Source organism: Pinus tabuliformis, chromosome 7 (genome assembly GCF_031772625.1).
Source record: "Pinus tabuliformis cultivar Carrire ecotype Pingquan chromosome 7, CPIR1, whole genome shotgun sequence".
Classification (NCBI taxonomy): Eukaryota; Viridiplantae; Streptophyta; class Pinopsida; order Pinales; family Pinaceae; genus Pinus; species Pinus tabuliformis.
In genome coordinates this window covers 133,082,926-133,155,014 of record NC_142293.1, presented here as the reverse complement: position 1 = coordinate 133,155,014, position 72,089 = coordinate 133,082,926, and the positions used below count along the sequence as shown (strand labels likewise).

The window sequence follows — 72,089 nt, the reverse complement described above, 5'->3', positions numbered from 1 at the left end:
CTCTTCTCCTCCTTCCTCTTCGCTTGATGGGGCTGGTAAAGCCAAAAATCAAGTATTTGAGAAGAAGAAGGAAAAGAAGAAGAAAGAGCCAAAGGCGAAAGGGAGCAACCAAGCGTCGTCTAGTGAAAATCCACACACTGAACCGACCAGGCCTAAATCGCCATGTGTCATTTGCAAAGGAGACCACTATCATAGAGATTGTCCCTGCATCCCTCAGATCTTAAGGGACTGGTCTCCTCGTTTGCACATCTCGGTGTCATCAACCTCTGATGATCATGTTGAAAACACACCGTCGACTAGCGAAAGTGAAGTCCCTGGACAAAAGGGAAAGTGCAAATTTCCTTGTAAACTGTGTGAAGGCGATCACGTTGTCCACCGTTGTCCCTTCTTAGATGAGGCTAAAAGAGTTTTGGACGATCGTCCGGTTTCACCGTTACGATTTCCTCCGGGATATAAGAAACTCTTGCCGAGTCCGTCGCTAGTTGAAAATCCGGCTGACCTGCCTAGGTGGTCGGCCGAAGAATCTATCATTGAAGATAAACCTTCTGAACCCATGCCAGACGAAAGTCAAAAGGTCGAGGTGGCAGTTGACCCGGTCTTGCCTTCAAAGGTCTTATCTTCAGATGATACAGTCACCGAAGAGAACAAGGATGACACCGTCCAAATTCTTTTCGTAAACACAGACTCCGATGAACATGGGGGCAATTTACCCATTCCTTTACCGCAGGAAGGAAGTTCGTCAGAGTCGTACCTGACCGTCTATTCGGTCCCACCTCCAAGCAACCTAGTTGTTTCCTTCGACTGGAATCAGCTAGGCAGACCCCGTTTACCGGCTAGTATACCATTCTGAATCATTGCTCAAATATATAGAATGGTTATGGCAGGTACCATCATAGATGAAGGGGCTTTTGTGAGTATCCTTTCCTCGACTGCTCGGAAAGCGCTTGGTTCGCCATCGCTTTTGCCTGAGATGAGAAATCTAACAGGCTTTGACAAAGGAACCAGTCGACTGTTAGGGATCCTTCCCAATGTGCCCATAACATTGAGAGGGAAAACCGTTCATATGAACGTAATGGTAGTCCAAGGACCCCTGGATTATAATCTACTCCTTGGACGAGACTATATTTATTGCATGGGAGCCATTGTCTCATCACTCTCTAGAGTAATGTGTTTTCCGCACGAAGGAAGAGTGGTCAAGCTCGTAGACCAGCTTTCATTTCCCAATTCACACATAGCAAATAGTCATATACCATCCCTAAATGGTCTTTTCACGCAAGGAATGTCTCATCAATCCCCAATCCGTCCTCCTGATGAGAACGAGTGATTCGGAGGACATGACTAAAACCCAGGGGCATGCACCCTGGTCTGCTTCGGCAGGAAAACTTCAGATATAGGGTAGGTTTCCGCGAGGGATATATGACTAGTCTGATGCTCCCGTCCGTGATTGGAAAAGGGGGTTGGACTGGAATAAGATTCCCTTGTCAAAGTTATGTGGGTGGAGGCGTCTGCACCACTCGCCTTTGTCTATTTCGGTAGGCATCACCGAAGAAGTGTTTTGTTTGCGGTCCAGATAAAACAATCTTTGGTAACCTGAAAGAGGTAAACCTTTCCTGATAAAACGAATGTCTTGTCGGTAGAATAGAAGGTGACCTTGAAACTCTATTTTATACCTAGGGGCATGCAAACCTTTTGGCGTGCAAGCGAAGAGCGACCATTTATTTTTTAAATTTGTAGGTCCTCTAACCCTTTAAACTCGTAGGATTGGTCATTTCCTAACTTGCATAAAGAAAGGATGTGGGGCAAAGATTTGAAAATTGTCGTTTTTATATATGAGACATCCTTATTATATGACTAGATATATCGAGTAGTTTTAACGCGGACTTCATGCTCGTTAAAAAATAAACATAAGAAATGAGCAAATGTTTCCCCTAGCGTTTAAGCTCAATAAAAAATGAACCAATTCCCGGTAAATAATCATCGTGAATGTAGTACTTCAGCCTTTAAAGCCTTGGTCGTGTTCCCATCATCACCTCCACTCTGTATTGGCCGATCATTCACCTCCATTTGATTGTTTACCCTTTTTTGAGGAACAGCTGCGAAGAGTGATCCTATTAGCCATCCTTGTAACACTGCTGTGATTGGAAAATTCCAAACCTTACCTGGAATCAGTTGCTACCCAATTTTATCACTCGTTCCTCAAAGACGAGTCTCCTTTAAGCTCTTTTCAACTGACTCATAAAATATGAAAAGATTGCCGAGCCATTAGCCTCTCCAGCTCGTTAAAGGGACCGAAAGTGCTATCCCTCCTTTAGATTTTAATCTTTTTGGACCTGAGGGATTATTACACAAAAAGATCGAGCGCTTGTTTTGTTCGGCTTGTTAAAAGTATCGAAAATTCATCCCTTCTGTATTGTTTTATACTTTTTTAGGACTTAAGGGATTAGATGACGAAAAAGGATTTTTGGAGTTTCCTTTACATCCCTTTTCAGAGTCTCTAAAATTGAAAAGGACCAAGTTATCTTTGTCGTTAAACTCGTTAAAACCAAATAGCGACAAACTTGTCCATAGCAGACAAGAACGAGTTTCACTATCGCTAGACTCGTTAAAACATAGCGATGGGTTTGCCCGAAGGGAAAATTATAGAAAAAGCATATGTTATCCTCCTCAAGCTTGACAAAAATAAAGAGGTACTGGTCAGCAATGACTGGGGAAAAATTGGGAAGAAAACTTGAAGAAACTTTGTTGTAGCAAGTCGCTCTTGAACATGACACTTTCGCTCCGCATCCAAGTCGGGTTGGGTTGTTTCATTCACCGGTCACATCACCATGGTCCCATCACACCATCCACATTTGGGGTTAATGCTACCAGTCCATCACGTCAGTGTCACCAATATGTTCAAGAGAAGTCACTCAGAGAATTCACCTGTGTCTCACCCGCTGCAATACATTTACACTCCATTCTTTCATGACCGCCACCCTGAACCTTATATCACCAGATCGTTTTCACCTCCATTAAAATCATTTGCTCCGTTCCGTGTCATTGATGTGGGATTCATTAAGGCCCTCCTATGAAGGATCGCTTCTTGTCGACATCAGCTCATTATCCAAGAATTCGATCTAGGAACACCCCTTTCAGTACTTTGAAGCTTGCATGCCTCAATGGCAAGTTTCTCACTTCTGGCGACAGGTTTACATCAATGGCCTTCGACCAAAAGATTTTGCGTGGTGTTCGACGCCAATTCCTTTATTCACACCACGTGAATTGTACTGCAGTACCTTGAGGGTCATTATCATTATCGGTGATTCCTCTCGCACCTGTTAACAGCTTACATCATTGGCTGGTAATCAGGCGATGTCTTTCCATGTTCGACTCCAGAACATCTCTCACATGGATCGACTTGTACTTTGAGTGAAGATCGAACGATATTGAAGACCCCAAATCTACTTACATCCATCCGAGCTGCGATATATATTCAGGAAAATAAAGACATCAAATGTACATCATTGCTGCACAGATAATCATCCAATCTATGGGATGATGGCTCCTCCAAAAACATCAGTCTACACTCAGACGATTGTCTGTCCTATGTACATGAAAATGAATTTATAAAGCTGAGCATGGGAATGCCCGCCTCAGCTAGATCATGAAAATATTATGAAGATAATGTATTGTGTTGTATCTTATTACAGGTCTCCTCCCAGCTTGAAAGAACTTCGGATCCTCATGATAAAGCATTTCACCCGACATCAAAAAAGATTAACGACCTCATGCTTTAGGGGGCAACTGTTATAGACATTTCTGGGCACTGCAACCCCAAGCATAAAATGTCCATAAACCAAGGGCTCCTAAGTCCCTAAAAGTGTTGTTCCAACCCCTAAAGGAACAAGGTCAACTGATTACAGCTTCTCCCAGAAGTTCTCCATGAAAAACTACTCAGAACTGGTCAAAACAGGATCATTTCACCTGCTCCATAGGCAAAGTGCCTTTCATCTCACCTAAGTACACTCAGTGGGTGCGTTGCATTTCAAAAATCCCTTCTATGGGGTGCGATGGGCGAGAAGAGACAAATGGCAGTGTCAATCCGCGAGGTGGAGAAGCATGGAATCTTCCAGAAACTTCTCCTGTGACACTTGCCTTTTTGAATTCGACCAAGGATGAGTAAGAGATCATCAATCTCCAAGTGGAGGCAAGAACTATCAGAGGGAAGACACTAATCAAATCACAAGCTGACTCATCTCCCTTACAGATATCTATATATGGATCCCTCATCCTAGAGATCCAGAGGTTGGAATTTTGCATCTTGTAAGGAATTGTTGTTGGTTTCTTGAGGCAACATCATAGTGTTGGGTGATCTAAGCTTTGCATGAGGGGAAGAAGGGCTTACTTGCTGAGAGGATGATGCTGGGTCAGAACAACTGGTTGTAACTCTCTTGGCTCTTTCTTGATTATCAATAAAGCTATTCAACTTTTCCTCCATACTCTTGTGTAATCTATGTTTCATGCATTTGTATGGTCAATTTACATCTGATCCTAGATTGTTTATGATAATAGATCCATGTTCTTGTATAGTGTTATGCTGCTTTGATTCTACAGGTACTCTGTAAAGCTGGGTATACAAAGAAGCAAGTAGCAAAGGACTATCAGAAGAGAGAGGAATCGAGCAAGGAACCAAGCGCAAGACAGAGGTTGGTCTCCTTTATTCTTCTCTCATCTATCTTTCATAAAGGAAAACGAAAGTAGTTTTACTTTGTTTGTTTCTAAGGTAACTACCACACCTTAGTGGGATTAGCAGTTCTGCATAGACACTTTTCCCTGTAACACTGCCCCAAACCCCATAAAGTGGGGTTACGGGTGCCCCTCAAACCCCCTGTTAACTACGTGGAAAGAATATAACACAACCCAACAACTTGGTTAAATATTTCATTATAGGTTTGGGTGTGAATAATTGATGCCTTTAGCCTAACTTGTCTTGGACCTATATGTCCATATCCATCGCATAAATCTATGAGAAACCTATATAACGAGACCCTTACAGGGTGGAAAAAGATATAGGGAGATATATTTAACACCCTTATGTTGGTATATTTCTTAGAAAACTTCCCTGTAATGTGGTGGTGGACTTGATCATATCTAGTGAGCCAAGGAGGACAAAGAGATGAGGTATCTAGGAAGGAATGACCTTACATTAAGGTATATTTGTAAAAAATGTTGTTTTGTTAATAAATTCTAGATTGTCATTCCCCACAAATATAGTAGTATATGTTGTACTTAATGGCTGGATAAGAATGTGCTTATATGTTATAGTTGGATCAATTTTTTTGCACTAACAATTCTTCATTTGGAGATAGAGTTTTTTCCCATTTGGTTGGTGATGTGTGTAGGATACAACAATTAACTATGGAACCAGGATCTTTGGAGCCAAAGAAGGGTATTTCATAGCTAATTAAGTCGGAAAACACACTAATAAGCGAGGGGTGAAGGTATGAAAATTATATCATTTTTGGTTTCAATAATTATGAATTGAATTGTGTAGAAGATCTAGGGGGAATTGTAAGTAGTGTATCATTATTGCTTGTCATATCTAGGGGCAAGAACTATAGAGAAAAAAATCATCTTCCAATATGAAATTTTATGCAACCAATTTGAAGACCTTCAAATTTTCATTTTGTACCCCTACATAACAACAACGATAAAAGCAAGAGCTAACAAAATCAATTAGCCTTTTTGCATCTGTAGCAAACAAACAATAGACTAGGGTATAGGGCCTTAGATTAGGATTGGAGAATAAACTCTCCAAGGCCATCAAAATTGGGACTATATATCATTAGAGAGTGACTAAAATCCATTTTCACCTATATTACTTGTTGGGAATCTCCTCTAACATGGGAGTCAAGCATGAGGTTGTATTGGGAACATGTAGAGTGATATCCCCTTTTAAACTTTTTCTAGTGTTAGTTGGATCATTATGTGTATGGAAACCTCTTAAGGGCATGATTCTCTTTGAATAATCCATTATAACAGTGTTGGGCTTAGTTTCCCTACCCACTCATGTGCCCCAACCCCTGATCGTCCCCCTAGACATTCAATTGTGAATTGTGAGGTGGTGCCATAGTGGCATTTTTTAGGATAACCTTCCTAGAGGATTCGGGGTGGGAATTTAGTTTCCCTGCCTACTCATGTGACCCCAACCCGCAATCTTCCCCCTCATCCATTCAATTGGGAGGTAGTGTCATAGTAGCAATTTTTCAAGATAACCTTCTTAGAAAAATTAGGGGTGAGAATTTATTTGTGTACCTAATATAGATGTTACATCATCATATCAATTCTCCTAGGGGGTGAACTAATTGGGAGCTCACTTGTGCCAATAAAAGCTAGTATAGGGAGGTTAGCATAATTGTCTTTATTACCTTCATTGGTTGGATCTAGGCTCCTATCATCCTAATATGAAGACCCATGTATCCATTGGTTTTCATGTTCTTATCTATATTTTTTCTAGGAGTGTGCTCTTTCGTTGAGTCTAGTTTTACATAAGGGTGTATTTTTTCATTGTTAAACATATTTATCCCCATGGTTAAAAAATATATCCATATTTTCCTTCCTCCAAAGGAGGTGGGGAAGGCGTGATTACAAAGATGGATAAATCCTTTAGTGGAGGACTTATACATAGAAGATCTTAAGAGGATTTTTTTTGGTATAGAGGGAGAGGAAAACATTATTATTGAAGCAGTGAAAAAAAATCCACTAGTCAAAACAAATCCTTATTTAATTTATCCACTTAACCCTATACTCATTAGGGTGAGTGACAACATTCATCAGATCCTTTTTCATTATTTTCTCATTAAATGGTTGGTGAGAGCAAAGCCTCAACAATGGGGGAGATAGCGTCCTCTTTAACAAGTGTCTCAAAAATTTCTATCACGATGTACCATCAATAAGCATGATAGTACCCACTCCATCCATGTCTACTCCTTCCATATCCTCTCTTTGGGCCTACCACCAATTGTGCCAACAACTCCTATTAGTATACCTAGTCTTTTAGTGTCCCTATTCCCGACTAGATTTGTATTCAGTGTGGAAAAAAACCAAATCTCCAAACCTAGAGTTGGGTGGTTTCCACCTAGTTTTTCTATACTATAGTTAATATATACTTCTAGAGCTTGGGACATTCATCTATTAAAGGTATACAATTGGGGCCTATGCCTATTCCTCATAATCATGGGGGAAGTAGTGTATTTGGAGGGTCTCATAATCGTCGGGGAAATACAACATTAGAAGGAATGCTATTCCTTGGAGGCTTAAATGTTTTAGAGAGTTCCTAATCATTTAGCAGCAACGTCCCCACTAGTGCCATGTTCCCTAGAAATATTCCTACATAGGGGGTGCTTTTGCTTTTGGGCTTTATCCTTTTAGAATTGAATATGATCCCATCAATAGTCATGCCTTTGGGAGGTCCTTTATCCCCGGGGAAAATGATTTTTTTTCCATTACATTTGCTCCATAACCCCAAAACCCTGGAGTCACAATTCCTTTGGTAACCCATCAACTTCTAGAAAATATGTTATTGGAGGAGTACAAATTCCATCTAGGGTACCATCCCTCCCTTCAACCCCATTTGATGAGAATCAACTTCCAATTCTAACATCTCTTTACTTTTTAGAATTAGACAAACTCATGAATGACCCTATATGCCATGACCCATGATAGCCACTTATGCCTGTCAAACTACCCTTTGACATTCTATGTTTTGATGGAAAGCTAAGAGAGAGCCATATGAAACACATCACCACTTACCATTTGAGGTGTTCATATACCTCTTTGGTGGATGATAGTATTATTTTGAGTATCTTCTATTTTACCCTAACTCCTGATGTCACAAAATGGTATATTGAACATGATCAAGCATCCTATCATGACTATGCCTCTTTAGCACAAAAAAAAATTGTATCATTTCAAGTTACCATCATGAAAAGAGACCAGAACCGTTCTCCTATCTAACTTTAGACATGAGACCTCTACCCACATTTCTAATCATATCCATAAGTGGAGGATATTAAACAAATGATTAGAATGAAGATTCCTGATTGTATGTTAAAAAAATAATTTACTCAATCCTTGCTACCACAAATTGACAAGGATGTTGTAATGGTTAGGGAATTTGTTGAGGAGTAAGCTATTCTTCATGCCTAACATCTTAACTTGATTTATTCATATTAGAGCACTATGTATGGAATCATTCCTAATGCTCCCTAGTCATCAACCAATCCTCCTCATCCAAATCTAAGACCGCATGCTAATGGTGTGGTTGGTTCCATATCCACTAATGCAATGAACTAATTAGCTAGAAAAATGAGTCATATGATTGTTTCATCACAACCCCTAAGCACTGCGCATAATACTCAAACAACTTTAACCCTTAAAAACACTCTAAACATACTTCTCCTATCAAATATGAACCATTAACCTAATAATATTTAAATACCACATAAACCAACTTGTTTACCCTACATTACATGAATAAAATAGATGATTACATATAGATGATTCCAGAAGGTGAAGAAAAGATCCATATCCAATGGGTATCAACTTCTGTATCAACCTCAAATGAGCACATCATTATAATACGTGTCACCGTGCATAAATCTTCTAATATTAGCTTCCACACAAAAACCAATAGAAATATTAAAAGACGGAAGAATATTTGGACTCTCCGGACAAACGCAACGAGACAAGAAGATTAGGTCATTCAATCGTGTGCACATCAAACGATAACGTTGCTAGAAGGTATTCGATGCTCACCTACCTTATGCGACTGAACGTAATACGTGTCATAGTGCATAAATCTTCTAATATTAGCTTCAACCCAATAAAGGTTTCGTATAAAAGAGACAGATTAAAGCACACAAAAACATTTGAACTCCTTAAAGTAGCTTTACAAGTGGAACCAGAAGAAAAGATAATTCAATCTTATGTACATGGCAAAGTTATAAATCAAATGAGAGGCTATCATGTTGAAATGTCTTGTTTTGTTAAGTTATTTGACTTAGACTTACATAAAATAAAATTAAAATTAAAAAAATTATTATAATTCTTAATAAAATATTTTGTCAAATATTTTTTTTTAAAATAAAATAATAATAATTAAACTAAATCAAGGGGGTAATCCAATTGGTGAATACGATATTCTAAATTATTATGTAATTTGTGAGATTCAAGGTTCAAATCCCTTGAGGGCGTTCAACACATAACTAATAATAATTAAACCAATCTAGATCCATTGATCTACTAAGCTCTAATAGGGATCAAATCATCCCTCTTGGTCATTGGTTGGTTTTATTTTACTATTCAATAGAACCAAGCCTTAAGAGGGATCAGATCTCTTGAGGTGCAAACTTCTTTTAGAGTGAAGAAAAATTTGATCCCTCCTAGTCGTTGGTTGGTTTTATTTTATTGGATAAACACTTTGTTGTAATGTTCCCTCTTGTCACATTTTCACTCAGACAAATTGAATAAATAAAACAACTTTGTTGTAATGTTCCATCTTGTCACATTTTCACTCAGACAAATTGAATAAATAAAACAATGTAATAAATAAAATAAAACAAATGATAATTATAATTATTAATAAAATATTTTGACTCAGAAAAATTACATATTATAATAATAATATAATTAAACCAACTTAAATCCATCTTAATTTAGGATGTAGTAAGCATTAATCAAATCTCTTTGAGGTAGCAACTTTAAAAAGAGATTTGATCCCACTTAGATCTTGGTAAATTCAAAATTAAAATGAATCTAATTTTTTTTTAGTTTTTTATTTTTATTTCACCAAGTCAAAATGTTTAACAAAACATAACATTACAACATCTCTATCATACTCTACCATATTGAATTAGAGTGCCATAAAGTACATCTCTTAACACAATTAACCTTAAATATTTATATATCTTTTTAAAATAATATTTATATATTTTAAATATATCATAATAAACTTACTCTTAAAATAATAATAATAATAATAATAAATACTTTTTTTCCCATAAGGAAAATTTGTGAATTTCATTAAAAAGAGGAAATTACATTCTGTAGATGCTAGTGCATATAGTGCATGATCATAAATCATGTATATCAGAATTGTTGCCTTTGATCCACACAAGGGGCAACTGAAAAAAGAAACATAATTATGAAACATATGATAAGCAACCTGTTATCATGTTCAGTGACAATATATACAATCAAAAAAGGCATGTGCCTGATCAAAAAGCATAACTAAAAAATATCAAGAGATTAAACATCAAGTTCCATAAAAGGCCGATGATAATATTGATAGAAGGCCTGCCCATTTTTTTCTCTGATCATCCAGAAGCCCGGCTCCCCAATCGCAGCCTCTTTGGTTAAGTTGTCGGCAACTCCATTCTGCTCCCTGTAAATATGTGAGCAAGTAAATCTGTTAAAATATGAAATCAATCTCAATGTCTCATCCAAGATGTGCAATAATGTATATGTAGAACATCTAGTTTTCCTATTCAGCCAATCACAAATAATTTTAGAGTCCCCAAAAAGTTGTAATTATGTGCAGTTTTTCTCCAAGACGAATTGTATGAGATGTTTTGCAGCAAGGAGCTCAACTGAGTTGTTTGTGCATATGCGGAAACCTATAAGCATGTTGTAATAATGTTGATGGGATAAGTGTAGAATAGCCCTCCCTCCACATCCTTGTTCTTGGGCTGCTCCGTCAAAAAAAGCCCAAGGTTTGTTGAAATTTATTTGTAGAGGAGCAGGATTGCGCCGATTACTGGGAGGAGGGTCATCCGAAATGAGTGAGTAATCAACAATGACTTTAGTCGCCAGAACAGTCCAGTTCAGCTCTAAGTCTTGAAAAATGTTGTGATTCCTAGCAATCCAAATTGTCCAGCAGATTAACAGTGGCAGATTTCGAAGCTTCTGTGATGAGGAAGTGTGATACCAGGTTTGCCAAGCAACAAGAATAGAGTTTCCAGCCCAGATTGCAGTGGGTATCATGGGTTGTAGATAAGTTTCCACAGGTGACATATTGTTGTACATTCTAAGAATAGGTGAAAGGTGGTCTCATTTTCCAGCTTGTAGAAGCAGCACCAGTGGGATCCATGTTGCGCTCGCTTGAGAACGTTTTCGCCAGTAGCAATTTTGTTCCTGAGGATGGTCCACATTAAGAGTCTAGATCTAGGGGGGGCCTTGAGTTTCCAAATATGTCTCCACTAGTAGCAGAGGCTTCCTTGGCATTGACAAAGTCAAATAACAATCTTTAGGTGTATACCTGCCATTTTTTGAAAATGCCCAAATAATCTCATCATCACCATCAAGTATACGGATGTGGGCATCAGTAAGGGCTTGAGTGTATTCCTCCCAACGTTGTGTCCAGATAATAGGGATGTTTAATTGTTGTGCAGATTCCTAGACTTGTTAAAGGAAAGTGGAATTCTCCAGGTCAGCAATTTGTGATATATAAGTGAAATTCTATTGCTGGAGATATTGTATGAGATCCCTGGGTAGTTGATGCATGTCCCCACATCCCATCCAAGGATCAAGACCAATGCGAACAGAGTGCCCTGATCGAGGTGATACCTTCCCTGATCAGGCTTAAAGCCTTAAGAACAGTCTTCCAGATAATTGAGATACCTGATGTACATAGATGGGCTCTTCTAATCTAGCCCATGATGTGTAATGGAGCGATGTATTTGGAATATGTGACCCTCGTCCATAGGTTGTTTGCTATTATTAATTTCCATCCAAGTTTTGCGGCAAGTGCTAATGAGAAATCTTCTAGCTTTTTTAGGCCCCACCTCCCCATTTTTTTGGTAGGTTCAGGGCCTCCCACCTGACCCAAGAAAATACCCTGCCATGTTTGTTCCCTTGCCAAAGAAATCTGCAACAGAGGGCTTGTATTCTATTAAGAATGCCTCTGGGTATCCAGGCCAAGGACATCCAATAAACTAGGGTGGCCTCCAGGACACTTTTGATTAGAGTGAGTCTTCCAACCCGCAAAAGATATTTGAGGTACCATGTATTAAGTCTTTTCTCCATCTTGGAGATGAGCCAATTCCATTCAACAATTTTGTATCCCAGTGGCTTCAACTTTTACCCCAGAAATTTTAAACCATCAGCTAAATGCAGCTGAGTGAAGTGGAAGCACTGGAGTGCATATATATCTCGTGTTAGAAAATTATATATTACAGAGCAATGGAACACATAGAATATTGCATAAATATAAACACAAAAAACGCATAAAACCAGATAGACACAGATATACATGGTTCACCTAGTTTGGGCTACATCCACCCCGAACAACCAGTCCTTCCTTTCTATTATCCAGAAAAATGAAGAGACACAACCTACAGCAGATCCGCTGTAATATCCTCTGTTTTCTCTCACAATATCACCTCTCTATTTCTCTCTTGGAGAATACACATCTATTACACAACCTCAATACAATGCCCTCATACAAAAAGAGGGGTTTCCTTCTAGGGAAAAAAACCCTAAACTAAACATAAGTTCTACCGTCAGATCATCCGCCTAATGAACGGCCCAGATTGACTAGAAATTACTATACTTTTACAAGGCAATTTTACATAGGTTTTTAGCTTCGGGGGCGCTACCCCCGAAACCCCCGTTGGGGGACTGTTGGCCCCCAGACCCCCCAGTCGGGGGGGATTAGCACCCCTGGACCCCCATGGGGGGGACAAGTCCCCCCCACACCCCCCCGTGTGGAGGGGTGTACAAAATTCCTATAGTATACATCTCGCTAAAACAAATTCCTCTAAATAATCATGCTCCACACCCAACAATCTCCCACTTGGAGAATGATTGTAGCAACTCCACCGCTGCTTCATTTGTTGGACAATGACTCCTCTTTGGACCTGGTTGTTTCTCATCTTCATCATCATCCTTGAAGACCAATTGAAACTGAGCATATTCTTAGTTTCTCCCTGGTTACAACTTTTGTTAGCATATTTGTAGGATTCTGGCTAGTGTGTATCTTTTGCAGATTCAACTCTCCATCTTCCAACACTAATCGTATGAAATGGTACTTGAGCTATATGTGTTTAGTCCTGGAATGAAATGCTGAGTTCTTTGCAAGATGAATGGCACTTTGGCTATCACTGTATAATGTGCCCATATCATGCTTCTTACCCAATTCACCCATAAACCTTTGTAACCAAATCATTTCTTTACTAGCCTCTATAGTAGCAACATACTTTGCTTCTATTGTTGAAAGTGCAACAACAGTTTGGATTTTTGAAACCCAACTGATAGTCGTTCCACCTACAGTAATACATATCCTGTAGTGCTCCTCCTGTTATCTTTGTCACCTGCCATATCTGCATGAACATATCCCTGTAGAGAAATGTTTGAACCACCAAAGCATAATGCTTGATTTGTGGTACCTTTCAAATATTTGAGAATCCATTTCAGTTCCATCCAATGTTCCTTTCCTGGATTGTTCATGTACCTGCTTACAACTCCCACTGCATGTGCAATATCAGGCCTTATGGAGACCATTGCATACATTAATCTTCCAACTGTTGATGCATATGGAACTTTAGACATATAATCCATGTCTTCTTGGGTCTTTGGGCACATTTCCTTACTAAGTTTGAAATGGCTAGCAAAAGGTGTACTAACTGGTTTTGCATTGTGCATATTAAATCTTTTCAACACCTTTTGTATGTACTCATTCTAAGACAATGTTAATTTGCGATTTTTCCAGTCTCTAGTTATTCTCAAACCAAGGATTTGTTTTGCAGCTCCCAAATCCTTCATTGCAAATGAATTTGCCAATTTTCTTTTGAGCACATTTATTTCCTACATGTTAGACCCTGCAACAAGCATATCATCCACATATAATAACAATATAATATAGCTGCCATCATTTTGCTTTTTTAGATAAACACAATGATCAGAGTGACATCTAGTATAACCTTGTTCAAACATAAACTTGTCAAATTTTAGATACCACTGCCTTGGATCCTGTTTTAAGCCATACAAGCTCTGCTTCAACCTGCACACTAGTTTTTCTTTCCCTTTTACCTCATATCCTTGTGTCTGCTACATATATATCTCTTCCTCCAAATCCCCATAGAGAAAGGTTGTCTTTACATTTAACTGCTCAAGATGCAAATCTTCAACTGCTACTAGACATAAAATAGTTCTGATTGAAGTCATTTTAACAACAGGAGAAAATATTTCACCAAAATCAATACCTTTCTTCTGTGCAAACCCCTTCACCACAAGTCTAGCTTTGTACTTTTGTTTTCCTCCATCTTCTTCCTTCAGCCTGTAAACCCATTTATTCTTCAATGTAGTTTTTCCTATAGGCAACCTGACTAAGTCCCAAGTCTGGTTATGCATTAAGGAGTCCATCTTTTCTTCCATGGCTAGCTCTCACTTCTTCCTGCTTTCAACCTGCATTGCTTCTTCATAACATTCGGGTTCACCAGAATCAATTAACAATAAATAATATAATGAAGGAGAGTATCATTTAGGGGGTACACTTATCCTAGTAGATCTTCTAACACCACTTTCAGGTGTTTGGGTTGCCTGTTGCTATTGTGGTGGTTTTTGTTGTTGTGGTTGTTGATTATTATTATTTTCAGGCACCTTTACTTTTTCAGTGATTTCATTAAGAACTGCGTATTCCTTGTTTTCTTTTTCCTGTTTCTTTTCCTGCAATTGATTCTTATACAAGACCTTTTCATTGAATATTACATCTCTGCTCCTAATGATTTTGTGATTTTCGTAATCATATAAGCGATAACCAAAATCATTAACACCATATCCAATAAAGGTACATTTCTTTGACTTTGCCTCAAGCTTTGTTCTATTTTCTTTATTAATATGGACAAAGGCCTCACAACCAAAAGGCTTTGAAAAGAAGAAGTTTACGCTTTTACCTGTCCATGCTTCCTTTGGAACACCACCATCCAAGGAACTTGAAGGCCCTTTGTTTATTAGATAAACAATAGTATCTATAGCATCTGCCCAAAACTGTAAAGGCAATCCTGCATGCAATCTCATGCACCTTGCACGCTCCATGATTGTTCTGTTCATCCTTGTTGACACACCATTTTCTTGTGGTGTTCTTGGAACTGTCTTCTCTCTACGAATTCCATGATTTGAACAGTACCTATCAAACTCTTTGATGCAATATTCACCTCCATTGTCTGATCTGAGACACTTCAATTTCTTTCTTGTCTCAATCTCAACCAAAGCTTTCTATTTCTTGAAAGTATCAAATGCATCAGATTTATTCTTAATACAATAAATCCAAGTTTTTCTAGTTGCATCATCAATAAAAGTAACATAATAATGACAGCCACCGAGAGATGATACCTGAGCAGGTCCCCATACATCTGTATGCACAAGCTCTAATTTTTCGCTCTTCTTTTCTTTCCCAACTCAAAGAAATCTGACTCTCTTCTATTTTCCATAAATGCAATTCTCACAGAAGTCCAAATCAACATTCTTCAAACCCAGCAACAAATTCCTTGAGTGAAGAATCTTCATCCTCTTCTCACTCATGTGTCCGAGCCTATGATGCCATAATGTTGCATCTACTCCTTCGGAATTTAAAGCATTAACAGAGTTAGAAATACCATTGCATAAATCCAATGTACCAACCTTTTTCGCCTTTTGCTATTACCAAGGCTCCTTTGGTGACCTTCCAAGCTTTATCTGTGAAAGTTGTCACACAACCTTCACCGCCTAATTACCTTGTTGAAATCAGATTTTTCTTCAGATTTGGAACATGCATTACCTCATTTAGTAGCCATTGGTTTCCATTCTGCTGTTTTACAAGAACCTTACCCATTCCAACAATTTTATAGGGTTTATCATCACCCAAATGGACTTGTCCAAAATCTCCTTGAACATAGTCATGAAAATATTTCTTATCAGGTGTGGCATGGAATGAGGCCCCTGAATCTACCACCTAGGAATCAGTAATATTTTTTAAAGAAAGAATCAAAGCATCTTGTAACACCTCACCTATCACATTTGCTTCATGATTGTTTTCTTGCTATGCATCTCCTTCTTTTCCCTTCCGAGATCTACAGTATTTCTTTAGGTGTCCTTTCTTTCCACATTTATAGCACACTATCCCCGATCTGGACTTGGATCTGCCTTTCCTTGATTTACTGTGATATGTTGAGCTCTTTCCTCTTTCCATTTTTCTTCCCCTAGACTCTACACTTAAAGCATTACCCATTGTCTCACCCGAGCTTTTCCATCGCATTTCCTTGCTAAGGATAGCACCGAAAACATCATCAAACTTTAAAGTACTAGACCCAGAAACAGAGTTACTAATGGCCATTACTAAACCATTCCAACTTTTTGGCAATGAGCACAAGAATAACAGAGCTCTAACTTCATCATCAAAGATTACCTCTACATAACTTAACTGACTTGTAACAGTATTAAAATCATTTAAGTGGTTTGCAACAGATCCACCTTTCGTCTTCATATTAAATAACCGTTTCATAAGAAATACCTTGTTTGAGGCCAAGGGTTTTTCATATAGTTTCGCCAACGACTTAATCAAACCCTCTGTCATTGTTTCCTTTGAAATGTTGAAGGTGACCGACGCTGCGAGGCACAACCATACTATTCTGAGTGCCTTTCTATCGAGAAGGTTCCATTCTTCATCTGTCATACCCGTCGGCATCTTTGTTTTTCTGCCTAATGGTAGGTACAAATCTTTCTGATACAAATAATCTTCCATCTTCATCTTCCATAGTGAGAAGTTTTGGCCGTTAAATTTCTCAACCCTAAACTTACCATCTTCTGCCATTGCTCCCACTCGAACGAGGAACCCTTCTTTCCTGTGAGTTTATCAGCCAAATAGACCTTCGGCTCTGATACCAGTTGTTAGAAAATTATATATTACAGAGCAATGGAACACATAGAATATTGCATAAATATAAACACAGAAAACGCATAAAACCAGAGAGACACAGATATACGTGGTTCACCCAGTTTTGGCTACGTCCAACCCAAACAGCTAGTCCTTCCTTTCTATTATCCAGAAAAATGAAGAGACACAACCTACAACAGATCCGCTGTAATATCCTCTATTTTCTCTCATAGTCTCGCCTCTCTATTTCTCACTCGGAGAATACACATCTATTACATAGCCTCAATACAATGCCCTCATACAAAAAGAGGGGTTGCCTTCTAGGGCAAAAAACCCTAAACTAAACATAAGTTCTACTATCAGATCATCCACCTAATGAACAATCCAGATTGACTAGAAATTACTATACTTTTACAAGGCAATTTTACATCTGTTTTTAGCTTCGGGGGTGCTACCCCTGAAACCCTCGTCAGGGGACTGCTGGCCCCTAGACCCCCCCAGCCAGGGGGGATTAGCCCCCCCGGACCCACGCGGGGGGGACAAGTCCCCCCCGCACCCCCCACCCCCCCACGTGGAGGGGTGTACAAACTTCCTGTGGTATACATCTAGTTGAAACAAAGTCCTCTAAATAATCATGTTCCACACCCAACATCTCGTGCAGAGTACATTCAACTATTGTCATGGTGGACTTGCTGTCATTTATAGTCATACCTATTGCCACTTGGAAGAGGGTGAAATTTTCCTTGATGATACTAATGTCCCCAATACTGCCATTGATAAAAATTAGGATGTCATCAACAAAGAGAAGGTGTGTCAGGGTGCAACCTTCTGTTATCTTTATACCTTTTAGTCTGCCCCTTTGATTCTCATCTTTGATGAGATTGTTGAGACCTTCCATAATGAGCAAAAAGAGCAAAGGCGAGAGGGAACATCTGTGTCTCAACCCCCTTTTAGAGGTAAAAAAAAGGAGATGCACTTCCATTCACCAGAACACCGAAATGGATATTAGTAATGCAGTTCATGATCCATTTAATGAACAAGTAAGGGAGCCTAAATGAGTTAACAACATTCTAATATAAAGCCAATTTACTATGTCGAATGCTTTTGATAAATTGGCCTTCATAATCATACCTTTGCCTCACCTTGAGTGTAAAGTATGTATTACTTCTTGGATAGTGCCAATAGCTTCATGGATCTGTCTATCTTGTAGGAAATCGAATTGCTCTGGCGAGATATGATTAAAGAGAATAGGTTTCATCTTGTTGGCAATAATCTTAGCTATGATCTTATATATGTAGTTGCGAAGAGATATGGGGCGAAAGTCCTCGAAGGAGTCAGGGTTGTCTTTCTTCGAAATGAGTGCAAGGAAGGTAGAGGTGATAGAATTTTCAAGAAAGCCACTAATCCTCGATTCCTCGCCTATTCTGAGCAGGTCTTACCCAATGATGTCGAAGAAATCCAAGTATAACTCAATCGACCAACCATCGGGCCCCGAACTCTTATTCTTTTTGAACCACTTTAAGGTGTGTTCCAATTCCTCCAGAGTGACTGCATTTATTAGTTCATCTCCTTCCACAGGATCCACAAATCTAGGAAAGAGTTGTGCAACCCTGATGATTTCTGCAAGGTTTGTCTCCCTGGGGGCTCGGTATGTACTTTTGAAGTGCGAGGAGGAAAATTCAACAAGTTGTGGGAAAGTATTTAAAATCTATCCTTGATCATTCTGGAGCTGCCATATGGTGTTGATCGCCTTTCTTCCATTGGCGAATTTATGGTAGAATTTAGTGTTTTCATCCCCTTCAAGCATCCATATGGCTTTGGTTCTCAGGCACCAGGTTTCTGCCTTTTCCTTAAGAATTTTAGCCCTTTCAGCCTAATGAGAAGCCATCCTTTCCCTATGTTCTTCTAAGGTGTAGATACCTCCAAGATTATTTTCAAAAGCAGCAATTTCAGATTCCATTCTATAGAGATTTTGTTCCTCCTGTATTCTTTTCTTATGTGCCCAAAGTTTGGACATCCTCTTAAGGTTTGTAAGATTTTGTATAAATATTCTGGTACTGTCTTCTCTTCTCCTAGGGGGTTTGCGCTCTAGAAATCAGAGACCAATTTTTTATAAGAGTCATCCTTGAGCCAAACAGAGCAGAACTTAAAGGGTCCTTTAGGTTTTGCTCGCCCCCCTTCTATTTCCAGGTAAATGGGAAAGTGGTCAGAGATCCCACCAGAACCAACCCAATGTCTGATATGTAGCCCCAAGTCCAACACCTTTTCTTTGACAAGGAAGTGATCAAGTCTGCAGGCCAGACTGTCTTCCCCAATCCTGTTGTTCCTCCATGTCGCTTGAGGTTTTGCAGAGGGGATATCTATCAGATGGTGGGTGTCTAGTTTAGATAAAAAATAATCCAAGAGGGAGTCTCACTAGGCCCTGTGTCCCCAAGATTCATCATGTCCGATGGAAAAATTAAGGTCACCACCCAGGATCAGGTGGTTGGTCAAAAAAGAATTATAACCTAGGAGGTTCTGCCAAAATGCTGGTCTGTTCTAGCATGGGCCATAGGCATTTAAGATCTGAAATTGCATCCCCAGGTCTGCAGAACTGATGTCTGCTCCAAGATGACCCAGCCCACCCCAACAATTATGCATTTTTATAGTATGGGAGTTATAACCCAAAGCTAGACCTCCCGACCTCCCATGTGCATCAAGTCCTATAAAGATCCAACCAGGAAGTATGTTTTGGAGGGTCTGCGAAATGTTTAAAAAAGGTCCTAGGGTTTTTTGCAAAAAGATAATATCAAGAGGAGCAATTTTTAACAGTCGACAAAGAGCTAGTTTTTTGTCTGGCCTAGCCAACCCTCTACAATTGTAAGAGAAAATCTTCATGGGGAGGGGGTAGGCTGGGATTCTATGGCTCTAAGCATCCTTGGGATGGTAGATTGTACCTCCAAAGAAATCTCATCTTCCGTTGTGCCTTGGACTTTAGAAAGGAAGTAGGGTCGTCCCCTGTGCTGTTTAGGCGGGGGGAAGAGTGGAGAATCTCAAGCCCAATATGATCTTGGGCTTGTCTCTTAGTTTTCGAGCATGTCATGTATCTCCCAAGAGGGGGAACCAGGAGGGAGGGAGTAGCGGACAAGGTATGCGAAGGAGGATTTGAGGAGGGTGCAGGTGAGAAAATGGGGGCAAATGAAATCGAACAGGTGAGCGAAGCAGAGATAGGGGAGTTTGTACCAAAATCTTGACCCAGATGTTCGTGTGGGGGGTTCATTACATGAAGTTCAGAGAATGTACTAGATAAATTACAATCAATATGAGAATTGTTGTAAGAGGGAACAGGGATGGTAGGAGAGTTCATACCCGACGAGGGCAGGCCCTCGGATGGCAATTGTGGATGAGACGGAGGAGGCTGCTGTGAACGGTTGGGAGGCCGTCCTCGCTTCTTCGGCTGCGGAGGAGCTGCTGCCTCTTCTGTTGGAGCTTTCTGCTGTCTGGCCAAGATCTCAGATGCAGCCGGGACCTATGAGGCCAAGGGAGCCTGACTCTTAGGCTGTGATTTGTGCTAAGTGTGCAGATGTGAGGCAATATCCTCTGCAGAGGCCTGTTTTTTCTTTTCTTTTAGCAGAGGGCATTCCTTATAAATATGCCCGACCTTATGGCACCTTCGGCATAAAAAAGGGATGCCCTCGTAGACCAGCAACTGACATCTGGTGTGGTTCCTCCAGCGGATGTCAATAAACTCAAGCAAACCCTCAAAAAGGTCCAAATGAACCAAAATCCTTGCATATGATAAATTCCCCGTGGTCTGGTATGAATCGTCGAAGGTGAGGTAGATACTGAGGGCATTCCCAATGTGCTTGAAGGTGTCCTCCGTCCAGAAATGCAAGGGTAATCTGAGCAAACATACCCAAATAGGGCCTGCATCCACCCTTTACCTCTTTACGAGGGCGAGTTATTGGAGGAAGGGCTTCAATCTCATCGGTGAGGTCGGACATGAAAGGGAAGAGACCGACAATAGTGGTCGTGGAGGGTGTCCATATGGGCACATCCTCCGACGGGTCCCGGAAATCGCCCAGGTCATCCATGATTGTCGGGAGAAGTTATGATAGCTGCCAGAAGAGGACAAGAAAACAACATAAAACTGTGGTTAGTCACCGGGAAGACCTATAACCTAGAGCGGAGAAGGGAAACCGCAAACAGCGAGAGGCAGTTTAAGTAGATAACCAGAGCAGGTAAAGCAAGGGGTGCTAAGGTTGGTAGCTGGTTAAGGGGGTAGGTGCAGGCAAGCTTCCATGGAAATGTACCTCCAACAATTGCGGCATCGAAACCCAGGACCACCCCTCATTTTTCCGCTCCATAGACCCATGTTCTCTATCATCAAACAACTACCAACACATTAATAACAATGAGACAATATGATGCAAGATGTAGGCAATCATCTAGGGCTAAAACCTCTCGAAATTGAGAGGCTTGAAAAAATATATACAAAATATTATCTATCAATTTTTAAATTTATTTAAACATGTATCACAATCTTTAAGTTTTTTTAAATGTTGTAGCACAGATATGTAAATCATATTTACATTACAAGATATTAGTATTAATATTAAGTTATTTATAATTTCACGAAAACAAAAGTAAAGTATTATAAATTTATAAAAAATATAAATAATTAAAATAATAATATTTTTTAAGGTTAGAGTGAACATAAATATATAAAAAATTGTTTATTAATTTTATTGTTAAAAATTATATATTTTATTTTTCTAAATATATATATATATATATATGAAAAATACATACTTTTAACTATTAAATTTAATTAAAAGATTAATATATATTTAAAATATAAATAAAATGTTATATACGAATAGCATTAAGTTATTTCCATGTGATGTTTGATGTTTTGAGTGAGTACTTCACCTATATTCAACCACATAAATCATATAAAAAATGTCAAACCTAGTATAGATAAAATTAAAATATGACCAAAAAAAATTAAATACACATTTATAATTTATAATTTAATAATATTAATTAAATGAACCATTTATCAAATGTTATTATTAATTATATTCTTAGTGAAGCTCCATATACCACATGAAAATAGCACAATGCTCAGAAACTTTCATCATCATATTATAAATGGTGAAAATCTACCTCCTAAAATATTATATAACTTTTAAAAATTATTATATATTTATAAAAATATATAAATCCATTCTTAATTTTTCTAATTAAAAATTTATATTATATTGTACACCATTTACATATACTGTATTACAGTATTATACTGATTTACACATATTGTATTACAGTATTATACTCGTTTATAAATACTCAATTATAATAGGATCAAAACAATTAAAAGTGAGGTATTACATATCTTTCAAAATTTAAGAAATGATGAAATTGGTTTGGGCGTTTACTAATTAGTTCGAAAGATAGATAAGGCCACGTGTGACCTGTTGTAGTTCTGATCCGGTCCGAATCCTAAATGCAGGGGTTCCTATTTAGTAGATTATAAAAAAGTAAATGCTGGTTGACATGTTAGACATTTACTTTTTGTTCTTTTTTTCCAGGTTGCTATTTGGATTCACGTGTTGTGAGAAAGGGGACAAAAAGTAAATGCCTAACATGTCAGCCAGCATTTACTTTTCTATAGTCTACGAAATAAGAGTTTCGGTAAATTCACAGTACAACCTGTACAAGTAACTTGAGTTGGGAAGTCACGTCCACATTATCATGACGTGTCCAGATTAGAACATTGTGCGAGACATTACTTGTCCATACATGTAACTAACAGACAAATGGTGTACATTATTTCCTTCAACATGTAATTAACAGACAAATGGCATAGACTGCAAAGGCTGTCCATACATTCAAATCCCCGGTGTGTGAAGGAAAATGCACAATGCCAAAGCTGGCCGACCTCAAATGGGCACATCGCCATATTAAAGCGTATATTGTTTGGAATCACCTTCATGATTTAACAGATATCACATTATCTTAAGGTAGAGATATAAAGATAGTACGTGAATCATTAAATTACCATATATCGTGCGTTTACTATTTAGGGTTGACACATTTAATCCAATAATAAATTTTTAAATAAAAATCAAAAGCAAGAAGAGAGCCACGAAATGATAATTATGGGAGAAATCAGTAAGTAGTTATTGTAGTTACCATTTATTGTTGGATGAAAGACAAACTGTGGGTTCTGATCATGGCACTTTAGAGGTGAGTGCAGTTTCATTGCATTTTCAGGTCCCAATTGCGCCTATAAATTTTGTGTCTTGGCCCATTTTTGTGAAAATTTCATTGATGCAGAGAACTATGGGCAATCACCCTGAGGAAGCCCTGTAATAGTACTATAGCTTTGTGTGAGGTTTTGAATATGGATGACGCGATCAGAAACAGTGTTGAAGCACTGGTTTCCATTTTAGTTATTTTGTTTGGGAGCATAGTTGTCAAAATCTTCAGAGACTTGATATGGAGGCCTTATGCATCCCAGAAGGTCTATACAGCCCAAGGGATAAGAGGTCGACCTTACCAGATACTCTCTGGGAGCTTGCCAGAATACACACAACTTCTTAAGGAGGCTCATGCACAACCAATGCAAACTATTTCTCATGACATTGTTCCTAGGGTCACGCCACATTACCAGAAGTGGTGCCAGATATATGGTTCTCTTTCATTCATTCCCTTTTACTTCAAAGCTTGTTTTACTTTCATATGTTGATCTTGTAGGCACCAAACTGCTAAAACAGTGAATTTACAACTTATGTTTTCTGCTGGTTGTTTGGACGTTTTTTTAATTGGTATCAAGGTTGAAATCAATGTTTGATCGGTCTTTTGTAATTGTTTCTGTTCAGTGGAGATATTTTTCTATTGGTATGGACTCCATTCAATGCTATACATTTCAATGGTGTCAAAGTTGAAATCAATGTCTGATTAGTATTTGGTAATTGTTTCTGCTCAGGAGAGACATTTTTCTATTGGTATGGAACACATCCAAGGCTGTATATTTCAGAGCCAGAGCTAATCAAGGAAGTTTTATCAAATAAATTCGGTCACTATGGAAGGGTGACCCCCAAGCCATTTGTGTTGGCTTTGTTAGGGCGGGGACTGCCTCTTTTAGATGGATTGATATGGGTAAAGCACAGGAGGATCGTGAGCCCTGTCTTCGGTATTGATAAACTTAAGGTATGGATTCCTGGAATGTCTACCATCACTCTATAATAAACTTGATAATTGATAACAATTTTGTAAGAAATTGAATATTTTGGCACTTTAAAAAGGACTGTTACCTGAATATTGAATATAGGCATACTGCAGACCAACAAAAGCATTTCCTTAAATATATGCATCAAGTTACTATCAATCTGTGTTTATAATTTGACCTTATCAGACTGCTGCATACCTCCCATGTCAAGTTACAATGTAATGGTGGGTGTTTAATAAGGAAGTAAATATATGCATCGAGTTAATTGATGCTTATAATTTGAACATATAAGGTTGGTGCAGAACTCCCAAACCTCATTATACTGAGAATCGTGACTGTCTAATAACGGTACCTGATAACTATGATTAAGCAATTAAAAGAAATTATCAAATTCATCAACACTAGAAAGTTTTGATTTATTAATTACAGCAAAATTTTATTGATGACCATGTGATATCTTATTATCAACAGTGTTTTCCTCTAGCATATTAAATTATGTTTTATATGCTGTGAATTTGCCTACCCATGCCATTTGGCAAGGATGTGTATCAACTAGTGTTTTCCTCTTTGAATTTGCCTACCTATGTTAAACAAGGGTGCATATCCACTAGATTTCATAAAGAGAGTCCTTGAGATTTGGATGTGTATCAGCTAGACGATTTCTTAGGGAGGCCTTGAGATTTGGAGTCTTTCTAGAGTATGCAATTGACTTAAGCTATGTGCTCATGTTTCCAATGACAGCCAATGGTGAAGAAAATGGCTGCTTGCACTTCATCCATGCTCAAGAATTGGCAAGAAATGATGGCTCAGTCGGACTCTAATGGCAAAGAGATTGATGTTCACAAAGAGTTTAGAGCATTAACAGCAGATATCATATCTCATACTGCATTTGGTAGCAGTTACAATGAAGGCAAAGAAGTATTTGAATTGCAGAGAGAATTGCAAGAAATGGTTGCTAAAGCTGAACAATCTGTCTTCATCCCAGGAAGCCAGTAATTACTCTATACTTCTCTTCAATTATAGAGTTTTGCATGTCACTGCAAATTCATTAGTACTTCTTCTTTTGTTTATGCTTTTTCCAAAACGTCCATTAAAACCTGCGGTTTTAGAGGCTAGTGCCATAATCCATAGATCCATGCATAACGTTCTACTGAGTGCTATACATAGTCCATAAACATTCTACACTAACATAATGCTTCAGAGTACTTATAGGGGACTTATATTTCCCGACTTTTTGACAGATACATTCCTACCAGAAAGAACAGGTATGTATGGAAGATTGATAGAAGAGTTAAAAAAATCCTGAATTCAATAATTCAAAGTAGGTTGGAGCCCAGAACAACAAGAGGTCACGTTGGCTATGGAAGTGACCTGCTTGGAATTATGATGACGGCCAACCAGAAAGAATTGGGAGGGACTCAAAAAGATCTAGTCATGACTATTGATGAAATCATGGATGAATGCAAGACATTTTTCTTTGCAGGCCATGAAACTACTTCCATTCTGTTAACCTGGACAGTATTCTTACTCTCAATAAACCCGGAATGGCAAGAAACGTTAAGGAAAGAAGTGATCAGTTTTTGTGGCACAGATATACCAGATGCAGACATGCTTAGCAAGATGAAGTCGGTATGTATTCCATTCAAAATATTTCCATATTATTTTTTAGATTCCTTAATCAACTAAACTTCAGCTATCACTTTTGTCTTGAAACTGCATCATATATTTCACTAAGACAAAATATAAATGTACGTTAGGATTGATATACCATAAAACCATAATCCTCTGCTTTACATATGTTTGTTTATTGCGTGAGATCAAGATTGTCTACATCTTTCCTTAAAAATGTCTGCCCAGTTTAGACCCAAATAACCTAAAACTTGCCCAAGTTGAATGGACTATTTTCTAGACACGATAGTTAATATAAGAATGATATGCTGGCAAGTTGTATCATATACCAGAGAGTACTAAATTACTAACTACTTGTCAGATCATCCATTTGTCCAAACCTCACCATCTTCTAAAGCGGGGAAAGTAGAAAAATCAAGAACAGTACAAACTAAAAACCACTCAAATAGGTATTATTATATATACTATTACATTAAATGCATGAGTATCCATATATATAGAACAATGGGAAGCATGCAGTGGATAACTATTATAATTGGTAGGATAAAGACGTCTATGTAAGTTTACCACTCACGCTAGCTTTCAACATTGTAAAAGAAACCAAACTATAGTTACTTAGAAGAAAATAATGCATTGGAATACAACAACATTTCTCTGGTTAATTATATCACTCTTACTTAATAGAGATATTAATTTTCTACCATATCTAACTTGTCTCTATATATTTCACATTTAGCCTTTCGTAAAGGCTTGGTAAATATTTGTCACATTATCATTTGTATTATAATACATGAAGTCAATTACAATATATATATTTTTCTTACAAAATATTGATAGGTTTCAATATGCTTTGTCATGGCATTTGATGGTTGTCGATAATTTTTCCTTTCTCCCATGTCTTCAGGGATTTCCCTACAGCCAAACTACCTGGTACATGGCACTACATAATGGTTTATACTCATCTTGTGGTTGTTTTTTACTGCTCCAAGACTCAATTTTGGATCCTATATCAAATGCATATCCAGTTGTGGACTTTCTATCATCTAGATCTTCCACCCAATCAAAAGTATGAATAACCTATCAATTCAACTTTCAAGTCATTAGTATATTCAATATCAAAATATGTAATGCTTTTCAAATATCAAAGAGCTCTCTTTCCTTCTCTCCAATGCTTGTCATGTGGTTTAGCTATGATTGGCTAAGTATGCTAATTGAATATGCAATGTCTGACCTAGTTGTAATTAAAATAATTTAGACATCCAACCAATTGTCCATACAAACTATCATTTGCTTCTTTTGTTTTGTCATGATTGTTGAGCTTAACATTATTTATTAACAGAATAGACTCTAGTTTACATTCACTCATATTATGTCTCCTTATTAACTCATTAGTATATTGACTATGTGTAGTCAAAGTCTTACCATCGTCTCTCCATACCTCAAGGATTAAACAATCATGCAACTAACCAAGGTCCATCTCAAATTCCTATCATATTCATCTTTTGATTTCTTCAATCAACTCAATATGACTTCATGTTATGGTTAGATCATCAACATATAAAGAATTCAAAGTAGTGTGACCACTTTCATCCTTCTTAATATATAAATTAGGATCACTTTCACTTTTAATGAAACCTTGTTAAAAGAAGTATCAATTTTTACATACCAAGACTTGGGTGTCTGTTTGAGTTCATATAATGCTTTCTTTAACTTGTAAACAAGGTATTCTTGACCCTTCTTTACAAACCCCTCTGGATTAATAAGATAAACTTCTTCTTTTAACCATCCATTAAAAATGTTGATATAACTTCCAATTGTACTTAGTAGCAAATGCAATCATTAATCTAATGATGTTAGTTTTGTCTTTATGTGCAAAAGTTTCATCATAACCTATTCTTTGTCTACAATACTATCAACATTATATTTAGACTTGAACAACTAGTTCAAACCTATAGGGACTTTACGAAATTCTATTAGTTCCCATGTTTCACTTTTCATTATAGAATCATATTCTTCTTTCATGACATCCATCCATTATTTATGGTATTATTCTTACTAAAATTTTAAAGGTTCCTCTACCTTCATAGCTTGATTCACTAATGCATCATCTTTATATCTATGAGGTGTTTGAACTGCCCTAGTTGATCTCCATAATGCTTCACTCCCTTGTGGAGTTGCTCCACTCTTTCTTGGTGTTGCACCACTCTTTCTTGGTGTGCTCTAGCTGCTTATAGCTTCAATGCTACCTTGATCTCCAACATCAACCAATTGATGTTCAACATCTTCTACTTTGTTATCTTTAGGTAATTTAAATACATCAAACTTCCCTCCTTTTGAATCTCTTCTACATATTCATGAAATATAACACCTCAATTGCAAGGAATTTACGATTAATAGGGTCATTCATTTTATAAACTTTATAATCAATTCAAAAAATAATAAACATGCATTTAATTTCCTTGGAATAAGCTTTCTTCTATTTTCTCTTGGAATGTGGGAAAATGCTTTGTTCCCAAATATTCGCAAGTGACTAACTGTTGCTTTATAGCCATAAAATGCCTCATATAGGGTTGTACTCTAAAAAAATTGTAGGATTTCTATTTTTGAGATACATCACAGTAATTATTTCTTTAGCCTAAAAACCATTAGAAATATTTTTGTTTTTGATCCAGCTATGAGCACTTCCAACCAAAGTTCTATATTTCCTCTTAGCCACACCATTCTGCTGAGGAGTATGTAGCATTGTATACTATTGTTAAATCCCATTGTTATTGAAATATTTTTATGAATTCTCCTTATATGTATTCTTCTCCTTGATCCAACTCAAGGATCTTGATATACCTTCCTACCTATTTTTCAACCATGTTCTTAAATTCTTTAAAATATTAAACCATACCATTTTCCTTTTTTATAAAACAAATGCATGTAAATCTAATTCTCTCATCAATGAAAATAAGATATAAGAGAGCATAGCTTGTTGATATAGAGGAAAAAAATGGAGAGTTCAGGAAAGAGCAGTGGAAAGGGCGGGCAACTAGGAGCAGGCTCCAGGAAGCAGCCTGCGAGCAGAACAGCAAAGGCCGGATTGCAGATTCCGGTGGGGAGAAATGCTAGGCACCTCAAGAAGGGGCGCTGTGACAAGCGGGTTGGAGGCGGCGCAACAGTTTGCGTTGTTGCTACCCTCGAAGATCTAGCTGCCAAAGGGCTAGTTTTGGCCGGGAAGGCTACCTGTAACAACAAAAAGACTAGAATCGTCCCTCGCCACTTTCAACTGGGGGTGAGAAACGACGGTGACTTGAGGAAACAAGGAAACCCCTGCTGTCGTCGGACTGTATGCACACAAAATGCCCAATGCATGGATCTCTCATCAGAGGGCAATCATGCCCGTATTGGAGTTTGGAAAGATGAGATCTACCAAGCAGTTGGCCTCATCATTGATCTCCGTCAAACTGCATGGATCTTCCATGAGTATACCAACAAGCACCGGAAGGCAGCATGCAAGGAGCTAGCTGAGGAATACAACCCAGATCTGGGTCTTCAGATATCTGAGGCGGTCGGGAAGCAGAAGCGACACCTGAGCATTGACAAGACCAACTCAAGTAGACTTCAAGACATCACTTTTGCGGTAAGGGCCAGTTTGTATTTTACATATAATCCTTGTATACGCGATCTTGCCAAGGGTGTTTCTGCAGGGCCAAACCACAGATCTGAAGACAGTCAGCTACCCAGATCTGCTATTGATCCACTGGATCGGGCCCTTAGATGAATAACAAGCTTCACAAAACCCAGATCTGTGGGAAAAACAAGATACCCCATCGCCCGGACACCTAGGCCAAATTCGCAAAGGAACACCATTTGAAAGGCGATGACCTGGGGTTTGGAAATGAGACAATCCAAGGAATAGATCGGAGGCAACCTCAGATGGGCTCAAATCCCAGAGAGGTGGACTTCACACAACTCCTCTTAAAAGCACCGGAAGGTAGAAGTTACTGCGTGAGGTTATGGAGGGGCAGCAATATCCAAGAACTATGGAATAAAATTCAAAACCTTCTCAGCATCCCAGAACAAGGGAAAAATCTGATCTACAAGGGGCGCAGTTTACAAGACCACTACACTCTCCAGGAATATAGTATAACCACAGACTCAACCATCATCATTAACCTTCATCTGCGAGGAGGATGCTCTGGAACTAGCTCAAAGAATACAAACTCCAAGAACACAGGCTCCTTCAAGGATGCGGTGAAGGGTAAAGGGAAAGTGCAAGTCAATCTAGTAACAAACCCTATTCTTCTTGGGCCCTACATGATCAAACAAAAACCTGATAATCCTGCTCTCACCATTGAAATGCCTGAGGTAAATGATTTATACTCAGATCTATTTTCTCACTCTGTTATCTGCAGATTCAATGGCTACTGGCCCAAATCAGGGGATCTGCACCACTGGATCCATACTACCTGGACACCAAACTGTGAAATCTACTCATGCCCTAAAGGGTTTTTTATAGTAAGATTCAACACAGAACAAGAAAAGGAACACATCCTTAATAAGGGGCGATGGTTCTAGGGCAACGCAGGGCTCTGCATTACTCCATGGTTTCCATATTTCGACACTAACACAATGGTGGTATCAAAGATACCAATTTGGGTTAGGTTGCATAACCTCCCATTACACTTTTGGCATCACAAGGTTTTAATAACCATAGGGAACACCCTGGGGAAATTTCTAAATATTGACATTGATAGACTGACAAAGGAATTTTTACCTTCGCTAGAATATGTGTCGAAGTAGATCTCAGCCAGGGACTACCAGAAAGCATAATACTGAACTTCAACAACACATAGTGGCTTCAATCATTGGATTACGAAAACACAACATTCCGATGTCGAGGATATTTACAAACAAGCCACCTTCTCAATGCTTTTCCACAGGCAAGAAACACCCCCAATCAGAAAAAGCAACAATAGAGGAAGCCTAAAGGATGGCAAAACACAGTGCCATTGGATGAAGAAGAAGACATACCAGATACCACGGATTTCAAAATAGAAAAGGATGAACAAGGAATCTAGCCCAACACGCAAACAGGGAAAAATTTAAGAACCCCCCCCCAAATTTACATGTATAATAAATGGGTGAATCTTCATGGTATATAGGAAAAATTGAAGGCTATTTTATCAATAATATGATATGTATATATAATTTTTTGGCGAATCTCTCACCAGGCATGGCAAATATTTTACTCAATTATAAAATCTTGTGTTTATTGAATACACAAATGAAATCATTGCATTTCTTTAAAATATCTTTTGAAATCAAAATTACCGAAATTACATATCGATAACCTAGTGGGTGTAGGGTAAAATTCACCCGTGCCATTCACAGAAAGCATGAGAAAAAACCTAATACTATATATAAAACCAAAATAAAATCAAATTCATCACTTCTAGGGACCTCGTAACCACCCTGCCAATACAAAAGTATGTCCTCTTCAGATGTCGATCGTGCTTTGAGACGGGGCATCTAGCCAAAAATTGCCCAAAAGCCTCTGAGAAAAATTTTGCTAGAAAAAACCACCACAGATCTACATGGTGGGAAGGAGCACAAAAAGAACACTACACTATCATCAAAGAAGAATATTCTAGAGAAAACTCTGAGTCGCAAGAAATCAAGGAAGAAGGAAACAACTCTCAAAGCAAGCAAGGAGAAAGCCCGCCCCAACAAATCAACAGTTATGAGGATTTGAATACCGCAGAAAATAAACCTTCATTTAACATCAAAGCAGATCTCCTAAACCAAACTTCTCCGACTATAGATCGCGAAGCTAAGACACCAATGTCCCAAGAACCAGAAGAGATGAAGGAGATGCAAGACAAAGGAAGTTGGAAGACCGTAGAGAAAAGAAAGAAAGCTACAACACCAATCTCGCCAAGAAAGACGAGGAGTCAGACAAGTAAAAATTAAGAAAATTGTAGGTCCGATAGACCAATTTGGTCTCAGTGGACGTTAACCATCATCATCATCATCATCATCAATTAGAAAAATTACCCAAATTACAATCTGTTTACTCCAGCATATGTTGGAAAGTTATAGAAGGATGACTAGTGCAATCAATCCATTCCTTTTAGCCGTGGATTTGTTTCAGTTTAAAACAGAAGTATACAAATATACTTGTCCAATGTCTATGCTTTAACCATTCACCTTAAGATGTTTTTACAATATAATTTCCTAAGTCTATTTAATATCTTCATTATCATAAAAACCAACCTATATCCATCTTAACTCCACATCTATCACTCTTAGGGGATGAAATCTATTTATCCCTCTGAGCACTTGGTAGACCCAGAATTAAGATGGATCTAAGATGATAGAATTTCCCCTTTAAATAGCCTATGCTCACATGAATACCACGGTATTACCATGGGTCAATACCATGGGTTATCATAAACCTGGAGCTTAAAAATTACTATTAGTAATTTATAAAAATTAATAAAATTAATAGTTGATTTTTATTTTATTTTTTATTTTAACCAAGCTAAAATGTTTAACATACATTAAATTACAACATCCATTTTTACTCTTGATCGGATCAAATATTTTTTCACTCTATGCTAGTTTGCATATCACGATATTTGATACCTCGCGGGGTTAGTAGATCTAGAGTAAAGATGGATTTATGCTGGTTTAATTCCCCCATTTAAATAGGCTACATTGTGAATACCATGGGTCAATACCATGTGCCTTTTTTATTTTTATTAATACGAATATTAGGGTTAATAATGTTTTTTTGCATGGTATTAATAACAATCTAGTCCATGGTATTTGTCCCATAGTATTTTTCCCATAGGTTTCACCTAAATATAACACATTTTTTGAGTGTTCGTAAATATAAGGTGACTTATCGAGTAAATATAAAAAATGTTTTATTTGTTTATCATACCTCTCGTTTATTTATATTTTTATTAATTTACCATACCTCTTTTACAAATATGGTATTTGGCCCATAGGATTCACTTAAATAAAACCTTCATAAATAGAACAAGGGTTATGGACTAAATATAAAAAGAGGTTTTATTTATTTACCATGCGTCTAGTTTATTCATATTTTTATTTATTTACCATACCTTTTGAGTAAGTATAAAAAGACTTTTTATTTATTTACCATACCTCCACTTTACCTATATTTTTATTTGTTTACACCTTTGCATGTATATAAGGTGACTTATGGCCTAGAACTGATGCATTATACCAATGGATCCACACGGTTTGGACAAAAAACTGCCAAATACACCTATGCTCTAAGGGTTTCTTCATAGTAATTTTCCACTTAGAAGAAGAAAGGGAAAAAATTCTCAATCAAGGGCCATGGTTCTGGGGCAGTGCTGGACTTTTTGTTACTCCATGGTTCCCGGAGTTTGATGCCAACACTATGGTGGTATCAAGGATGCCAGTATGGGTTAGGCTGCATAACCTCCCGTTACATTTCTGGCATTCCAAGGCCTTAACAGTTATTGGGAATACCCTCGGGAAAATGTTAAAGATTGATGCAGCGAGACATATAAAGGGAATCTTTACCTTTGCTAGAATATGTGTCGAGGTAGATCTTAGCCAAGGATTACCTGAAAGTATAATTCTGAACTTCAACAATTCACAGTGGAAACAGTCTTTGGACTATGAGAATATAGCTTTCAGATGCAGGGGATGTCAACAAACAGGTCATCTGTACAATGCATGTAAAAGTCTCAACAAGAGCAAGCCACAACAAAGGAAGCCCAAAGGATGGCAAAATATAGATGATGTCGTAAAGAAGAGAGATTCTGAAAAGAAAGCCCCTCCGATATCAGAAGACGAAGAATCAGAAGCTGAAGAGGATGATACCATCATAGAGGAAGCTGAAACAGGGAATCAGAAGGAAACCACATCAGACAACAAGTCTCCACAGCTTCACCCAAATCAGGCAGAGAAGATAAACGATGACCAGAACATAGGAGGGATAAAGCGGCACCACCAATCAGACACATCAGATTCAGATAAGGAATCAGGCTTGCAGAAAGCTGAAACACAGTTAGTCATAGCCTCGATCGAGCCCACCCAAGGAGAGTGGCGCAAGGTCGAAAAGAAAAAAGGAAGAAAAACCTGAAGCGTGAGCCTACTCACATATGTAATTCAATTTTTCTTGCCTTCACTACTTTCCCTCTCTCTCTCTCTTTATTCTTTTCTCATCATTTTTGCACGTTAGTCATGTAACGTTGCGTCGGATGCCATGGCACTTGAGCCCATTGGGCAGCTTATGGAAATGCATCATGCATCTGCAATTGTAACTTTACATTTCTTAAATAAAAGGTTACAGATTTTTCCACTGGAAAAAAAAATATAAGGTGACTTATGGAGTAAATATAAAAAATGTTTTATTTATTTACCATACCTCTCATTTATTTATATTTTTATTAATTTACCATACCTCTTTTATAAATATGGTATTTGGGCCTTTGGCCCATAGGATTCACTTAAATAAAACCTATTCTTCAAAAGGGCGAATGGGTTCACTTAAATAAAACATATTCTTGAAAATGGGCGAATGGAAGGTTGTAACTCCTAATTTCAAGGGCTAAATTTACCTTTTTTACCCTCTCCCTTAAAATAAGGTGGGCTATTTGAGGTGATTTGTAAAAATGTACTATGATACAAAATATTTGCCCACTAAAAATTTAAAACCCCTTAATTTCTCGCAAAGGGAGAACATCCGCCCCTAAAATTTTCTATGCACGCAAAGGAAAAAGGAAGCTCCTAGCAACCCTCTGCAAAAACTCCAAATAACAGGAATTGAAATATCCGGCAACAAGAGAACTCATGGATTTGAAGGATCGGAGTCGGACAAGGAATCTCCCATAACAATAACAGAAAATCAACTCTCCATAGTAACCACCACCGCCAACTCTGGGGGATGGCAAAAGGTGGAGAAAAAGAAAGGGAGAAAAGTATAGTTTTCACTCCATTTTTTTATTTCTTTTGGTTTCTGGGAAAACTGGATTAATATCAGTGCATATGCTTCTGCATCTACAAAATGTAATTTTATCTTATGAAATAAAATTACAACTTTTTCTACTAGAAAAAAAAAAGATATAAGAAGCTCCACCAACTCACTTGTTTTGCATGGGGCCACACGCATCAGTACACACTAACTCAATAGTTTTCTTTTCCAATTTTTTGTACTTTTAGGAAACTCTCCTGATGTCGTTTTCATAAAGCACATCCCTCATATTCAATGCGTTGATTCTCAAAAATTGGAAGACCCTCCATTTCTTTCTTTAAAAGTAACATAAATTCATTATCATTTAGATTACCATACCTTTGATTCCATAACTCTTCTATTAAGATAATAGTATTGTTGATGCCAATGCTTGCTTATCCTTCCTTGTAACATCAACCTTGTTCAATCCTCCCATCCTTCCTTGTAACATCAACCCTGTTCAATCCTCCCATTTTGACTCCTGGTGTTATGACTTTAAAGCGATCCTATATATCCTTCACAAAACATCAAAACTTACCAAATTCAGCCTTTAAATTTTGATTTGAAATAGTGGAAACTAAGATTAGATTCCTTTTTGTTCTTGGAACACACATTATATTATGTATTTGTTTCATATGACCACTTGGAAAGGCCACACATACATATCCATAGCCTTTAGTTTCCTATGCCCTATAATTTCCTAAATAGATATTAGCACCATTACCATTATCATGATATGTTTGAAACCAATTCTTATTGTATATGAATAAAAGTACTAAAAACAATCAACTATGCATTAACATCTTCAATTTTGTTGATAAAGTGGCATGTAAGTTGAACAACTAATTTTGAAATCATCACTAATTTTTTCTTCTCTATCTACAAAATTATTTATATGTCTTCTATAATTGGCATCATTAAACTTTATTTTCCTACAATCCTTAGCATAGACCAATTTTTCTACAATAGAAGCATTTTTCATTACTTTTTACACCAGTATCTATTCTTGGTGGTATCATTCCTTGATGTCATTTAGCATATGTCTTACCTCCTTTATCTCTTTTCCACATATTTCCTTTGTATAGTTGTTTTCCTTTAGCTACCAACCCCAAATCTAAACTCTAAGATCTACTATTAAAATTATGTCTTTGTTCTTCTTCTTGTAATAGAATGCATGCCAATTGATCAATTGTCGATGATTTTCCTATAGTTGCAAGACTAGTGATAAAGATATGATGTTCATCTAGAATGTGATTCAATGTAACCATACATAGACTAATTCTTGAAATTGTTTCGTGAATATCATGAAGCTTATCTTTAAGGTCTTTGATTATAAAAATAAAATTACTAATATTTTCATTTTCCTCAATTTTAATTAAGAGAAGTTAGCATTTCAAAAACAACAATCGATTTGTATTTTCCATTTCATACAAACCTTTAAGTGTCTACCAAGTTTCATATGATGCTTTATATTACATGATAAGTGAAATGATGTTTTCTTGCATGAATATTCTCAAGAGCACATTCACTTTAGTCTCTCATCACTCCCAATCCTTGACTGAAGTTGACGGGGATGTTGGTTTGGTTTTGTTTCCAAACATAATTTCGCAAACATTATACATTTTGATCAAAGTGTGCCTCTTATACTTCCAATTTGCATAATTTTCCCCATCTAGCTTGGTTTATTCATTTAAATATGAATGCACCAATAGATTTTCCATTTTGTGAGCTCAATGAAAAAAATTTCCTTGTCCCTTCCATATTCTCTTATTTTAAAAATTGTATTTAACCAATTCTTAATGAGTTGCCACAAAAATGCTTGAAAATGCTCAACACAATGGAATAAGGAAAGAAAGCTAAATATGAAAGGAATCAACTATTTAGATCATGGTGAACATAAAATTTACAATAAAAGAGTTACCTATTACTATATTTTTAAACATCCCTTGCTTCATGGATCTTTAAACATATTTCTCCTTTGAGACATTTTCATGTAGCAATCAAATGGAAGATCATTTAGGAATTACAAGTAGTGGTTATCTCTAAAACCTTTCACTAAAATCACAATGAAGGATGGAATCTAGCTCTTTCCCACTAATATCTAAATTTCATCTCTAATACCAAATCAAAAAAATAAGAAACACTACAAACTAAAAATCCTCTACACAAGAGAGATTTTATTGGATTTGCTCATAATACACACACACACACACACACACACATAGTAATGGAATATGTGCAACGAATAAAATTACAACTAAGAGGAAAAAGATGCCTACATGAGGTTACAATTCACACTAAATTTCTACATTAAAAAATGTTATGTACCTTGCACCTTAAAAATGATAAGAAACTAATAATTACAGTCCACTTTGAGGGGAAACCTTCTTTTACAATGAATACAATGTATAAAAAAAGATTTGATGATCCTAAAGACTAGTTCTTCTTAGTGTATATATAAAACAAAGGGTATAATTACAATGAAATGGTACAATGAAAGGTTCTAGATGACATTAACAATATAATAATAAAAATATAATAACTCAAACCAGGGATTAGTAAGAGATTTTAGGGTTATCATGGGGCTTATATAGGGCTTAACATGTCTCTTCCCTTCAAACAAGTGTTGCCCTCAATGCTTGGCTACAAGTGTTTATGCGTGAAAAAATCATGTCTCGTATCAACTCTTCCAATGTTAGGTTCCTCCATTTGACGAGCTACTTAGTAATTGCTCAATTTTTCAGTTATTTAATCCTTGTTTCTAGGATTGTGTCTAGTTATACTATGATTTTTTCTTTTTCACTAACCTCTTGTAAAATAGTTTGGACTGTGATCTTGTGACAATTACATTCTTTGAGTAAGAAACATGGAAAATTTGATGTACACATGAATATGGAGGCAATTTCAATTTGTAATCCACACTTCTAATCCTTTGGCGCAACACCTTATAGGGGTCATAATACCTCAATGCTAATTTAATTATTGTGTTCTTTTGTTTGAGGGACATTTGTTTATATCATTGTAGTCTCACAAATATCTAATCCCCAACGTCAAAGTCCTTTTCATTGTGATGTTTATCTTATTGTTGTTTCATCCTATTTTATTTTATATCCAAGTATTCATTTATTAGTTTGAAAAACTCTCGTTGATGCCCTATGTGGTCCTCCATTAATTAAGCCTTTACAGTCCCTTTCAAGGGTGATTTGACAAATGATAGATGATATCCATAAAGTGCCATAAAGGAGGAAATTTTTGATGAAGTACACAAGGATGTGTTGCATCACTTGAAAGGGAAACCACTTAAACCACCATGTATATTTATTAGATACAAAACAATGTAGATATCCTTCTAACTATTTATTCACAATCTTAATTTTCCCACTGAAATGATGATGGTAAGAAGAACTGTGAGTCAATTGAGTACTCAAATAGGAAATTAATTTAGTGCAATTTTTTTAATGAAAATTGGATCTCCGTCACTTACAATAATCTTTTATATTCCATGTATATTTTGGACTATTTCTATGATACTTCTAGCACTATACCTGCTTTGAAAGAGTGAGAAAGATAACAAAAATGGGCATACATTATCTTTAATCTTTTTTTCAGAAGAAAAATCACGATGTATTTATATCAAGGAAATATAAAAAGCTGAATACATGAGAGGACATGTGAGAACATAACAGAACAACCCGGAGAAAACTGTTCCCGATAGTCAATTAGGCACTGCCTATGAGCCTGATAATAATATAAAAGAAGCTGATAGCCTAGAGCGAAACAGAGATCATGAGCAGAAAACAAAATATCCTTCCGGAATTTGTACCAAAGAAAGAGATCCTCATAGCAGTGAGGGAAAACCAAAAATGAAGAGAAAAACATATCAGCCCAGAGCCATCAGTGAAGATATGGAGTCCATCACCGAATCAATAGGAGCGTTTGAATCCTGGAAAATACGAGCATTCCTCCACTTCCAGAGAAGCCAGCAAGTGAGGATAAAAATCGATCGCCAAGATGGTTTCTGTTCACTCCACCACCTGAAAGCATCCTGTACAGAGGAGAAAGATTGGTAAGGAAAACCGTGAGTTAATGAAAGATCATACCATATTTTGGCCGATGCCGAGCATTGAAAAAACATATGGATGTTTGTTTCCAGTGCTTGACAGCACATAACGCATCTGCCAGGACCCCTCCAGCCTTTTTTTTGCAAAACTTCCCATGTAAGATTCCTGTTGGAAAAAACCAGCCAGGAAAATAATGTTGCTTTGAGCGAGCATGTTGTTTTCTAGAACTTCATGGGGAACAAGGGCAATTGGAGCGGCTGTAGAGGCAATGATGCAGCGGCATAAAGGTCTTTGACAGAGACAGGCATAGTGGATTTAGACTTCGACCAAACCAGTATATCATTTGATCCTGCTTGTTTAATTCCTTTGCCATCGAGACTCTTGACCGCCGATGCCCATAGTTGAGAGAGAGAAGAAGGCATATGAAGATCATCAGCGGACATCCAAGTGGGGGTCGATGAGGACCAATGAAGAATGAGCTTGTTCCATGTGAATAGACCCTGTGAGTGCAGGAAAGAAATGAGAACAGGGGAGAGGGATTCTTCCAGTCCAAGAACAGTCGGTTCCAGGCCAATCAGAATATTAGAGCCAGAGTTAAAACGCCATCGAAGGAAATAAAAAAAAAGCAGCTGAATCTTTCTGAATCCACGCCAAATAGCTGAACCCCCTGCAGAGCCGAGAGACTTTCTCCGATACCAGTAAACCAGAGGCTTTCCTTTCAGGTATTGTTGGTTGATGATGGAACTCCATTTTCCCTTGCCGAAGATACCACGCTGCAATGAATTACACAGGAGAGCTTTACCAAAAGATCTCATGTGAAGCAGTCCCCATCCGCCAGATCGCTTTGGTCTAGAAATTGTGTCCATCTTGACTAAATGCATCTTGGAAAATTGAGATCTGCCGCCCCATAGGAAATTAGCAGATAGTGAAACCATGGTGTTGATAATAGAAGTGGGGAGGAAGTAAAGGTGTGCCCAAAACACCGCAAGCTGCGATAAAACTGACTGTAGAAGGATGAATCTGCCTCCTAAAGACAAGAACCGCAACTCCCACCGAGATATTTTTTTGTAATAGCGGTCTATTAGCCATGTCCAGTCCAACCTGCGATTTCCTTTTGGTTTTAGAAAAAACCCCAAATACTTGAAGCCATCTTTAATTGGAGCGAGTTGAATGCCAAAGAGCGCTGCGATCCACATAGTCAATTCCTCATTTGTGTGGTTATGATATAGCAGGGATTTTGCTTTGTTAATGATCAAACCTGTTGCAGATTGAAACAATTGGAATATTCCATGGAGGCATGACCAGCTCGATTTTCGGAGCATGGCAAAGAGAAGAATATCGTCAACGAACAAATTGTGTGACAAAGAGATATTCTTGCAAATCTTGATGGGGGCGCATCGATTTTCTGCAACAGCTTGGTTTATGTGAGTGCTGAGTGAATTCATAACCAAGATAAAGAGAAGAGGAGCAAGCGGACATCCCTGACGAAGTCCTCTTTCCGCCTGGAAGAACGCTGAGGGAGAACCATTGATGATGACAGAGTATTTAATGTTCTCAACGCAAGCCATGACCCAGTTTATACCCTGAGTTTTCAGCCCAATTTTTGCGAGGAGAAGACGGAGAAAACCCCAATCAACACAGTCGTATGCCTTTTGTAAATCGATTTTAAGAATGGCAGCGTCTGTATTTTTCATAAGAACAGAGAATAAACATTCCTGAGTGGATGCGACAGCATCAATAATGTTCCTGTCCTTTAAGAACGCATGCTGATCCGAGGTGATGAAGGAGTTTAAGGTCGATTTCATTCTCTCAGCAATGATTTTAGAAGTGATTTTGAACAGAGTGTTACACAAAGCTATTGGCCTGAAATCCGCAAAATTTTCGGGCTGGACCTTTTTAGGGATGAGCGCTATGAAAGTGGCGGTAAGGGCGCTGTGCACATTTCCTGACATTCGAGATGCATCAATCATCCCAAGCAGATCATCCTTGAAGAGTTCATAGAAATGTTGGAAAAATTCAATGGGCCATCCATCCGGCCCAGGACTTTTGTCCTTTTTAAAAATCTTGATGACCTTCTGTAATTCTATTTCCGAAATGGGCTTGAAGAATTCCACATTTGCTGCTTCATCAAACATGACAGGGACATGTTCTATCATTCGAAAGGCATCCTCACACTGTATATCCCGCCGCTTGTATTGTTCCCGGAAATGCCTGAAAGCTTCAGACGAGATTTCATGCTGAGAATGAAAGAAGCCCCCATTGCCGTCTTGAATCTTCCAGATCGAATTTGCCCGTCTTCTTGCATTAGCAAAATTGTGGAAAAATTTTGAGTTTCGGTCGCCTTCCTTTAGCCAAACCGCCCTGCTTTTGAGTCTCCATGCAGCTTCTTCCATTTGCAGTAGCTCTTGCTTCTTCTTCTCTAGAGATCTGAGACGGGTTTTTTGTTCGAAAGACATGCCATCAGAAAGAAATGATGCAGATAAGATGCATAGTTCTTTTTTAATATCCTCAAGCTCCTGTTTATCCCGCTTTTTCTTTTTGATAACCCAATCTTTTGCCGCCACCCTCAGAGACTGTATGTTTTCACGGAAAGTCGTGAAAGGGGCGTTTTCTGAGCGCTTAAGTTCATCCCATTTTTTAGTTATAAGATCAGTGAAAGACTGGTCAGACAGATATGTTCTATTAAACTTGAAGGAATAACCAAGTCTAGTGTCCGCTTGCCTCCAGCATAGATGAATTGGCCGATGATCAGAGGTGGTTTCAAATCCGGTGCTCGCAAGAGGCATACCCCATGCTTCAATAACACTAGCGTTAATAATAAAACGATCCAGCCTTTTTGCGATATAAGCGGCGCCCGTCCTGCAATTGTCCCAAGTTGGAGACAGCTTTTGGGGGATGACATCAATTAAATTTCTGTTAAGAAACTCCATGCGTAATCTGTCAGCCATACTGTCATGATTCCTGCGCAGGCCCCAGCATTCATTAGAATTCAGGGTGATATTGAAATCCCCAGCTATCAACAAGGATTCAATGTCAAGAATGTTTGATGCAAGTAACCAGTCCCAAAATGAGGATTTATTCCTGGAAGGCGCATATAAATTTAGAATATGTAAAACCTTAGATCGACCCCTAATCGAAGCTGATATAAGAATTCCTGCGTTACATTTGTAAGCTCGTGCTTTTACCCATGACGGGTCCCATAGGACTGCCAGACCCCCCGATAACCCATCTGCATCTGATGCAACCATGTACCAAGTCGGGTACATTCTTCTGAAAAAGGCTAAGGCAGCCTTACTGGGGTGCATGGTTTCCTGGATAAAAATAATGTGAGACTGTGCTGTTTGAAAAATCTCTTTGAGCGCCAAGAATTTTGGGGATGCGCCCAAGCCCCTGATATTCATAGAGGTTAAAAAGGTCATGTTGATGGCTGACCAGCCATACAAGCTCTAAGAGGCTGGGGGGCAGGAGATTCAGTAATTGGAACTTCAACCAAAGAGAGATTTGTAATGCCACAATCAGATACGATTGTTCTGCCCCTAAAATGACGGGACCCCCCTCTTTGTTTTTTCCGGACAGTGATATTTTTTGCTGAGTTAGGACTGATAGTGGGGAAAGAGGGCTTATGAATGGTTAATGGTTCAAGAATAGAAGGGTTTCTCTGAAGAAGAATTTCGATATCACTGTCAATTTTATTCACCGGGGAGTCAGTTGGTGAATTGTAAGGAGTAGGTGAAGGCATGGGGTCCTTACCTCTGCGCTGACTAACAGGAGGGGGGGTCGATGATAGCGGAGAAGAGCTTAACATAATGGGATGGGTCCCAACCACAAAATCACCTTGCTTCATAGGTGAGGGAGAGGGAACCGGGACATCATCTTTAGGCTCTGGAATAGGAGGACAGTCGATGACCGGGGATAGAGGCACATCCGTTTGGTCATAGGAAAAAAACTGAGAGTGGCAGGAGGCTTTTCCCTGGTTGAGAGATTGCTTAAGAAAGATTCCTGTATCTTCCGATGAGGTATCCGCGACAGTCGATCTTCCCCTGTAGATAGATGGACGCTTGACTTTCCGGTTAAAGCGCATCCTGCAGTTTTTAATGAGGTGGCCAGTTCGATGGCAGAGAGAGCATCTGAAAGGGATGCCCCAGAAATCCAGTCTTTGACAAATGGTGGATCCTTCCCACGAGATCTCAATGTGCTCTGGGTAACCACCTTTGAAAGGCCTTTCTATCAGAATCCAAGCGATCCTTTTATCTTTCTCTCCCCTGACCCATGGATCAACATAAATAGCTTTGCCCACAGCATTACCAATGTCCATAAGGGTTTCGGCAGACCATAACTCCAGCGGCAGGTTAGGTAACTTGACCCAGATCATGCAATTGGATGGAGTGTTTTTAAGCGGGTCAAAACCCATATACCATCGAGATAAGAATAAGAAGCTCCTACCAGAGACCCAAGGCTTATTAAGGATCATTTCGAGGTCAGTAGCTTTCAAGAAATGGAATGAGAACCAGTCTTTCATCAGGCGGGATATCACTGGAACGTATCCAATCAGTGGAGTCCACTTTGTTGACAACCACGATCGCATGTCCTCCTCATTCATCTCCGGGAATTGCCATTTTCCTATGAGCGCAAGTCTTTGAAGACTGTCAATGCGGTCGGACAAGGTCACACTTGAAACAGAAACCGCTTTTGGAGGAGTAATTTTGACTGGGTTCGAGGATTTTTTAACTCTTCTGTCAGCTAACAGTGACGGGTCGACTTGTTGAAGATTTGCCTGACAGGAGGGCTGAATCATCTCTTCCACCGAGGCATGCCAGCTCATGTCCAGGGTGGCAGTTTCACGTGCCCTTTCTGCCTCTATGGCAGCTCTGAAAAGAGCCACCGTGGCAGGAGAGTCATTGTCAGTCGACATGTGAAAACCACCAAACTGACAAGGAGAGAAGGACGATCAGGGGATGATATGATAGGCAATTAGAACGTTCTGCAAAGTAGACCTGGATGACAAGATACCCAAATAGAAAAAAGGTACAGCAGGAGGGATCCCAAATAGATATTGTCAGGAACCTGGATATGGGTTTTAAGAATGTCGAGGATGAAAGTACAAAAGACCCGATAAAGAAAATGTTTTAGGGACATCCAGAATTTAATGAGATGGCAGTAACCACCGCCAGAAGATCCATTTTGCCTCGGATCGAGAGGCTTCTGAGCTGGAGAGATATGGCAGTTAGATATGGCGGATATTAGAATTTATTGACTGAACAGTCCCGGAAAACTGATTTGAAAAAAGGTCCAGTAAGAATTCCGGGCAAAAATTCCGACCAACAGTCAAAAAACTCAAACCAGAGAGCAGGGACACCTATCAGGATTCGAAGCTGCGTCTGCTATAGGCCTATTGAGTGGGTTCATTTTCACAGTCGATGCAGCAGCAGTAAAAACGACATATACACCACCACCTCCCTATGCGGAACCTGATATCTGTACAGGGACTGTATACGAAAATAGACACCTTAATTCTGTTTATGATGGCCTTCAGCATCATATAGCTAAACTAACGAAAGATATACCAGTCCCTATATCTGTCAGTCTATACGTTCTGAACAGTAAAAATGAAATTAAAGCTAAAAAACAGAGGAGTCGAGCTAAGTAGGAATAACTGACCCGGTGAGAGGAGCCGAGAATGCATCGAGAAACCACGAAGCCATGTCAGAGAGAGCTGAAAGCGCAGAATCCCCGCAATTTGTTCAATCTGAAGAAAGCAGATGAAGAGGAGAGGCCTATTGTTAGGCTCTCCTCCTGCAGGCCGAAACCGCCCAGAAGGAGGAGAAAAGGAAAAACGATCCGCAGGAGCACATTTATAAGGAGTTGCTGTGGTCGATAAGCGGAGAGAGCATGTTCGCTATATGACAGGGAAAAATGAACGTGGCCGGAAGATAGTGTGGGTGGCCATGCATTGCACTGGGTGATATGCCCCAACCTCAATAGGCCTGCATGTGTTGGGGGAGCGAAGAGAAAATGGCGATAGACGATTGGTTGTGAGCATGGTAAGGCAGAGTAGGTGGCTTAGCACTATGCTTGGTGGTGTACCCCGTCCTCAGTAGGCTCTATGTATGGCTGCTTCTGATAGGAGAGTGCGCAGGGAATAGCGGAAAAACGATTGGCTGTGCAGATGGCGTTCGCGTCCCGACGCGCTCCGGCTCCTCCGCGCTCTGAAATATCCTCAATGTTCCTTATCTTTAATCTACCAATAACATAATGACAATTTTCTTTCAAATTCATTTAACATATAACAAAATCCATTGAATTGTCTTCCCAATATCGAATTTGTATGGCTAATGGTTATTTGAGCCTTGGGGTCTTGATTATCTCTCACTCATTTTGTTGGCATTCCACACATTCAGCCACAAAATTTTACACATCTACTTTTAAACCTTCACAAGAAAACTTTTTTAATCCTATAGTATGTTTTTAAGAACTCTAAACGATCCTCGTATAGGATAAGTGTGTACTAACTCAAAAAATAACTTCTATTTGAGTTGAGAATATTACATAAGTGATATGGATAACACAATAGTTTTAACCAATTTGTCCAGTCTTATGCCCTTCTTGTGCCCTATTTATTATGAATACTTCCTGTTACCTTTAAGTGAACCTGCTAGTGCTCAGTTGAGCAATCAATGTTGTGCATCCCAGGTAGATTCCGACAACAATATTGATATTTATCTTTTTCTCATATTTATTATTTATTTTTATTTTGAAGTACTCAATTAGTTCGCCAGGGTGGCTGTATCAGTTTGGAGATGTTAACATCAATTTTGTTGGAAATTTTCAATCGTATAATTTTGCCATTCTGGCCAGGATGCGTTTTTTTGTCTAATCCTAAATAATTATATAGCAGACTGTGGGACATCCATAGAACAGGAAGCCCATCTTATTACACCAGTATCAAGTAGGCACCACTATTATGATTCCAATAGTTACAGTTGCTAGTCTAGACTCCTCCGGATTGGTTGCCTGCTCTGACTTCTCTCTCTCAAGAAAAAAGACTATACAACTTTTCCAAGTCTGACGAGTCTTGCTCGAATGACTAGTGAATCTCCTGTCAAATGTGTGTCTGACTCTACAGGCAGAGTATCCTGTTAATAAAAAAATAGAAATGAACAGAAACGAGCACCCTGCTTGTTTTTCCGACCCAATTTCAGGCAATTGAGATATGTCAATTGTCTAAAATCTATGGCTATGTAGATTCATCTATGAAATCTAGTTTATTTTAGCACCCTGCTTGTTTTTCCGACCAAATTTCAGGCAATTGAGATATGTCAACTGTCTAAAATCTATGGCTATGTAGATTCATCTATGAAATCTAGTTTATTTTTTATTTTGATTTTTTTGGTAAACTTTTCTTGTTGTTTTTCCAAGTTTGGACCAGACCTTACTCTTCAGCCTTGCCCAGTCATCCTCCAAGTGAGTTTTGTAACTTTGATTTATATTAACTAGGCATTATGCATTTTTATTACAACAGTATCTAATAGCTGAGTAATGGTGATAGGGCTTACCGTCCAACGTATCATTATATCCTTCAATTATAAGACTTGGCTCCTGTTAACCCAGTGCGGCCCCAATCAACTTGGTAATCTGTAGCCATCTAGATTTTAATTGGTTGATTATTCGTCATTTAAGATGTATTGCTTTTTTTTTCTCTGGTTGGCAGATGACTATGGTGCTGAATGAAACTCTAAGGCTATATCCGCCTGCCACTGCCATAATAAGAAAAACAAAGCAAGCGATCAAGCTCGGCCAGTTCTCTCTTCCAAAAGATGCACTTTTGTTATTTCCACTTTTGGCAGTGCATCATAATCAGAAGTTCTGGGGTCCCGATGCAAAGTTGTTTAAGCCGGAGAGATTTGCAGAGGGTGCTTCAAAGGCAGCTGTTCATCCAAATGCCTTTTTTCCATTCTCCTTGGGTCCAAGTAATTGTGTTGGCCAAAATTTTGCGATGTTAGAGGCCAAGAGTGTTCTAGCCATGATTTTACAGAGATTTTCATTCAGTCTCTCTCCAGCTTACAAGCATGCCCCCATTGCTGTGATGACTCTGCATACTCAGCATGGCATGCCGATCATATTCAAGAGTGTTGAAGTGTAAACACGATGATTCCTTAATGTTGTATTACTACATGTTTATGTACCAAACTAAGCCTCCAAGATATTTCATAACTGCAAGAAACCAAGGGCAAATATGGAAGATGTGTCCTACCGGCATGGAAAGATATTTTTTACATTTCAGTGTGAAGCAAATGTGTAATCCCTCCTATGTGTAAACATGGAATTATTAGTGATATTTAAGGGAATTATTAGTGATATTTAAGGTAATAATAATAATAGCAACAAAAAAAAATTTCGAGTGCTTTTTACTACCTACGAAGTGTATAATTTGTTTTAGGGGTAATATGGAATTGTTATGCCATATTAAAAAAATAAAAAATAAATAGTAATTCAATGTTTATCATAAGGAAAGGTTTGCACTTTGAAGGATTTGATCCCTCTCAATATAATGATAAATCTAGAATTAAAATAGACCTACTATAATTTTTGTACCATTTCTTCCATTACTATTCATATGTTCTTATGAAAAGTTTACTGTTTTCCCAATATTAAATCATAGTGAATATCTCCTCTGTTGTTTATGATTTGGTTTCGTACTAATAATAAACTTGCCTTTTACTAAGATTTGTTTTCCTTTAATTTATTTATTTTATTGATTTTTTATGATTTAGGTCTTCTTAAATGTGTTAAATCCATAAATCTAAAATTTCATGGTCATTGTTCCAATCAAGAAGGTAGAGCTATTACTTCAAATCCTACAATATTTGGAAAAGAATTTTATGAAATCAATTATATGATTTTCCAATTCTGACTAAGATGCAATTTTTCTAGTGTAATCATAATTGTTTATGGTAAATTGCCAACCATCCATAGAATAGAAGAAGGTGCAATGCATTTGGTATCTAAGTAGGCACAACTAGTATGATTTCAATAGATCTAGTACTTGGGTGTAGACTCTTTCAAGTCCACTATTTACATTCACTTTTCTTTATAAAAAAACAAGTCCAATAGAAGTATCTTGATCTAGACTTTTTCAAGCTGGTTGTCTACTTTGACTCTTCTCTCTAAAGAAAAGAGACTAGTCAGCGTTTCTGAGTCTATAAGTCATATTTAATTGATTGGCTAATAAATTTTGTACACACTTGCAAGTCAAATGTGATTTTGACTCTATAAACTTAGTCTTTGGCCTATAAAAAATAGAAAATAATAGAAAAGATTGCTCTGCTCATTTTTAAGAGCCAATTTCACCAATATCCAATTAGGAGATATGTCAACTAGCCATAGACTCATCAATGAAATTTATTGTATTTTTTATTTTTATTTTTTAATTAACTATTCTTATTTTTTTCCAAGTTTGAATCAATTCTTACTTGTCATCCTTGTCCCAACATCCTCCAAGTGAGTTTTGTAATTTTGATTCCAATAGTATTAAGTAGGCATTTATAATTGTGACTACAATAGTATTAAATAACCATGAAAATGGTGATAGGCCTTGTCATCCAACATATCATCATCTCCTTAACTTAGAAGGATTGGTTCTAGTTAACCCAATAAGGTCCCACTAAATCTGGTAATATCGACCAAGTGACAACCTTATAAAATGTAACTATGACATCAGTGTATTTAAAACAATATCTATTTGTATGGTATCATTGCATTTGTGAAAGAAAAAAAAGATTATATTGTATTTTGTTATGTTTATATGGAAGGATTGATAGCACATTATGGGGATATTAAGAGAAATACATTTTTAAGTGTATCGGTAAATCTCAGGGAAATATACATTCAATTACAAAACACATCTAACAACTCCAGAAGTTGAGCCTTAGGGTAAAGAACATTTTAGAGGATAATTTGTTAGACTTTTTTATGAGAACTTTAAAGGAAATCATCTAACGTGAGGTGTATCTTTTTGAACCTAAATCTTTAGAGCATGTGTTTAGTATAGAAAGGAAAATTGCAAGTAAAAATATGGCTACTAAAAATTGGTCTCTAATAACCATAAAGAAGCGCATGCTCCCTCTCCTAAATAAGCAAGGTTGACACATCAACAAATGGATGAAAAAAGAGCAAAGGGACTATGTTTTAGCTATGACTGAAAGTAAAATAAGGAGAAGAAATGTGGTGAGAAGAAATTATTCTACATAGATTAACAAGATCAAGAATCTTAACTATCACAAGATCTAGAGCTAGAAAAGACTCTCCAACAATATCTTGTCATGCATTGTCAACCTCGATGTTGAAGAAAAATGTCACTAGGTTTGGTATTCGTAAATGTAATTTTGATATTTGTACTTGTCAAGAAAAGGAAATATTATTTTTGTAAATTATTCAAATGAGTTTCTTTCTCATTCCATAGGTCTAGGAAAGTCAAAGAATCAAAGTCATGTTAAGGAGCTCTTCTTGAGCATGAATATGGGTCAACCTAGTGTCAAGTAGTCCTCCAAGACAAGCACCATCCTAAAAAGAAAAAGACTGCAAGCAAACGATGAACAAAAGGTCATATAAAGATGACACACCGGTTCAATGGTCATGTCGGCTTATTTATGGATACTAACTACTATATATAGGTGTGGAAAGTATCTACAATACAGGCAAAGAAATATCGGATGTATCTGAAGTTTCGTTGGTGATTACAGTGAGTAATGAGAGTCTCAAAGATCTCGCATAAAATCTCGGTCAAGTTCAGTTTTACAGGAATCTCGAATGGAGTATTATTGTGTCTCGGTTGGAGAAAGATACCATGAATTTCGGATGGATATGATAGGGGATACACTCTCACAATTTCGGCATAACTATGATATCAGTGCAAGAAGAATATAGTTACAATATTGGTGAAGACATTAGTAAGAGAGACACAGTCACATTCTTGACATAACTATTATGATAAGAGCTTTGGTGATCCTACAGTAATGTTCCCTGTCTCGGCATACATTCTAACTAACAACTATACTCTCTTAGAACTAATCATGTAAACATTTTCATGCTATCGATGAAGACAAGGCCAGTATAAAGATCTAGTTGACATGGTGATGATCTCAGTAAAAGTGCAGCAATCATCTAGATGAAGGTGCAGCAATGGTATGATGACCTCAGTGAAGCAGCAGTGATGAAGATGATTTCAACAGTGACAAAGAAGAGGATTGGTGTCTTGGTCTTAGAGTGGCATAGTAATTCAAGGGTCATGGTCTTGGTGTTCATCAATTGGAATCTCTATAAGAAGAATTATGCGCAGGTTTTCCTCTCCAAGAGGGAGAGGTTTTGGCCCTGGAAAAATGCCAAAATCTTCTGTTCTTGTCTCTTTGTTTTTTATAGCTATTTGATGAAATAATAAACAAACACTCTAATAATGTCAAAGAGAATATTGTGCTAATAATAAAATTAAAAAGCCTCACAAATAGTTATCAAGTCAAGAAGAATCTCATTAACTACATGGGCCATAGATTCTTCAACATGGTATCGGAGCTATGGTTGCAGTCTAAGAAAGGGCAGAAAAGAGACATACAAGGATATGTCTTCAAGGACATCAAAGCAAGTTGAAAGTTTTAAAGGAGCAATTCTACAACAAGAAAATCTACAACAATACATGGAGTATCAACTTCAGTGATTACATAATATGTCCTCATATGAAGTATGAGGTGATTGACTACAATGAATAAACTCTAATTGAAATATGTTTTGAATGGAATGTGTGAGGAAGGAAGAGATCAATATGAAACCCTCATGAAGGCGATCAACATACAAAAGACCAAGAATACTTGACTAGGAAATCTCCAAGAAAGATATGAAGACTCTGATGATGAAGACCCTTGACAATGGATATCTTTGGGAGATGTGTCAACATGTATGCAGGATGTTGATACCTACAGGAAGATGTCATGATGAAGAGCCATATTGTAAGGTATGATTTGATTTAATATTATGTTTTGATTTCTTTAATAATATATAGATGAGTTCATGCAGGGCTACTTGAACAAGAGTTGTAAGTACAAGTAAAACTAGCATTCATGTGGTGGATGGAAGAAGCATGATGAGAAAAAAGTAGTCATATGAATAAGGTTCCATATATGTATCAAGAAGGCCACTTTCCATGAAGAAAGGAATGGCATGACAAACCAAGAAGGAAAGTGATCGATGGTTGATTCCCTACAAGGAAGAATCTCCACTGAATTTCATGACATCAAGGAAATAAGTTGATCAAACAAATGAAGGACCCACGAAGAAGAAGTTGTTGATGAAAAAGGAGAGTCTCTTATTAAGAGGGAGCTCTGACATGTCCCTAATCAAGAGGGAGCTCTGACATGTCCCTGATCAAGAGGGAGCTTGGATTGGGTCACTCCTGATTAAAAATGAGTGAAAATTGTGTTTTTCTATTTCATGTGTCATACACTAGACCAAGGCTAACAACCGTAAGTCTTAGTGAAGGCCGTGAAGAGAAATGTAGACACATGATGGATGTGTCTTCCCTAGTTGAGAGGGAGATATAGACACAACATTCTTGTCCTCATTTGGGAAGAAAAAATGGAGGATTGAGTAATCATCTGGCATCGGATGCTCTTTGAGGATGTGCAGGGCATCCAAGGTAAGAGTAGGCAAGAGGACCAATATTCTTTGAGGGCTGGGAACCCAAGATAAGAATATTCCTAGAAGGCGATACTCAGTAAACACCCAGGTCGGTATGTACCTTGAGAGATAATGATGAAGGTGTCTATAATCATTGGTCTCGCCAGTATTGTAGCTCATGGTCTTGCGGAGAGATGGAGTTGTTAGTCAAGGCCTTGCACTATGACAATGGTGGTTGATATGATGCTATACAAATGGGATTACCAATTTGATTCTTCTTATGAGAAATTATTCAGATTGAGAATAACCAAGTACCATTGTAAATACCTCCCTAGTTAAGAGGGAGTGTTGAAGAAAAGTGTAACTAGGTTCGTTATTTGTAAATGTAATTTTGACCTTTGTACTTTTAAAGAAAAAGAAATATTATTTTTGTAAATTATTCAAATGAGTTTCTTGCTCATTCCATAGGTCTAAGAAAGTAAAAGAATCAAAGTCATGTGAAAGAGATCTTCTTGAGCATGAATATGGGTCAACCTAGTGTCAAGTAGTCCTCCAAGACAAGCACCATCCTCCAAAGAAGAAGAGAACAAGCAAACGATGAAGAAAAGTCATATAACTATCAATTTGGCTCATAAAAGATGACACACCGGTTCAGTGGTCATGTCAGCTTATTTATGGAGACTAACTACTATATATAGGCATGGAAAGTATCTGCATTACAGGAAGAGAAATCTTGGGTGTATCTAAAGTTTCGGTGGTGATTACAGTGAGTAATCACAATCTCAAATATCTTGCATACCTCTTAGAAATATCGGTCAAGTTCAGTATTACAGGAACCTCAAATGAAGGAGTATTATTGTGTCTTGGTTGGAGAAAGATACCATCACTTTCAGATGGGTATGACAAGGGATACACACTCTCACATTTTTGACATAATTGTGATCTCGGTGCAACAAGAATATAATTAAAATATCGGTGAAGACATTAGTAAGAGAGACACAATCATGTTCTTGACATAACTATTATGGTAAGAACTTCGGTGATCCTACAGTAATGTTCTCTGTCTTGGCATACATTCTAAGTAACAACTATACTCTCATATAACTAATCATGTAAACAGTGTCATGATATCAATGAAGACATGGCCAGTATAAAGATCTAGATGACATGGTGATGATCTTAGTAAAAGTGCAACAATCATCTAGCTGAAGGTGCAACAATGGTATGATAACCTTAATGAAGCAGCAGTGATGAAGATGATTTCAACAGTGAAAAAGAAGAGGATTGGTGTCTTGGTCTTGGAGTGGCATAGTAAGTCAAGGGTCATGGTCTTGGTGCTTGTCAATGGGAATCTCTATAAGAAGAATTATGTGCAGGTTTTCCTCTCCAAGAGGGAGAGGTTTTGGTCCTAGCAGAATGCCAACATCTTGTGTTCTTGTCTTTTTTTTTTTTTATATGGCTATTTGATGAAATAAGAAACACACACTCTAAAAATGTCAAAGAGAAGATTGTGCTAATAAGAGAATTAAAAGCCTCACAAATAGTTATCAAGTCAAGAAGAATCTCATTAACTACATGTGCCCTAGATTCTTCAACAATCAATACTCTACAAACCCTCAGGATAGAAAGATATATCAAAAAGAAAAGGGCAACAATGTTGATTGACTTGGGTAGTAATCCACAAACCCTCAAGATAGAAATATATATCCAAAAGAAAAATATGGTAATTTTGATTGATCCAGGTAGTACCCATAACTTCACCAATTATAAATTGGCCAAAATTTTTAACTGCTTTGTATATCTAGGAGTATAATTTCAAGTATTGATCACAGATGGAAGTACCATAAATTGTTCAATGAAGTGCCATATTATTAATTTGAATATAGGGGAATATATTCGATAGTTTCATGATTACAATCTAAATCGATGGTGATATTGGTTTATTAGGGGTCTAGCAGCTACAATAATTAAGAACAATGGCCCTTAATTCAATATTTTTTCATGATATTTTCCTCAAAAGAAAAGGAAATTAATCCTAGAGGTATCGAAGAGAAACACTCTAAAGTGAGAAACTCTAATATCAAGACAAAATTGCTAAAAAGGGGATACCATGGTGTAATTGAAAAAATTTGTTCATTATATTTTCAAACATCTTATCCTCCACTCAAAGGGATCTCCAAAAATTCATCAACAATTATTCCAAGGTACTTAGAGAGATGCCTAAAGGTCTTCTACCTATTCAAGATCATGACCATGCTATTCATTTCAACCTAGAATTGTTCCACGTCACATTAGGCCTTGTAGGTATCCATATGGAAAGAAGAGTGAGATTGAATGTATGGCTAAAGAAATGTTGGATGATGACATCATTCAACCTAGCCAACGTGCTTTCTCTTAAAAAATGGTGATGGTTATCAAAAAGGATGGTTTGTGGTGTACATGTCCAAATTACAAATAGTTCAACAATGTGGCAATCAAAGATAAGTTTCCTATTCTTGTCATTCATGAATTATTAGACAAATTACATGGACTAATTTTCTTTGTATCTTCATTTTAGATATCATCAAATTATAATGAGAAAATAAGGCAATCCCAAAACAACCTTTAGAACACATGAAGCTCATTATGAGTTTTTGGTTATGCCATTTAGACTTACTAATGCACGTTGAATATTTCAAAGCTTAACGGATTTTATTTTCAAACCCACCCTTAGAAATTTATGTTTGTATTTTTTTATGACATATTAAACTACATTCCTATTTCTATCATTGATGAATTATTAGACAAATTACATGGAGAAATTTTCTTTACTAAGTTGGATCTCTATTCTAGATATCACCAAATTACAATGAGAAAACAAGGCATTCCTAAAACAACCTTTAAACCACATGAAGGTCATTATGAGTTTTTGGCTATGTCGTTTGAACTTACTAATGCACTTTCAACATTTCAAAGCTTGATGGATTCTATTTTCAAACCCTCCCTTAGAAATTAGCTTAGTATTTTTTGATGACATACTGATCTACAACAAATCTTGGGAAGAGCATGTATAACATTTTCGAAGGTTTTTAACACTATTGGAAAAGCAACAACCATATGTAATTCCTATGTGCCTTTGGAGTTCAAAAAATGGAATAGATGGGTCAATAGTATCCCTTGAAGGTGTCAAAGTGGACCCTAACAGAATTAAATCTATGAGGGAATGGCCAATCCCTGACACCTTGAAGAAACTCAAAGGATTCTTAAGATTGATATGATATTAAGAAATGTTTGTCAAGAATTATGGTCAAATAGCAACACCTTTAACAAAGAAATATGTGCCCCTTCTAAGAACTTGGGAAAACACAAACATAAGAAAAAATACTAGAAATGTTTGGGAGATGGCAATTGGAAACAACAAAAACATACTGAAGGGGGAAGAATTTTCTTGGACTAAAGAAAAAAACAAATATTTTGAAAAACTTAAAGAGGCTATGTGCACAAGTCTTGTCTTGGTCATACCAAGCTTCACAAAAACCTCCATTATGGAGTGTGATGCCTCAAGCCATATCATTTGTGTAATTTTGATACAAAAAGGAAGTCCCCTTGCCTTTCAAAGAAACAAAACTAAAGGAAATAACTTACTCAGATGCATCTATTAAAAGGAAATGTTGGTCATACTTCATGTAATTAAGAAATGTAATACATACCTAATACGATGACACTTCAAAGTAAAAATAGATAACCATAGTATGCAATACTTCTTAGAACTAATACTTATGTAATACTTCTTGGATAAAATATTATCTTCATAATAACAACAAGAAAGGGTTAGAAAGATGACAGGTTATGACATTGAAATTATTTACAAAATGGGAAAACTAAATATTGTGGTAGATACACTCTCAAGGAAAGAAGCAGACACAATGGGTTTAGTATGCACTATTTCCATTGAATAATTTGATTAGGTGCAAGGCGAAATGATAAAATTGAAGAAATATGACAAGGTATGCAAGATCATTCAACAATTACAAGACAACCTTGAGCTAATAGAAGAAATAATGTGGAAGAAGGAATTGTTGTGGTATCAATATCACTTATGTAAGGTTCTCAACTCAAATAGAATTTCCTTTTTGAGTTTAAAACAACGACCCATGCCCTTACAATGTGATGGTTAGAGTGTTATTTACTTGGAAAAGAATTATAATTTTCATTCAACACTGAAGCATCTAGAGGTAAAATTCTACTATATTAGAGTACTGAGGCAAGGTAGGTAGGCATACAACCATGTGAGGTGGAAGATGTTAACATTGTTGTGATGGATCTGATGTCAACCTCAATAAATGGGAGATTGTTGGAATTGTTATGATGGCACTTGGCATTGATGAGAGAGCTTGTAGAGAAAGTGAGAAAATATGGAGTTGTAGTTAAGTGTATTTATTTGCCTAGAGGAGAAGGAGTTTGAGCTTGGTTGTGGAACCTGATGAGAGTGGAACCTTTGTAAGAAACTCGATGTCAAACATTGTCAATATCTGGGGGAGTGTGTTGGTATGTCAAGTTATTAGTTGAGAACCATAATAGTATCAAGACAAGTGAGTGATGAATCTTTGATAGTTAGATGGCCTAACTTTGTAGGAATTTTGCTTACTAGTGAATCGTTTAAAAGCATATGCAAACTACATAGATAGATAGGCCTCAGAAAGACCTTTCTAACAGTATATTGAAGCCTAAAAAAATCCTATAGGATCAAAAGTTATGGAAAGTTGAAATTTTGGCAAGGCTCAAGGCACCTCATGGCTCCATGGGATGAGAAAAGGCACGAGATAGATGCATTTCCTATTTTTTGTTGTGAACATTTCCACTCATGCTACAGAGGTTGATTTCATGAGTTACAATGTAGTGGAAGTGCAAAGGGTGCAAAGATAAATTGAGGGAATGAGATAAAAAAGTTCTTGGGGTTCCCCTTTGTACTTGATGACTTGGCAAGAAGGACATTTTTCACTCTTCTATTTTTTGATGGTGATGAGATGGTCAGTGATGTGGTAGCCAGTTGGAAGTGATGTAGTACCCTCGATAGGTGGCATGTGGTTGTTGAATTTTGGATTTTTTGCGTGGCTAAGTGGCCCCTTTTCTGGGTGACACATGGCACCACCTAGAGGTCACCACATGGTAGTGATGACATCAATAGTGATAGATGGAAGACAAGTGACATGATGTCACTTGATGTGGCATCTTCTTGAGATTCATGCCAAGGGGTTATTTTTTAACCTTTTTCTGCATTATGTAGTTCCAACGTCTCATGTCAAAAATGGCTAAGTGTTGAAAATTTCAAGAGTGCCGGTCAGAACAACAGGTTGACCAGTCAACACACCGCGCCAGTGTGAGAGCACCTAGAGATAGTGTTGGAAGTTGGCACGATGGTGTGGTCCCGTGATTGACAGGAACCAAGAGACAGAAACTTCCCCATCATTGTCATATAAGGGGAGTCTGCTTTGGCCCATTGTGGGTTACAAAGGAACAAGCGATGGGTCTGGGACATGATAAGACCAAGGTTAAAACCTTTGGGCATATAACTCCAAGACATAAGTGTGCAGGGATTTATATCTTTGGTGGAGTTAAGTGTTTCCCATAGTTGATAGGTGATCATAGCACCAAGTTGCGTGCACAAAGAGCCAAGTGATTAGAGGCACTTTGAGGTTTGAATTCTAGTGTTCTATGCAAAAATTTCAAAATGAGAATAGTGAAAGGCATGGATACAAGGACCATGATTTGTAGAAGCCATTCCTCAATTCATTGCAAAATAAACAAGTGAAGAATTTATTGAAATTTTCCTATGGAGGACCATAACTAGCTGAATCAAAACCACAATTTAATGACCATGGAATTGACATGAAGGAGTCTACAAAAGGACAACATGATGTATGGAAAGGCATGGGTTGACGTATCGATAATTGAAAGATAAGACAGAGCACCAAACTTAGCCCTGATAAATAAACAAAGTTCTATGGTTGATGGTGTTGGTTGAAAATGTATCATCTTGAGCCATAGGACAATTAATGAAGACTCTCCTCAAGCCATATGTGCTAAGAAAATTGCAGTTGTGCAATGTGGCAATTAAAAAGAATGTAGGTAAATATGGAAGCTATAAAAGGTGCAACCATTATGAAGATGAGGTTGGCCTACATATTGAAGATAAAAAAAGGTTGAGAGATGCAGTTTTGTGATGAGATTGAGATCTTGTCTATCCCTTAGGAGTGTTCAGACCAACACTGTGTAAGGTCATGTCGAAGCTTGAAGAAACTAAGCATAATTAATTGCACCTAGAGTGTAAGAAGTTGAGAGTATGTCTGGAGAGTGTATTAAGAAGGCTGAGAGATGAAAAAATGTTGGGTTTTGTTGGACGCTCTATGCTGAGTGAGAGTGAGATGCCACATTGTTGAAGGTAGAGAGTTGTTGAGATGAAACTGAGTGGGGATGTTGAGTTGAGTTGTTATGACATATCAGGCTGAGTTAGAGCCAATGAAGAGTGTAGAAAGTCTAGTGAACATAGTACCCATGGATATAGTTTTAAAATCCCATGAAATAGTTGTTTGCAGGTTCAAAAGGTTGGTTCTTTCACATAAAGAATTCAGTGCTTCTATCTAAGTGGATGTCTAAAGAATAGATTATGGGTTGGTGCCTCATACAAGTGGGTGCTTGCAAAATCAAGGAGTTAGTGCTTCTTGTTGTTGAGAATTCAATAGGGTAGTGAATATGTTAATTCTCTTTAACTTGATCACTGTTTGTGTTACCTTTTACCTTATTAGATTTTATCCTTATTATTACATCAAACAACTACAAAAACAATAAGAACAGTGACACTATATATAGGTTGCAAGCGAGGGCCAAAGTGATATTGAGACACCCTAAGTGACCTTCGCTTGACTTCCTTTCTCTCTTTCCTCCAAGATTGAACCAAAGATAACCCTGGCGTAGAAACCCTAGCTTCGACTTGCACGTGGGAGAGAGAGAACTAGCCCCAACACTTCGACTTCATTCGACCTCTTCTTCGTCCTTCTTCTTCAACCTTTTCTTATCCTCTTATTTGCATAGAATGAGAGTGAGTGAGTGAGTCCAATGGAGGACGAGTTCCTCTCTATATATATGCCTCTTCAAGGGTAGACATGGCTCATCATGTAGGAGGACTTGACAACTTTTAGGATGATTTGGTCTTGGAGGGAATTTCAACACTTTAAAGACAGAAACATTTTTTTCTTTACAAGATGAAATGTGCCCATAGGGTCTTCAATATATGACAATGACTCTTAAACGTAAGACAAACCCTAGAAGCACTCAATGGGTTCCTGACCTATAAAATAAAAGAACTTGAGCATGAAACCCATGCACCAATAATAATAATTTATTTTCCTTTTATAATTTACAAGAATACATTTCATGCTTATGAAGACCAAACCTAGTTACACATTTTTCAACACTCCCCCTTAACTAGGGAGGTATTCATAACAGGTACATGGTCATTCTCAATCTGAAGAGATATCATTAAAAGAGTCGGATTGTTAACCCATCTATCTAACATCATATTTAACCAGCATTTTCAAATAGCAAGGCCTTGAATAATAGCTCTATCTCTCCATAAGGTCATAGCACAATGTAGGTGAGACCAATGATTTATAGACACCATAATCATTCTCTCTCAAGGTACATACTCCACCCGGGTGTTGACAGAGTATGACCTTATTTGGACTATTCTTATCTTGGATAGCTAGTCCTAAAAGAATATAGGTCCATGACTACCCTTGTCTTGAATTCCCTACCACATTCTCAAAGAGTATCGAATGGCAAATGATTAACCAATCCTCCATTCTTTCTTCCCAAGTGAATACAAGAACGTAGTGTCTATCTCTCTCTCTTAATTAGGGAGGATACATCAACCAAACCAAGCTTGTCTCTCAAGTACACAAGCTTCTTGTTTGAAAGTGACTTTTTCAATATGTTAGTTCCCCAATCATCGGTGGAGATATACTGTAGTTGCAGCACACCACTTTGCACACTCTCTCTAATATAGTGATACTTGCTATTTATAGGCTTTGTCTTTCCATGAAACACTAGATCTTCAGACAAACATATACAACTTGTGTTATCACAAAGTAAAACTATAGGTTCCATCAATCCTTCAAACAGGTCAGTTAGTAGCTTCCTTAACCATACTGCTTCTATGCTTACTTCACATACTGCAACATATTTAGCCTCAACACTACTCAAAGCAACTGTCTTCCTTTATGCTCATCCATGGAGGATCCCAAACTAAAAAATCCTATTCTAGTCCTTCTTCCATCTTGTTCACTGTCTCACCAGTCATAATTTGTATATCCAATTTGTTGGAAATCATTCCTTCTATCATACTTTAGATAGTAGTGGATGGTTCCTCGCAGATATCTCATAATATGTTTTTCTGCCACCCAATGATCGTGCTTTGGCTCCACTTGGAATTGACTGAGTACATTTACTGCAAAGAATATGTGTGATCGAGTATTCACCAAGTACATCAATGAGCTAATAAGTTGCATATACTTGGAAGGATCCACAGGGCTTGATTATGAACTTCTTAGTCTCTTCAAGTTTGTGATCATCAGAGTGGTCATAGGTTTTCAATCTATCATTTCAAACCTCTTCAGCATCTAGACCATGTACTTTCCTTGACCCAAATAAACTTCATAAAGTCCTTGTCAGACTTCTAGTCCCAAATAGTAATGCATCAGCCCAAGATCCTTCATGTCAAATTTTGTTGATAGTTGCTTCTTACATTCTTCAATTCAACCTTCTACACATGTGAAGAGAAGATCATCTACATATAGAAGAATTATTACAGGTCTCCATCTACAACATTAATATAAAGGTTCAGATCAACAGAACATTTTGTGAATCCTATCCTTTGTAGGTATGCATCCATTCTAGCATACCATGCCCTTCGTTCTTGCTTGATGCCATATAATGCTTTCTTCAATCTTCAAACATATTCCTTCCTATCTTTAATGTTGAATCCCATGGGTTTCTTTATATAGACTTCTTCATCTATTGTTCCATTCATAAACAAAGTCTTGACATCCATTTGGTGGATGTTCCATCCCATCGATGCTACCAGAAAGACTAATGATCAAATCTTTGTATATCTTGTTCTTGGAGAAAATGTCTCTTCATATTTGATGCCTTCAAGTTGAGAGAATCCCCTAGCAACAAATCTTACTTTATACTTATCTATACTTCCATCTGCTACATGTTTGATATTATAGATCCACTTGGAAGTCACCACATATTTTTCTTCGGGCCTAGGTATGATCTCCTAGACTCCATTCTTCATTATAGATTGATAATTTTCATTCATGGCATATTTCCATTCTTGATTATTTATTGCCTCTTCAAAAGTGGATGGTTCTTCTTATATTAGTTTTGTAATGTATGCAACATACCCATGTTGGGTGTGGAGCCTAATTATCTTCTTTATTCAGAGGTATCACCGCATACGACCCCAGTTCGTAATGTGGCGGCAACGCTGCCCATAATATTTGTGCTACAAGGGGAGTCCAGGGGGGGGGGTTGCGGTCTTTGGGAGCCCCCCACTTGGCGGGGGATTGGGGGTATCACCCCCGAAGCTAAAAATAGATGTAAAATTGCCTTGTAAAATGTTGTAATTTCATAGTCAATCTGGGTCGTTCATTAGGCAGAGATCTGACGGTAGAAGTTACGTTTAATTTAGGGTTTCTTGCCCTAGAAGGAAACCTCTCAATACATATGAGGGAATTGTATTGCTTCTATGTACATCTGTATTCTGAGTGAGAAAGAGAGAGGAGATTGTGTGAGAAGAAAATAGAATTACATCGGATCTATTGTAGGTTGTATCTCTTCAGTTTGTAAGATAATATAAAAAGAAGGACTGGATGTTTCCCGTGGACGTAGCCCAAATTGGGTGAACCACGTATATCTGTGTCTCTCTTGTTTTATGTGTTTTCTGTGTTTATATTTCTGAAATATATTTTATGTGTTCCACTGCTCTGTAATATATAATTTTCTAACAACCCATAATATCGTTTGGGTTTCTTGCTTTCTCTAAATGATCCTTTCGCTTTCTCATGACCTCCTACATCAAGTAGAGTAGATTTCACCCAATTAGGTCTTTTTCTTGTTTCAGGGATAACCACAAGTTGAACAGGCTCACTAGGACCTTCTTCTTCATGGTTTAATTCTTCTCCCCCCTGTCAATTTCCTCCTCAAATATCGAAAGTTCTTCATCATCAAAGTCTATGGAAAGTTCCTTTGATTTCTTGAATGCTATGCTTTCATCAAATATGGCATCACAAATGACTTCTATGTGATGTCCATCTTTCATGTAGATCCTATAAGCTTTCGATGGGTTGTTGTACCCAACAAATGTTCCCTTCATTCCTGAAGGATCCAACTTCTTTCTTTTGTCATTCAGTATGTGGATATATATAGGATACCCAAAGATCCAAAGATGATCTACAGATGGATTCTTTCCAGTGAACACTTCTTCTGGAGTTTTGTTGTCTAGATATTTGCGAAGACTTTGATTCTGAATGTAGACACCTTTCTTCGTGGCTTCTCCCCAGAGAAACTTAGGTAGATCCTAATCGTGTAACATTGCTTTTTCACTTTCTTCAATGGATCTATTCTTTCGTTCTGCAACTCCATTTTTCTCTGTATTATATGGGACTATCAACTCCCTCTTAATCCTAGACTCCTTACATAATGCTATAATATCTTTGGATGTATATTCTCCTCCATTATCACATATAAGTATCTTGATTCTTCTTTTTGCAAGGTTCTCCACTTCAACTTTGAATTCTTCAAATTTTGTAAATACTTCGTCCTTGGTTTTCAGTAAGTAAACCCGGGTTTTTCTTAAGTGATAATCTATGAATGTGGCATAATATAAATTACCTCCAAGTTATTTAGGAGTCATAGGGCCACACATATCATAGTGAATGAGATCTAAGATTTCTTTTGACCATGAAGCACTACTTCCAAATGGTCTCTTGGTATTCTTACCCAATGCACATCACTTATGAACTCCTTCATGCTCTTTCTTCATATCTGGGATTCCATCTACTATGGAAATTAGAGTTGGAAGGATTTTGAAATGTATATGACCAAATATTCTATGCCAAAGTTCACATGGGCTAATTCAATGTGAACTAGGGCTTGGGCCACAAGAGATATTATTCTATAGAGTATTCCTTCTCGAATGCCAATGACTTTAGATTCATCTATACTTGAGTCTTTACTCCATACAATGACCTTACCATCAATGAAAGCTACTCTATCACCCTTATATTCTAGAATTGAAATGGAAAGTAAGTTCTTGTGAAAACCTGGAACAAATACAATGTTGTTGAGGTGAATGTTGCTTCCATCTTACAGTTTTATGGAGTTTGATCTAATACCTTTCATGGGATACCCCTTGTTATCTCCAAGTTCCACTGACTTAGTAGAGTTTCCTTTTGATAAGGTTTTCAATTGATTGGAATGGTTAGTCATGTGCCTTGATGCACCACTATCAATTAAACAAATGTATTCATCTTGGAATGTGCCAAAGAGAGCCAAGAAGAGACCTTCATCCTTTTCTTTGATTTATACCTTCTTTTAAGAAGATAATAGACTCCATGCTTTCTTGATACCTTTCTTGAAATGGCTTGCGATCTTCTTGATGAACTTATTCATTGTAGAGGAGATCTTCATGATGCCCTTAGATAACCTTACCTCTGATACCATGTTGAGAATTCAATAGGGTAATGAATATGTTAATTCTCTATAACTTGATAATTGTTTGTGTTACCTTTTATCTTATAGTTTTGTTCCTTATTATTACATCAAACATCTACCAAAACAATAAGAACAGTGACATATTATATAGGCTGCAAGACAAGGCCAAAACCCCTCCTCTTGAGGGGAAAACCCTTAAATCTCTTCTCTTTTTATATATCCTTTAATTTATGAATGCCATGACCTAGTGACTTAGAAAAATACCATCCAAGATCAAGATCAACTCTGACCCTAATGCAATATCTTCGACCTCCTATTGCAGATCCGAGATTCTGTCTCCCGACAACTATTGTAACTGTTGCTTCTCCTCTAAAAGAATTTGATCTTCTTTGTATGGCCTCCTCTTACCTTCGATTACCTATCCTTGAGACTTAGGGATAGTGATACACCCTAAGTGGCCTTCTCTTGACTTTCTTTCTCTCTTTCCTCCAAGATCGAACCAAAGATAACCCTAGTGTAGAAACACTAGCTTCGACTTGCACATGGGAGAGAGAACTAGCCCAAGGACTTTGACTTCCTTTGATCTCTTCTTCATCCTTATTCTTTGACCTTTTATTGTCATATTATTCACATAGAATGAGTGTTATGAATATAATTCATAACAAGTGAGATATATAAAATTAATATAAATATTAAATAATTAAAGATTGGTTATGTTAAATATCCATTAAGTTAAGTGAAAAGGCATGTCTAAAAGACATGCCTAATCACGAAAGGTCACCTGCTAAGGTATAAAAGCAGGGCCTCATTGTAACATTCATATCACTTATACATTTTATATATATAAGAAATTATTATTAAATACCTCTTGTGTATTTTTACATTCAAGTCTCCAAGCTATCAGTTTTCATACTTCGGTAATAGTTTTTATGCTTCAGTGGTATGAGAGGCATGGTGCACAATATAATTATGCAAGTCTTTGATCGTAGTTCGCCGCACAATATGCCATTATGTTCATGTCCTGAATTCATGGAGAATTTTAGTAAAATTCAAGAAGAGTTTCAGTGTTTATAAAATTCATATGCAGAAGTTAGTCGAAAGGAAAGCGAAGACAAGGAAAATGATCTAGATGATAATTCCGATGAAGCTTATATAGATCAAGATGAGGATTTAGATAAAGTTGATCTTGATGTGAATAAGGATGATCTAGATGAAGATAGTGACTCTGATGTACATGAGATAGATCAAGAAGAGGATGATCAAGTTACTTTGTTGGAAGAAGAGAAGCTTGCTAGATCAGAGGGTAATGATACAACCAGAAAGATTGAGTTTGAATTTGGGATGGACCTGGAATTTCAAGCACTATCTATATCTCCTAACCAAGACAATACAAAAGATAATGGAACAATTCAGAATCTCAGCAACTTAAGTCTGTCATCAACCCCTATGTCGATGGCCACACACACCAAAACCATCAGAATCATCCATCCTCCGCCGGACATTCGAAATATCATGGATAAGACCACACAATTCGTTGCTCGCAATGGCCCAGAGTTCGAGAAGAGGATTTTGGCAAACGAAAAGAACAACGCCAAGTTCAATTTCTTGAACCCTAGCGACCCTTATCATGCTTATTACCAGCACCGCGTTTCGTAGTTCAAAGCGCAGTTGTAAGGTCCAGTCTAGCAGCTTTCGGCAATGGTTGGTGGTGCCCCAACAGACGGTAGTGCATCAGAGCCGGGTGCAGCAGCGCAAGTAGCCGACGGGGCAGAGCCTGTGAAGAAATTTGATGTGACTGTGAAACCCGTTTCCAAAGTTCTCCGGCCTCCCAAGGCCAATTAGTATACCGTTAGACTGCTAGAGGGCATCACAGGCGAAGAGTTGGATATCATCAAGTTCACTGCACAGCTTTTTGCGAGGAATGGTAAGTCCTTCTTGATAGGATTGATGAGCCAAGAGATCAATAACCCCCAGTTTCATTTTTTGAAGCCCACTCACAGCATGTTCACCTTTTTTACCTCTCTTATGGATTCTTACTCCAAGGTTCTGATGTCTCCCAAGAGTTTGGTTGAGAAACTCAGGAAAGATATGGCAAACATGACAACTGTGCTCGAACGGTCCTTACATCGGCTCGAGTGGGAGTGGTTGCAGGAACAAGTGAGACAGAAGGCAGAGGATGAAATTAAGTAGGAGAGTCTGCACTAGTTTCATCTTTCTGCCAATCACCGGTTGCTTGCACTGAACAATGCAAATATATTATACCAAAACATGGGTAATGCAGACATTATGATGATCAGAGAGTATGACCTCTACCGGTAATTTCTCCACAGTCAAATCACTCATGATTCGATATTGTTGATAGACTCTATGAACATTATACTAGAAATGTTTCGCTGACTTGTGAAGCCGTTGCCACACCAAATCTCACTTCTAGCAACCACCACATTTCCTGTTGCGTACACCCTATCGTTCCACTATCGTCACCTCCACTCTCTGCGTCTCTGCCACCCTACCATCCACTGCAAACCTTTTCTTGGCATTCGGACAAACCAACACACAGTTAAAAAAATAAAAGAAAAGAAAAACTCGTCGTCATTCCCATGACATCAAGTATCGGTTAAAACATTGTAACCAAGGTCAAAGGGTCAACAAGTGTGACCCCTGGCGGTGATGCGTACGGGCTCGATGACTTATTGCTCGATATATATAATTTGATACAACATAATTAATATAATTAATATTCGTACGGCGGTGATTCGATTAATACGGCGGTGTAAGGGTAACATTACAAGAGATATATTATAATTAAATTTATAATTATTATAATTAAATAACATAATTTAATTAAAAAAAATATTATTATTTAAAAAAAAAACATTATTAAAAAAAACAACATTATGAATATATATATATATATATATATATATATATATATATATATATATATATATATATATATATATATATATCTATATATATATATATATATATCTAGGGAATATTATTGATGAGCTACATGACAAAACAATGACCAGATTGTATACATCGAGACGACGAACATTAAGTGAAGAAAATCGACAACATTAAAGCTTTGAGGACAAAGCTTCCGAAGGGAAGGGCTATGTTATGAATATAATTCATAACAAGTGAGATAAACAAAATTAATATAAATATTAAATAATTAAATATTGGTTATGTTAAATAGTCATTAAGTTAAGTGAAAAGGCATGTCTAAAAGACATGCCTAATCACGAAAGGTCCCCTGCTAAGGTATAAAAGCAGGGCCTCATTGTAACATTCATATCACTTATACATTTTATATATATAATAAATTATTATTAAATACCTCTTGTGTATTATTACATTCATGTCTCCAAGCTATCAGTTTTCATACTTCAGTAATAGTTTTTATGCTTCAATGAGAGTGAGTGAGTGAGTCCAATAGATGATGAGTTCCTCTCTATATATAGGCCTCTTCAAGGGTAGACATGGCTCATCATGTAAGCCGACTTGATCTTGGAGGGAATTTCGACACTTTAAATACAAAAACAATTTTTTCTTTACAAGACACAATTTTTCCATAGGGTCTTCAATATATGACAATGACTCTTAAACCTAGGACAAACCCTAGAAGCACTCAATGGGTGCTTTACCTAGACAATAAAAGAACTTGAGCATGAAACCCATTCTCCAATAATAATAATTTCTTTTCATTTTATAATTTAAAAGAATACATTTCATACTTATGAAGACCGAACCTAGTTACACATTTTTCAACACTTGTAAGATGAATAGATGTCTACCAAAGAGACAATGGTTGTTTCTTTCTAGTGGGTGCTATACAAGTAGATAAGGGAGTTAGTGCTTCTTGTGAATGCTCACGAAAAACTTGATGTAATTAGAGTAGTGGCTTTTGATCTACATCATAACAAACAAGATTTGTTGTTTTCTCCCTTCATGGGTTACATAAAAATATATGTGTCATATATGTATGTTTCTTATGATGTTGATGCATGGTTCATGTCTTCATTTATGTTGTTGTTTACATAATATGTTGTTGAATGTTCACATGAATGGTTGCTAAGTAAATGGAAATGTAAATTTGCAATAATTGTTTAAATCAACCTTAATATTGATTCGCCCTGAATTGAGTACAAAGGTAGAGCACATTGTTGCTACATAAGCTTCTAAGGGATGGGTTTTGTTATAAAGTTTGTATGGATATATTGGTTTCAAGAAATGACTTGTACCCTTAAAATGTGATGGTTAGAGTATTATTGATTTGGAAAATAATTATAATTTCCTTTCAAGAAAAAATCATATTGAGGTAAAATTATACTATATTAGAGTAGTGAGGCAAGGTAGATAAGCATACAACCTTGTGAGGTGGAAGTTGTGAAGTGTACTAATTACTCCTCAACAATGACAATAATGAAGATGCATAGTATACTAAATTAGTATTCTATTCAAATATCATAACTATTCTTGAATTAATATGAATGATAGTAAATATAGCATGTTTTTTTAACTACTAATAATCATCAAATCTAAAGTTAAGATGTTTAATTGAAAATTTAGCAGTGACTCTAATCATTGTGGTTCTTGTTTTTTAATAAATAATTAGGTAACTCTTTACTCATGTTTTATGTTATCTCTTATTTTTTTGGTTCAAGGTGTTATATCCAATTACATATATTGGAGATCTCTTTACATGTTATTGTCTTTTCATTACTAAATCTATGGAAATTTCGAAGCTCTACTAGCCCATAAATGTGGAGCCCAAATAGGAGAATAAGTTCGCCAGCATAGAGTTTTTTGGTGCTCATAAAAGTGTATGAAAAATAGGAGATTGAGCAAAGTGTTTGAGAATGAAGGCTAAACTTGAACAACAACATAAGTCCTAGGAGAAAAATGTGGCACTTAGACACATTTTACTTATACATCTTAATATTTGTTATGCTAATGTTATGTTTTTTCCACTCATAAATGTATGCACATTGTTAAGCTCTAGTATGCCATTAATGTGAAGGCCCAAAAAATCTCGTAAATGCGAACACCCAAAAAGGAGAATCCATTCACTGGCATGGAGTTATTACGTAATCATAAAGGGATAAAAACAAGAGGAGATTAAGAAAAAAAGGACTTCAAGAACAAATTTTGGACTCACAATTCCATAAATCCCAAGAAGAAATTATGGTGTGAAGATGTGAATTATCTCTACAAGTCAATATTTGTTATGCTAATAAGAATGAGTAGACCAATTCTTTGTTCTATCTATATTTTAAAGTTAGTGACTAAACAAATATGTTGTTCATTATTTTCCATCTACCACATTTTACAATTTTTATTGATTAAACATCTTACAACATGGTAGTAGAGTTTAGAAATTGCTCAAGGTTCCATTATAGAAGTGGAAATAAAGTTCTCACTGGGCATCATTGGCACCACAATACAGCCTAAAGGGCAACATCCCTGAGGTGTGTGACATATAACAACCAAAAAAGACAATGTAGGTTTTTAAAGGGAAGAAACCTCTATCTCACTTACCTAAAAACATGTATGTTGTTCCAAGGTGATCTAGATTGGATCATTGTATTGTTTTTCATCCATCTCGATGCTTTTAGTGTGGAAAAAGTGGAGGAATCAACTTAGAGAACCATTTTTATCTGTGGGACCTAGTTTGGCAAATTGAGGTCTATAACCTTTCGGGAACATTTTGAGGCATCAAATGAGATTTTTTGGGGGTAAAACTTTACCACTTTAGCACCACGCATTTTTCCCAATTCTACAAACAAAGGTCTTTCAAACAACATAAAAATCACATCAATCAGAGTTCATATGTGAAAGTTATGCCACTCAGAAGTTGACCTTCCTGTTTTCACCACCATAATTCGAGAGGATGCCACATCAACCCCCATTTTTCATGAAAAAGGGGCGAGCCACATGATTATGATGAAGAAGATTCTAGAAGAGTCTATGTTGAAAATGGAAACAAGCAAATCCTGATTTAATTTTCCCTTGACTTAAATTAGGAGAAAATTGTAATTATGCATCACAAGACAACAAGAATGAGTTAAGTTAGTTTCACTTAATTGGCTCAGTTAACTCGATTTGAAGGCTTAACTTGAGTCATGTAGAGTGGTTCCTAAATTTTAGGAGCCTAGAGTGAGTTTAATTTGGGTTGTAATAATTTAATTCGGTTAAACTGAGTTAAAGTCAGTTAAACTAGTTCCAATTGTTGGAGGAACTAGTAGGAGGTCTAGGAGTGGTGTGTAGCTTTAGTGTTCAACCATTTAACTAATAAATCATCCATAATTAACTCATGCATGCATGAAATTTGAGTTACCCAGTTGAGATTGGAGTTCAAGGGTAGTGTACTATCAATTGTATAATTTTCCGAGTTGTATAGGTGGTGCATGCAGTTAGAGAAGGGCCTACAGGGATTGCGCAATTCTAATTGGGAATTTCCCTAATTAATAGGGGGCTAATTCCTAAGGAAACAACACAAGGAAATAGGAGCTTGGCAAGCAACAAAATTGGCTAAGTATTGGCCAGAGTCAGCTTGTGAGGCAGTGAGATAGATTATACTTGTGCAGAGATTGTTCAGGCTTGAACAAGCATTGTATTTCTTCTCTATTTTCTGACTAATGCAATACAGATAGGAAGGGGTTTTGAGTAGTTGCTTTCCCCTTAGATAAATCTTTGAGAATATGTGATTGAATCTTGTCTCATGTTTATGTTGTGATTTCGCGAACAATTAATTGTTTCTACTGATGATTAGAGTATATTCAACTCTTTTATTTTAGAATATTATATAAGAAGTTTGAATCTACAAGGAATTTCTACATGGTATCAGAGCTAGAATCACAGTAGACAAGAGAATTCAAATTTTGTGTAGGAGGTTTGAATTACAAGATCAGCGTTGCAGGTTTTCTCCAGAAATGAGAATATGACTTCCATTGGACACAAGCTCAAGTATGCTTTGGAAGGAACCACAAATTTTGTGGCATGGAAGATTCGTATGGAAGCGTTATTAGATGATAATGAGCTACTAGATTACATAAATATATATTTAGTTAAACCCCTAGCAGCTAATGCCTAGGATCTCACTCAGTGGAATAAGGATGTAGGTAAAACGAGGAGGATCATATTGGAGGGAGTTCGAGATCATATTGTCTCGAATCTCGACGGGAAAGAAACTCCATTCGTTATGTGGAAAACATTGACTAACTTGTTTGAGAACCATAGTGATCACAGGAAGCTAGCACTAAAGAAAAAGCTTTGTAGAATCAAAATGCGGAAGGCTGAATCAATTTCACAGTATGTGAGAAATTCACATAGTATCGTGATGAAATTGGCAGGGTTGGTATTACTGTTCAAGAAGAAGATATGCTAGCTCTAGCTATGTTCTGCCTTCCCAAGATTTGGCATAGTTATTAGGATTTTATGAATGGTAGAGACAAACTACCAAGCTGGGAGTGGTTATGGTTCGATCTCGTGCAGGAAGAGATCAAGTGGAGCAACAGAGATGCAACTTCATCCAAGGTTGAGGATGAGGATAACTGTGCCTTGGCTGGAAAGGCAAAGAAAGGGAAAGGGAATAAATATCAATCCAAAGGAGATTCTGGTCAGGTGGGCAAGAAGAAAAACTTTTTGAAGATTAGATGTTTACATTGTCATGATCTGGGACACTGTGCCACTAAATGTCCACACAAGAAGGTCAACAAGAATCCCTCAAGAGGAGCGACAGGTGAAGATTTAGCTTCACAATTCGACTTGGATTTCACACTCATTGCATGCATGGTGACATTGGTGATGGGTAGTGTCTGGTATTTGGATAATGGAGCCTCATTCCATATGATGGTAAAAAAATATTTTTTTAGTGACTTGGAGGAGAATGACCTCCATATGCACATTGAGACAGGAGATGATGGAAGGTATAGCGCGACCGATATCGATACACTTACTTTTCAAAGGGAGTATGGTTCTCCTCTCATATTAAAATATGTCATGTATGTTCTAGGTCTGAAGAAGAATTTAGTTTCAAATGCTATGTTGGAAGACTGCGGCTATGATGTGATATTTATAAAAGGAAAGGCTTTCCTTAGACATATCACCACGGGACAAGTGAAGTGTATCAAGGTTCATGTGAAGAACCTCTACAAATTGGATGTAGAAGAATTTGTTTCTTTGAGCACAAAATCAGAGAAGGTGCGAGGCCGAGACATCGGTGAATTATGGCATAGGATACTTGGCCATTTGCACCACAGAGATTTGAAGATCATGGAACATATTTCTATAGGACTTCCCAAGGGTGCACTAGAGCAATGAGATACATGAAAAGGGTGTACACTGGGGAGGTACACCAAAGCCACCTTTCATGATAAGGACAGTAGAGTGCAAGTAGTCCTTGAAAGAGTTCACTTAGATGTGTTTGGACCCTTCTTGACAACCTGCATGAACAAGCACAAGTATTAGGTTATATTTGTAGATGATTTCTCATATAAGTGTTGGATTTTCTTCATGTAGAAGAAAGACCAGACATTCTCCAAATTTTGTGAATTTAAATCACTTGTTGAGAAAGACACAGGCAGGAAAGTGAAGGCTCTCAGGAGCGATAACGGTGGTGAATATGTGTCGAATGAGTTCGAGTACTTTTGTGCAAAAGAAGGCATTCGACGAGAGTTAATAACACCCCATAACCCACAGCAGAATGGGGTGGATGCGAGGAGGAATAGAATTATTGTGGGGGGTGCATGGGTGATGTTGCATGATTAGGACCTACCGTTGCACTTGTGTGCTCAAGCATGCAACATAGTTGTATATGTGTAGAACAAGAGTCCTCATCGGATTCTCGGGATGAGTACACCAGAA

At 37.4% G+C, this 72,089-nt stretch overlaps 1 protein-coding gene across 2 annotated transcripts; it reads left to right on the top strand.

The window, feature by feature from the left end:
* Positions 1-22,985: 22,985 nt before the first annotated feature.
* LOC149246114 (cytochrome P450 709B1-like) lies at positions 22,986-47,152 on the top strand. 2 transcript variants are annotated; one of them, XM_089457829.1, is made up of 6 exons: positions 22,986-23,116; positions 23,207-23,562; positions 23,859-24,082; positions 24,843-25,093; positions 25,343-25,730; positions 46,504-47,152. In XM_089457829.1, exons 2-6 carry the CDS (start codon positions 23,274-23,276, stop codon positions 46,933-46,935), a joined length of 1,584 nt encoding a protein of 527 aa, XP_089313955.1. In that variant the 5' UTR covers positions 22,986-23,116; positions 23,207-23,273; the 3' UTR covers positions 46,936-47,152. The 2 variants fall into 2 exon arrangements, with proteins under 2 accessions (XP_089313955.1, XP_089313954.1); XM_089457828.1 differs by having other exon boundaries at positions 23,006-23,562.
* Positions 47,153-72,089: the final 24,937 nt, after the last annotated feature.

Bases quoted from the DNA above. Each gene is read 5' to 3' on its own strand.
- LOC149246114 (XM_089457829.1), top strand. From the start codon at position 23,274: ATGGATGACGCGATCAGAAACAGTGTTGAAGCACTGGTTTCCATTTTA. The intron at 23,563-23,858 runs GTTCTCTTTCAT...GTTTCTGCTCAG, and splicing joins GAAGTGGTGCCAGATATATG to GAGAGACATTTTTCTATTGG. The intron at 24,083-24,842 runs GTATGGATTCCT...TTCCAATGACAG, and splicing joins TCGGTATTGATAAACTTAAG to CCAATGGTGAAGAAAATGGC.